The 72,089-nt window shown below is 38.9% G+C and overlaps 1 protein-coding gene across 1 annotated transcript; it reads right to left on the bottom strand.

Annotated features, from left to right (window-relative positions):
• Positions 1 to 25,063: 25,063 nt before the first annotated feature.
• Positions 25,064 to 68,871, bottom strand: THBS2 (thrombospondin 2). Its single transcript, XM_070951193.1, has 20 exons — positions 68,479 to 68,871; positions 64,370 to 64,454; positions 57,852 to 58,048; positions 55,981 to 56,124; positions 53,786 to 53,882; positions 52,161 to 52,331; positions 51,236 to 51,412; positions 50,067 to 50,240; positions 48,732 to 48,859; positions 48,452 to 48,604; positions 46,728 to 46,946; positions 44,429 to 44,536; positions 43,432 to 43,591; positions 40,188 to 40,306; positions 36,847 to 37,081; positions 33,156 to 33,383; positions 31,326 to 31,597; positions 29,198 to 29,295; positions 27,461 to 27,600; positions 25,064 to 25,134 (listed from the first exon to the last, which is right to left on the bottom strand). The coding sequence occupies exons 1-20, from the start codon at positions 68,854 to 68,856 to the stop codon at positions 25,127 to 25,129; spliced, it is 3,291 nt and encodes a 1,096-aa protein (XP_070807294.1). The 5' UTR covers positions 68,857 to 68,871; the 3' UTR covers positions 25,064 to 25,126.
• Between the last annotated feature and the right edge of the window lie 3,218 nt (positions 68,872 to 72,089).

Raw genomic sequence — 72,089 nt, 5'->3', positions numbered from 1 at the left:
CTCTTGAAAAAGCACCTTTGCAACTACTTAGGGCAGTGATGGCTAACCTTTTTTTCCTCGGGTGCCAAGAGCGCATGTGTGTATGCGACAGTGCGCGCGTGCATGCCCACACCCAGAATGCAATGTCTCCCGCGTGCCCCACCCCCTGCGCATGCACGTGCGCCCCCGTATTTCCCCTCCCCCCTGTGCATGCATGTGTGACTCCCCCGCCCCCAACCCTGTGCTCCCCCACCCCTGCCACACATTTGCGCACCCCCCCGGGGCCATTTTTGGTCCCAGAAGGCTTTAGGGAGGTCTGCTAGGCCCAAAATGGGGCATGGGGGTGCGCCACATCCTCCCAGCCCCCTGTGCATGCATGCATGACCCCCCCTTGCCCCCTGCACATGTGTGCATGACCTCCCCTGCCCAGTCCCCCCCCATGCACGCGCATATCCTCAGACCAGTCAGCTGGCCAGTGGGAGGCATGCACACATGTGCGGTGGAGCTGACCTAGGGCGATGGCTCACGTGCCCACAGAGATGGCTCCGTGTGCCACTTGTGGCACCCGTGCCATAGGTTCATGGACCTAGGCGCAAGTTAATTTTATATAGCTCACCACAAAATCCATAATATGGAAAATTATATACCTTCTCCACTTCCCTTTCTCCCACAATGAAAACTTCCTTTGTTTTTTTTGAAAATGTAATAGGTTTGACCTCTCAGAAGGAACTACTATGACCAAATATAAAAATTACAGCTTTTATTTTTTCTATTTAAAGATATAAGCTACCGTATATGTTTTCCAAGGCAAAGCTTTAGTAAGCAACTGGATCAGTGGTGGGTTGCCACCGGTTCAGACCGGTTCGCAAGAACCGGTAGTAAAACCGGCGGGAGGCTCCGCCCACTGACCCGGAAGTCATCAAAGTTGATTCGCGCATACACAGAAGCTTCTGCGCATGTGCAGAAGAATGTGCGGGCATGGGTGCAGGCGCAATGCGAACCAGTAGTAAAGGTAAGTAGAATCCACCCCTGAACTGGATGTATCCAGTAAGCTCACAGAGCACAAATGACCATCTTCTAATGTTGTTCTCCTAAGATGCTAATACTTAATTATTCCCTGTGATTCAGAATATATATAGCCATGGACTAGAAGACCTCCAAGGTCACTTCCAACTCAGTTATTCTGTTAAAATTAGGAACCACTGATAGCTGAATCCTCCATAAATGTGTCTGGCTTAAATCTTAAGTCTGATGTTTAGACCTGATAGGACTGTTCTAGGAAAAGCTCTGCTATTTTTGCGGTAAGTGACTAATATGTTTATCCTTCTGGATATTGAATTAATTATTCCAAATGTTCTTCAATTTCTTTTTTCAACCATTGTGAATATTTCCTGTTTCTGACGGTTTTGATCCCTTAACCATGTTCCATAGCATTCAGTGACTGAAATTAATTTGTGCAAGTGACGAAGAGGAAATAGGGTAAGTTCAAACTCAGAAAAGATATGATTGATTTAGACATTTCTTGGCATTTTTAATGGATGTTGTATTTCCTTTTGCTCCATGAAAATGCTAAGATCTGACACGGTTTTTGACTTCATATTCTCAATTTTACTAGTTAGGGTTGAGTTATACATTATTGTGGCATCTTTTCTTCCCTTCCTGTAATTCTCGAAACCAACTTTCCCCTTTTTTCTTCATCCCCTTATGGATGCTGAGCATCAAAATATAAAAGGTATTTCAGGATAACTTTGAAAGTTACTTTCATTTTTGAAGAATTACTTGCAAATAAAACCAGACTGAGAAAGTTAATTTCAAACCTTATTTCAAACTGTAGCAGTGGTGGAATTCAGCGGGTTTGGGACAGTTCAGGAGAATTGTTGTCAAATTGTTGGCTGCCCCTGCCCTCCCCACCCCTTCCAGGAGTCCCCATGTGCCATGTTTTCGCTCCCAGGAGACTGCAGGGAGGCCTACTAGGCCCAAAACAGGGTCCAGGGAGGTGCGGTGCAGCCCCCCGCACCCCATTTTTGCTCCCAGGAGGCTGCAGGGAGGCCTACTAAGCCCAAAATAGGGTGCAGGGGGCTCCCAGGGGGGTGCAGGAAGCAGAGTGCTGCCTGTCACGCCCCCTGGCCACGCCCACCATGGCCACGCCCACCATGGCCATTAGGGCAGAGAACCGGTTGTTAAATTATTTGAATCCCACGCTACAACTGAACTGTAGTGTAGTAGAAGCACACGACAATTACCAGTCATGCTGGAAAGCAATTATTTTAATTAGAATGGGATTCATTTTTTAAACGCTCTAAGGAATTTCACAGTAAGCAGAATATCAGGATATGATAATATTAAAACATGATAATATGTCCTGCACTGCATAGCTTCTTGAATCATTCCAAAAAACCTTCCCAAAATTAGGAACATCTCACATATTTTTTTCAAAATGGGGTATCTTTGGTGTGTAATCAAATGGACAATCCATGAAATGTTGCCGAAAATGCAATCAGCTGATATGATTACACAAAGTATTTTCAAGGCAAAAGAAAAGAGAAACAGAACATCTCCACAAGCTGTTTGATGCACCAAATGTAGCTCAATTGCCTAAATAGTTGAATAAAATGCTTTTGAAAATCTATAAGAAAAAAAAATGAAGCAGCTTTTTATTGATCTGCATAGTCCTACCATTATTAGTAATGAGCCATTTACAATGAAATATCTTCCTGCTGGCACAACCTTTCTTGGAAATACAGTTATCCAAGAAACTATATCATATGTGTACTACAGCAAAATGAGATGATAAGAGCTGCCAATAATATTTTTATTCCATGAGGCAAAAAGAGAAAAATGTCACATTGGACACAAGTTGACCATGGGGGGTTGGCTAATTTTTAAAATCTTCCCCCATATGATTGCAATTAGGTTTTTCCATATGCAACTTATATCCTTGCTAGGAATCCCTTTCTAGGGACCACTATCAGAATAAGGAGGTTTCTGTCAGGGATGAATATATGACTTCAAGTTAGGAATTCCAAAATACACTATGGCTGCTTTCCATTCACCAGGAAAACCAACCGACTTGTGAAATGTATGCTATGTCTCATTTTATTTGCATTGAGTTGATCTGATCTGATGAGCCAAAAACCCACGAGGACTGCGCCCTCTGGCAGCAGATGTTAAGGAAGAAGAGCGCCTCGTTGCCAAGGAGACAGGATTTACATATGCTGGAAGAAGCCTTAACAAATAGCAGAAAATATATTGTAAGAATGGGGAACTCTTCAGGTGGGAATGGAAGGGTATAATCCCATCAATTTGACTTTAATGGCATTTTAGTATCAAGGCCCCGGAGGAACCAAAAATCTAAACTAGTGTCAAAAAAAAACAAACGCTTTTGTCATGGCCAAGTAAATAAGTTGATGAGGAAAGCAAAGCACAGGTAATGCCAGAATACCCCCAACCCGGACAATAAATAACAATGAAACATACGTCCTCAGTACTCCAGGGGTTCAGCCAAACTGGCAATGTACCTTCCCATACTATGACCGTAAAAATGTTTTCTCAGAGTTCTCTTTGAAACTTTCAGAGTCGGGTCTGTTTTCCTGACTCTGCAGCTCAGCCAAACTCATGGATTTAATTGAAAGAAACAGCTGGGAGAAGAAGGGGGGGGAACCATCTTTCAGAAAGAAAGAGGGATTTGCAAGTGAGCCACAAAATATTTCAGAGGGGTGCCATTTGCTTGCTTCCAGCTTTTACTGTTGTGTGCCGTTATGGAAAAATAGCTGATGCTCCAGTTCAGAACCAGGGGTCTTATTTTGACAACAGACATCAAATAGACCAAGATTTTGAGGTATAAAAAGAGCCAAGAAGTTCAGGAGTCAGCCCAGATGTGTATTTCTTTTCAAACCTCAACAAGGTCTTCAAGGCAGTGTATAACTGAAACAATGAGAAATAATTAATCCCAGAACTCTTGACAACAATAGATAAAGTCCTCCAACTTGGACACCCATATGTTAGTCCTTACCCCTTTTGCTTTCTTTTTAACTACTTATTTTACCTATGTGTCTATAATCCCATTCTCCCGAAAAGTTTTCTTCTTTTTCAAATGTTACATTGCATGCACAAATGATGCTTCTAGAAACAACATGATTCATACGCAGCAGTTGAATTAGGTTCATTCTTTCCTGCATGCATTCAGGGAATGTATGGGGTATTCAATGGATGAATGGAGGGATATTCCCACTGTCATAGTTCCTCTTCAAATCAAAATGGAGTTGCATTTCATAGGTAAAAGTGGCTCCCTTTGTCGCTTCTTATAGCTCCCAAACTTGAATAATGCTTTTTTGAAACCATTGTCGAATTCCCCAAATCATTAATTATGTATCTTTGGAATGTGATGCCAAAGACTCTTCTAAAAATGCCAGAATGGCAAAATGGCATCTTTGTAATCTCAGTTGGGCCCATAGATATACAATATTTCTTCTATATATATGTCTTAAAAATTAGGGGCCATATTTCAATGAATTCTTCACTCATTCACAGAAGAAACGGTTGATTTCAAGAATTTCAGGATAAGATTAGATTGCGCAATGCTGTGAGAATAATTTTTTTGTTCTGTTTAGCATTGGTCAGATTGCAACACACATTGAATATGCAGATTAATTTTGGGCACCATATTTTAGAAAAAGAACAAAAGAGAAGAGGAGATTATTTAGGAGCTGTTGTGTAGAAGATGAATTGTTCAGAATTGTTCCAGGTGACAGGACAAGAAACAACGATTTAAATATATTTATTTTATTATTTTTATTTATTTATTTATTTTATTTGTTTGATTTATATGCCGCCCTTCTCCGGAGACTCAGGGCGGCTTACAATGCTTTTAAGCAATAGCCTTCATACTTTTGTATATACCTGCTTAGTAGGGTTTTTTGGCCCCCTCAAGCGGTGTTCTATTTTATACAAAGTCAGCTTATTGCCCCCACAAACTGGGTCCTCATTTTACCTACCTCGGAAGGATGGAAGGCTGAGTCAACCTTGAGCCTGATGAGAATTGAACTCGTAGTAATTGCAGGTATCTGGCAGCTAAATACTACTTTAACAGTAGTTTAGTCCACTGCGCCACCAGGCTCTATATATTCAATAATGGAACAGACTGCCTTTGGGGGTGATGGACTGTCCTTTGTTGGACATATTTAAAGAAAGAAGGGAAAACCATATGTCAGATTTGCTGCAGTAGCAGATAGAATAGAATAGAATAACAGAGTTGGAAGGGACCTTGGAGGTCTTCTAGTCCAACCCCCTGCTTAGGCAGGAAACCCTACACCACTTCAGACAAATGGTTATCCAACATCTTCTTAAAAACTTCCAGTGTTGGAGCATTTACAACTTCTGGAGGCAAATTGTTCCACTGGTTAATTGTTCTAACAGTCAGGAAATTTCTCCTTAATTCTAGGTTGTTTCTCTCCTTGATTAATTTCCACTCATTGCTTCTTGTCCTGCCCTCAGGTGCTTTGGAGAATAGCTTGACTCCCTCTCCTTTGTGGCAGCCCCTAAAAAATTGGAACACTGCTATCATGTCTCCCCTAGTCCTTCTTTTCATTAAACTAGACATACCCAGTTCCTGCAACCCTTCTTCCTATGTTTTAGCCTCCAGTCCCCTAATCATCTTTGTTGCTCTTCTCTGCACTCTTTCTAGATGCCTGCACTGAGCAGCGAGTTTGGCTAAATGATCTCCAAGGTGATTTCCAATCATTCTATTCTATTATTGATTCTATACTTAGTAATTTTTTTAAAAAAAATAATGTTTATTTTTCCATTCTCAGAATTGAGAAACATCCCTGCAGTGAATTCCTCAATAATCCTCTGTGAACATACATTAGAATCTTATTCTTTCCAAATATTGAAAGTATGGTTTGTTTGTTTATTTATTTATTTGGTAGTTTAGTTTATCGTTTGCATTCTATTTGGGCTTGGCTGAGAAGAAAATTGTCTTTTTCAGAGCTGTTTCAAATCACTCAGAACATTTGTTCTATAATGACTGGAAGAGTTTGAAACCTGTAATGTCTTTTTAACCTCCAGTTTACAAGTTAACATTCTGTAGGAGGCAAGATTTAAAGATCATGGAAAGTTTCTTAAGTTTTAAAGAAAAGTTACTCTCATTGAAAAGTCTCATTAAAAAGTAAAACCAGATGAGTCTAAAATATGATTTTTTTAAAGATCTCTCCCTCTCCCTCTCCCTCCCTCCTCCCCCCCCCTCTCTCTCTCCTTCTCTTGTCCAGAGACAGCTAAATAAGAAGGAAGGAAAGGAGAAAGAGAGATGCTTAGGTAAGTTTTCAACTGGAGACCTAAGAGAAGAGAATTCTTAGGCATTAGGCCATACTCTACAACTATAACCCCAGTTACAGCATTGAGGCTGGTACTGAGTTCAAGAGCTGTTTCCCCGCCAATATTTTCCAACTAGAATTTCTTCCAGCTTCTATACTATTTATTTTAAGTAAACTAGCTTTTGACTGGAAGGGACATCTCTAAGAATCATCTTTCCTCCCTTCTGGGTCAATCGATTAAAAAAAAATATCTCCCTCCTCTGTGAACTTTTTTTACATATATTAGAAATACAGGTAAAATAAACACTTTAAAGTGTTTAAAAACATGCTAAGCTTTGAAGAGACAGTCCAGCAACCAGAACCATTTCTTGTCCCCATCTTTCCGAAATGTCCTCACTTTGGTTCTGCCAAAATCTCCTGTAGCTGACAGCTTCAGCCTTTATGGATCAGGTTTTTAGCCCCCTCTTTTCTCCAGCCTATTTTAGCATCTTTCTCTTTCTCATCAAGTTTGCTTTAATGCATTCATAAGTTTATTTCTTCCTTGAAATCTCTGTTCTGTCCATCTTATACAAATTTCATTTAAGCCCGCATAGAATAACATCATTTTGTCAACATCTCAGCCCATCCAATAAATTCTGTCCAGATGAAAGAAATAATACCACTCCCAATGCCCAACTCCATGAAGCCAACAGCTTACCCAAATAAATATATTTTGTTCACAATAGAAGGATAACTGAATTCCCCAGACTTCCATTTGCAGAGACTTTCAGAACCCTAGACTGCAGCCCCAAAATAATTCTCCCTCTTACTGACACTCTTGCACAGCCCCCCCCCACACACACAACAAAGAAAAAAAATTGGGGGAGGGGGTATCTAAAATCGAATGGGTCCATAGGAGACCCATAGGAGGTATTTCAAATAGTCTAGACTATTCAAATAGTCAAATGCACACATCAGGATAAATCCAAGTTGTTGAACAGTCCATCCTGCAGGACAAATTTCCATTTTGCCAGACTTGAAATAAACACCTGAGCATAATTGTGCTGATCCATTTAGAGATGGAGGAAGATAATAATGTTTAAAAGGGGATGTCACTGCCAGGGAACTCTCCTATAAATGGTTTTGAGCCCACTCTTCCAATGTTTCATTATCCGAAACTCCTTGAAAACCACAAGGGTCTGTCTGATTCTTCTCACCAGGAAAGTAATCATCATAATTGACTTGAAACATTCAAGATCTGCTAAAGCTGACAACCTCACCTACTAAAGTGACAGGAAAATCTTCCAGAGGCATCAAGAATTCATTTAAGATCCATCAATCTCATAGGGTAGATTTTCTGAATTGCACTGCCTATTCTACCTCCAGATCCACAAAAGTCTGCCAAGCAGTGATTCATTCATGAATGAAATGATACAAATGTGCTTCATATCCAGACCATCACCATTTTACTCAAGAAGAAAAGCTGGTTCCACATGAATCAGGATTACATGGAGCCATGATATTCAAAGCCAATCCCAATAAGGCAGATTCAAGACAGGAAACTGGAATATACCAATATTTTTTTTTTTAATTTGATTTATATGCCGCCCTTCTCCGGAGACTCAGGGCGGCTTACAATGCGTTAAGCAATAGCCTTCATTCTTTTGTATATTTTATACAAAGTCAGCTTATTGCCCCCACAAACTGGGTCCTCATTTCACCTACCTTAGAAAGGATGGAAGGCTGAGTCAACCTTGAGCCTTGGAGAGATTCGAACCAGCAGAAATTGCAGGCAGCTGTGTTAATAACAGGGTGCACTAAACCCCTGTACTATCAAGGCTCTTGATATTAGGCTAAATTTCTTTCAAAAAAAAATACGGTGGCTCATATGACCAATGGTTTGTGCTATGTCAGTATAATTTCTATCTGTTAAAAAAAAAAAAAAGCTTTTTCAGAGGAACACTTAAAGTCTCTTTGTTTTATCATCACCTTGATTGAACCAAATCAATTTTCTGTCGAAATAAGAGTACTCATTGAGTAATGAGTACTAAAAACAACAGTTTTCTGTCAAAAAATAAAAGTTATGTGCTATATACTATAGAAAATCTAAGATGTTTACATTTATGTATCATTTTCTCTTCTGGTTCTGAAAATAACATTGTGTCCTCTTACATAACATTTTTTTCCTTTTCCCCTTACAGATTATTACTACTAAGGATTTCTCTACATATGTGTCCATATCCATCTGCCCAACCACATCCTAAGGGACCTGCAGAGAGAAAATGAGAGGAAAAACACTTTTGTAAATGTCTGTGCAAGTTGTTCCACATCTACTTTTCTTTGTCCACAATGAAACTAAAAACCTATTAATTTAAATTTTGCAGTAAGTATTCAAATCTGTGTTCGGTAAGCATGTCCCTTTCCCAACTCCTGACCACATGCCTGCTGGAGTGCAGAAGCTAAAGCACCAGCCATCAGCATTTGGGGCTGATTTCCTCTCTTCTTTTAGGTTCTCTGCGTATTTGGGTTCATGCGGTAAGCTCTGCAGTTTTGACAGGGATGTTTGTGGTAGACCTTCATAGCTTAGAGGTGACAACATGACTAAACATTACATTCGTTCACAAGGATTTTTAAGAAAACTGTGAAATAATCTTTTTTCATTATTTTATTTATTTTTTTCTTGGAAGATTTTTTTTTCTGGAGAAAGCTAAATTTATCTTGAGAAACCGCTTCCCCCTTTTCCCATTTTTTTTGTCAAGTGGTTAACCATGCAGGCCGTTGAAGATTTTCAAATGATTGAATTGCTTGGGTAAGTAAACATGGCTGCCTTCAATAAATTAGATTACATTAGACAGTTTTGGGGGTGAAAGCAGAGACTAAGGCTCTAAGGCTGAAGGAACACGTTCCCCCTCTCAGACCGCCAGCAGCCAAGATAACTGGAACAGTTTAACTGGTGCCTTTCAGATGTGTAAAAATTGCAGCTTCCAGAATATGCTACTTTTTCAAATAATTCTTAGGAATTCCTGAGAACCAATTGGAGAGGAAGATTCAAACCATGTCAGAAAGCACCCTTCCTGCATTTGGGGCAGGGCAGGGGGAGCTAGCCAATAATACCATATCAGGGGATGTGAAAACTCATTCCTAGAACCTTGAGAGCCAAGGCATTGTTGGCCATACATTTCCTATATTCTTTCTTTTCTTTTTTTGAAAAGTATTTTTTTATTTTTTTCCAACATAAAACATAAAATATATCTTTCAAGAGCGAAGTCTCGATCCGGTCATAGATAGGTACAATCGCTTAAATATTAAAAAGCTCCATTCACAATTTTCCATTACATCTTTTAAAATTAAAGATCAGAACATAATAAAAAAAATTTTTTTAACATAGATTCTAGTATCTTGATCAGAACCATTCTATTATATCACCACCAATTTAGTTTCCAAATAGAAGCTTAATTCATTTTATATACCCATTTATAAATTCAATAATATCTGGTTCTTTCCCAAGCACCCTTCATTACACCTTTTAACATCAACATCAAAACATAAGATTTTAAAAAATATTCTAACCTCTTGGTTGATTATTTACCTTACAATTTTATCACCACACATCTTAGTTTCAAATTGACTACAGCTCTATTTTTTATTTCAATTTATAAATCAAAGTTCTATCCATATTTCTTAATCTCTAGACCCTTTCATCAAATCTTTAAATCTTAAACTTTATCAATTTACCTTTAATTTTACATATTTCATATTACACAGATTTATCTCAAAATCCATATCCTCCTCCATATCTCCTCCTATTGTTTGGCTGATTTCCAGCATATTTTATTTTGGCTGATTTACAGCATATTCTCCTCCATACCTCCAACTTTTGTTTGGCTGATTTGCAGCATGTTTTATTTTGGCTGATTTACAGCATAGTCACCTCCATACCTCCATCCATTTCCTATATTATTTCCATATCTGTTTCATAAGGAACATAGTAGAAGAGCTTGGTTGATACAAATCTCAATTGTCTAAATCTACTCACTTCTTAATTTTGGTTTATAGTACCTAATTTCACAAGTCTAACTTCAATGCAAGCAGCATTAATACCTGTTATTCTAAGTAGCTGAATCTTATTCCAGGCCATTCCAACAAATGAGATTGTTGTACCACATATACTATACATAATACATATACATAATATAGGATCAGTTGTGACACCAGTGAGATGAACGGTTGGTTTTTTTTTGTCATTTTGTTAACTAGAGCACCCTAGTAATTCTAAAGAGTCAATGCATCCAAAACTCATCAAAGCAATTGTTTTAAGGACCCCTGGTGGTCTTCTACATATATGTCTAAATGCACAAGAAAACAATTTCTAGTGAAGCAGTTAGATGAAGCTGCCTGTTCCAGTACTTTGACTAGGCCTCACTCTTTTAAGCTGAGGCAAATAATATTGCTCAGATTGAGTTGTTTCTTCAGTTTGACCTGAAGCAGCTCTGTGAGGTTAAGTGATGTTATTTTGCACAGGCCTTTTAGAGATAGATGAGAAAAATGAACTATCTGCCTAAATCCAAAGCTTCCCTCTTTTTTATTATTATTATATTATAATTATAATTATATTTTTTATTATTATCTCTCCTTTCCATTACCAGACCATTCCCTGCAAAGCTGTCATTTTGTGAAACCAGTCAAATGGTAGAAATCCACTTTTTTCAAAGCAGTTTTATTCCAGATGCCATAAAGAGTCTAATATGATTTACATAAGGCAGGAAGTATACATTAAACTAGGCAAGACATATATTTCTAATAAACTAACTGAATTTAGCGTCCTCAGAACTAAAGATCTAAGACAGAATAATTTGTGGATAATGATAACAACAGCACTATTTAGTGCCAATAGCAGATAAAATAAACTACACAGAGGAAGCTAAGACACAAAAAGGCAATGCAAGCTGAAATCTAAAATGTAAAAAAGGATTTGTAGGCCCAAGCAACAGATTTCTTTCCTTTTCAGAATAGCACATGGCTTTGGACTAATGATACCTCAAATCTTTCCAGAACTAGAGCAGGGAGAGCAGATGAGGGGAAGGTTGAAAAAGAACAGGAGCTGTTCTGTATAAAGATATTGAATGTTGTCCAAACAACTTTGTATAATTTAGTGAATTAAATTCTTATGGCTTTTCCATTTTGCTTGCTAGTGCCTTCGTTCCATTTTTAGACCAGCCATTTCTTGTTGTGTATTAGGCATAATGCTTCCGCCATGTTTTCTGCATTTTGGAAAATGGACATTTTCTTTTTTTTAGAATCTGGTTCAGATTTTCAGACAAACGTATTTTCTTTCAAAAAGTAGTTTTTAACTTTTCAACATTCATAACCAAGTAAACATAATACAGAAGAGCTCTGTTCAGACATTCAACTTCTGTGTTTCATCATCTCACAAGGAGGGAAGTACAAGAGCAAAACACATGCACAACACACTCACAAATGCACACCAATACCGTACTAATTACCCTCTATGCAAGAGGAAAAGAACTAGAGTACTTGTTCTCACCTTCCTATTGTGTATGTTGAAGAAACTCAGACCTAGAAAAACTGAATGGCAGTAGAGATTCATACTCATATTTCTACCAATTCATGAATGGATTCATCTCTAATTTATTATTTGATATCTACAGAGTCTCTTTAGTTCATGGCAACTTATGATGATTGAAATTAATCATTCTTTTCTGTCAATCAGCTCATGTCGCAAACCCTTACTGATCTTAGGGTATCACCAGGAAAGTCTTCAGGATCCGGCTGTTTTTATCAGGAAGATTCAATCACTATCACAGTGCTACAATGTTGCATGGCAATCTCTGCTGTATGGAGCATGTGTGTGGTGTTGCAACAGACATAGAAAAGGATGTGGTTTGTATCGTGATGAAGCAACATTGCTTACATCATTCTGACTTGTCTATGACCTCCTTCCCTCCACATAGTGGGAGTAACACATATTGAATTAGCATTGCAAAATCCATTTATTTATTTGTCTATATTTACCACTCTATAATTCATCTGGTTGGTTATACGAAATAATCATTACTGTTTCTGATTATCTAGAAGACTCCCGTCTCCTATTTCATATGAACATATATAGGACATGGTATAGACTACACACACACACACACAAACACACACACATGCACACACTGATGGATGCATGCATGCATGCATGTAAATTTCCTTAGCCTTTCATAGAAATCTTTTTAAAAAAAAAAAAAAAACAAGGTTTATTTTCTTCCCTTCCTAATTTTCTCTCCATTACAGCCTGTCTACTGTAAGCATGAAAGAATTCTGTTTGAAGCTAGCTAAGTAATCTAACAGACTGTATACAGCACCCAGAGAGAGGAAAAAATTCCATCGAAGACCTGGATTGTAAACAGAAGCTTTGGATATCCGACAAGGGTTTTGTAATTGATCTCTGGAACATTTATATATATATACTTATAGATGGATTGTGCTGGAAAGCTATGATCCAGGGGTGAAATGCTCATGGTTCGGACCGGATCGCCCAATCCAGTAGCGATGGCGGCAGGTGGTTCGGAGAATCGGTAGCAAAAATCCCTGCCGAAAAAATGCTTTTAAAAGTAAAAAAAAAAAGCCTCTGATGATAGTGCGGCTCAGCTGGGATCGTCAGAGGCTTTTCAAAGCATTTTTTTCTGCAACCTCTTTGGCTGAAGAGGTGGTAAAAAAAATGCTTTGAAAAGCCTCTGACAATCCCAGCTGAGTTGCCTGATCATCAGAGAGGCTTTTAAAAGCATTTTTTTAAAAGCCTTTCTGACGATCCCAGCTCTCTGTCGATCCCAACTGATGCTTTTAAAAGCCTCTCTGACTTTTAATCAGCAGAGGTTTTTCAAAGCATTTTTTTGCAACCTCTTTGGCCAAAGAGGTTGTAGAAAAAATGCTTTGAAAAGTTTTTTTTAAAAAAGTTGGCCACGCCCACCATCACATTACCCCACCACCACCAAGCCATGCCCACAGAACCGGTAGTAACAAATTTTACATTTCACCCCTGCTATGATCCTTCAAGCATTTGAATGAATGAACTTAGTGGAGGATGGAGATGAAATGGATTGGACTTTACTGGTGCAGAGAAACTTGAAGATAGAAAATGTAGGGATGAGGGGATTCTAGATACTTATAGAAAGATTTCATACCAAGACTGCTTTCTAAGATGGGAAAAGCATTGCAAATGCATGAACACTAAAACATACTGAAATGTGGTGGGCTTCTAAGGAAAAGTTGGATTTTTTATGGCCAAAAGGAAACACATAGAGATACTGGGATACTTCCTGGAATATTGACATTACCTCCTTCCGGGCGGGTAAAACCTTTCTGATTGGAGCACATCTGAAATTTTGTGAATATACATTGGCCACTCAGAAAAATGGACAGTATTGTTACTTGTCAGAAGGTAACAGTAAAGAGTTGGAAGGGACCTTGGAGGTCATGTAGTCCAATCCCCTGCTCCCACAAGAGACCTGTACTAGGGATTTGAACCGCTGAACTGCCGACTTTCTGATCGACAAAGCTCAGTGTCTTAGCCACTGAGCCAACAGATAGTAAACTTAAAAAGTGACCTTATTTCCCTGAATGCTTTCCAATGTTGTAACTTTAGAGAGAAAAAGCAAAATATAAATGAAACTATAACTGCTGTCAAGAAGATCAGAAACCACTTCTTTATAACTTTTTTTCCTACTCTTTCTTTTCCTTTTCCATTTTTATATTTTTTCCCACTATGTACTATTTTTTTTAATTATCTTACGATTTTTTACTTTGTTAAAAATTTATTCCCATAAACATTATTTTAAAAGAAAAGAACTCCTCACCAAAAAAAAAAAAAAAAAGCTTTCCTGTGCATTGGTGAAACATTTGTGAGGCCTAAAGTCATTTCAAAAAATAAGTACAATACCCAAGGTTGGTGCTGGCTATTCAGCTTGGTAGCTTTCTTTTTATTAGTGTTTTTGTTGTTGCCTTCTTTAATTTACTTAAATACAACTAGACATACCTAGCTAGGCCTCCACATTGCAGGCATCTGTGCAATAAATACCGAGAGTCCCTTTCATTGGTATCATAGGACAGAGGTCCACAACCTTTTCAGCTTGGTGGCACAGGGGGTGGGGAGAGCAAATGGTTCTGTGTAAGTGGCAGGTGTGTACATGTGCGTGCACATTCCACTCACACAACTAGAGCTCTTCCGAATGGGCCATGGCCCGATAGTGGGTCCCTGGGGGTTGGGACCCCTGTCATAGAATGCAGGCAGGTTGTGTGGAGAGGTGTACTAGTTTTAATAGTGCCAGCACAAGGTTACTATCTGCTCTTCATGATTTTCTCTCAGTGCTCTAATTAATTATTATATGGAATGGATCAGGGGTGGGTTCTACTTACCTCCACTACCAGTTTGCTATGGGAGTGCGCACACAGCTACGGACCCCAAAGAACACAGCACACACAAAATCTATACAAAGCTTATTTTACTCAAATAACTCAGTCTTCTTCAACCAAAAGCTGTTAATAAACTTCCTTAACAGCCTACAAGCATTCTAAGATAAGGTAATCACAGTCTTACTAGGGTTGGCAGAAAGCCCAGAAGCAATTTTTCAGAGAATCCAGACGCGAAGGAGAATGAACTAAAGTTGTTCCCTACAGCTTGCTGCAATCAGCATTCCTCCTTAAATAGGCTAAGGGAGTGGCCAATTAGCCCCAAGACTTACTCTCGAGGAGACCTCCTCCTGAGGAGCCACTCCTTCCTTTTGGAAGCTCTGCGTGCCCGTGCATTGAGAAGCAGCTCCTTCTCTTCGTCCTCTTCACTTAAAGGAGCTTTTGGAGGTTTTGAAGGCCCTGGCTGAATCCCTGCCTCTAGCACCACATCTTCTCCAGTCTCCTCACTGTCTGACTCAAGCACCAGCTGCACAGGCTGCTGGCACAGCAACACACCAGCCTCCTCGTTGTCAGAATCAGCTACAATCTGCACAGGCTGCTGACGGGCCACAACACACGCATACGCAGAAGCTTCTGTGTATGCGCAGATCATTCATGATAATGTCTAGGTAGATGGGCGGAGCCTCCCGCTGCCATTACTACCGGTTTGCAAGAACCGGACCGAACTGGGAGCAACCCACCACTGGAATGGATGCACCATTTAGTGAAATTTCCTTTCCTTTCCTTTCCTTTCCTTTCCTTTCCTTTCCTTTCCTTTCCTTTCCTTTCCTTTCCTTTCCTTTCCTTTCCTTTCCTTTCCTTTCCTTTCCTTTCCTTCAACACCACTCTAAATAATATAAACATTTTCTTGTTTTATTACATAGCAGAAAACCATGCAGCCTCATTTTCTCAGGACATCTACTTTTCAGACAACATTCTGGCAAGCTGCTTCTTGTATCTCATTGTTCACTGTAGCTGTTGCAACTCAAGGATACCTGTTAATGCTTCACTCTGGAAGGGAAGTTTTCCTTCTTATGCCATCTCCAGATGCTATCCATGGACAATGCAATGCGATCTATATGGGGCTGCCCTTGAAGAGCATCCGGAAGCTCCAGTTGGTGCAAAATGCAGCAGTCTGCATGATTTTGTGCAGACCCTGGTGTGCACATATATCATCTCTTCTGTGGGAGCTGCATTGGCTGCCGATTTGCTTCCGGGTGCAATTCAAGTTGCAGGTTGTCACCTTTAAAACCCTTCATGGCTTGGCACCAGGTTATCTGAGGGACCGTCTCTTGCCGGTCACATCTACCTGACCCACCAGAGCGGGGTTGCAGGTCCCATCCCCAAGAGTGATATACCTGGTGGGACTCAGAAGAAGAGCCTTCTCTGTGGCGGCTCCCTCTCTCTGGAACATCATTCCCTCAGAGATTAGAATGGCCCCCTCTCTAATACTCTTCTGGAAGGTGCTGAAGACCTGGTTCTGCCAGTGGGCCTGGGGAACCGAGAGCGGGATGGAGCCCATTAAATGGCTCGTGTGATCTGCTGTTGCCAGGGCAGGGGGTGATTTTGTACTATATTGTACTATATTAATTTATTTGATTCTTTTTGTTAGTTTTTATTGTTTTAAATGTGGTTTTACATTCTGTAAGCCACCTTGAGTCGCTATGGGTGAATAGGCGGCAATATAAATTCAATAAATAAATAAATAAAATGCAGGGCAAGTTAATTAACATAGAGGAGGATACTAAGAATGACAAATTCCATGTTCCATGTACTCCTGACTCCAACTGATTCCTGGATGATCACCTCCTCCCAATTGTTCTTGGATGTGTTCCTTCAAACTTGAATCCCCTTTTGGCAATTGGGGAAACTAAAATTCACCATTCTGCTCGTCTGGAATGGAAGGGGATCATGACACAGCAGCTGTGGACACAACCACAGATAAAGATATCTGATGCTTCTCAATGGCTATCCAATTTCTTATACACTTTAATATATGACATATAATGCTTTATTCCTCACTTAAAATAGTTTCCTTAGTTATAAGGGGGATAAACTAATGAATGGGCTATATAGCCTTAACCAGCAGGGATGGCGGTAAGATTACTGAGCGCTCCTCTGCACCCCTTAAAAGCTGTTCCTCAAAGATTTCCCAGGTTTAAGAGGAACTGATGGTGGGTTTCTTGTGAATCCAAAATAATATAATCCACACCTTCTGCCAGTGCCTGGAATTCTAGAATTCTGGAATTCTATTCCAGGCACTGGACTGGAGCTTGTTTTCAGGCTGATGCAATACATTATTTTAATACTATAGCCTGAATCCATTCCATAATGGATTCCCTATTGGCCTTCCGGAAAGCGGTGAAGACCTGGCTTTTCCAGCAGGCCTGGGGCCGTTGATCTCGCTGTTGCAATCTTGTGAGATCCGGCCATGAATGGTGTGCATGGGCTTTTAATGTTTTTAAAATGTTTTCATAATGTTTTTAACAATTTTCTATGTTCATTGTCGCATTACTTTTGTTGTAAGCCGCCCAGAGTCCCTTGGGAATTGGGTGGCATAGAAATGTGATAAATTAAATTAAATTAAATAAGATATAACTTAATATTAGAAGCCTTCATCTGCCCCTCTAACAGTATCTTCAGAGCCTTTTTTTCTTCAGGGTATAGCCCTACGCTCTTGATACTGTTGGTTTGAACTCTCCTATTGGCCGGATACCCTTAAGATAAAGTTAAGCAACCATTTTTGTGCTCAGGGTTATCTTCCGACCAAGTCAGTAAATTCAGGATCAGTTGCCAAAGGTGGTAAAAATGAAGAAAGTTACAGTTCTTTCTGATGCCCTCTTATCCTTTTTGTTGACAGTTATTTTGTTTGTTTCGAACGCCCTCTTTCCTCATTTTCCACAAGTTACCAAAAATGAAACAGATGTCTCTTAGCAGAGCCCTGAATTAAATACTTGGGAAAGGGAGTTGACTGCCACATGAAATTATGTCTAGGACATAAGGCAACATGTGGCCTTATAGCTTAATACATAAGGGTAACGTTGTGATCAGTTGGGATTCAGAGAGTAATTCTTATGATTCTAGGCATATATAATTCATATGTGGAATGTATGCATATGCTCATTCTCCCAATAGATTCCTTTATAAAAATATTGGCTTTTCTATTGAAACCGAGTTCTCTTTCCGAGAATTTTTCAGGAATGTTCCCCGGTGGTTGTATTTACTATTAAGATGGAATGTGTCCTACATTTCAGTTATATCCTGCAGTCACTTCAGATCCTGTGGGTTTGCTTTTGAATTATGGTGTGCCTTTGAAGTTAAGCTCTGGTTTGCCACCACTTCTAAAATAAGGTTGCCATGTGTGAAGCCCATATGGTAATATGCAGGACTCCAGTATAGAGAAGAAGTTGAAAATAATACAAGCAGAATTGTGCTGGACTGCAGGAGAGTTTTCACTGCTTGCAGAATGTGTGTGACTTAAGTACAAAGCTTCTGTAATTTTTCACTTATTGAAAGGGAAATATGTATACAAGGAAATATACAAGGGATGATCATGTTTATTGGATCTAAACACCCTTCCACCTGAAATTGTGCCATTAACTAGGGCTGTCCAGTTGCTATATCTCTTATTTCCACCAACCTCTCAGTAATTCTATCATACCTTTATCTGTATTTATTTATTTATTTATTAGTCACATTTATTAGGACTCTGGGTGGCTTACACCAAAGACAGTACACTAAATAGCATATTGCCCCTAACAATCTGGGTCCTCATTTTACCCACCTCAGAAGGATGGAAGGCTGAGTCAACCTTGAACCGGTAAGATTTGATCCGCTGATCTGCTGAACTAGCAGTCAGCTGAAGTAGCTGCAGTACTGCACTCTAACCACTGTGCCACCTTGGCTCTTACAATAAGGCCAGTACATATAACCAGATATAGCAGTGCTTTGAAACAAAGCTGCTCAAATCTCAAAGATCTCAGCATCTATGATATTGCTTTCATTTTAGGTGTCTATGGAGATTCTCAGTCATCCAGGTCATGGTTGTCCCAAAGGTGCTTTTTTCAAGAGGCCACTGGACTTTCTGCCAGTTGCCTCTTCAAAAAAAACACCTTTGAGACAACCATGACCTGGATGACTGAGAATCTCAATAGATATTTAGAAATACACTTTGGGATGAACACTCTTCAAATGGTGCGGGAATACGAATGGCTTTCCAGAAAAATTGCAGACCACAGGAACCATTTGCACTTTAGTTTGAGATGCAGACAGGACAGACTCATCCCCAACAACCTGTACCTGTGCTCAACAGTGAAAGGACACAAGAGCAGAAAACATCCTGCAGAAGACCCAGCTCCAACTCCTCAATGAAAGAATTATTTTCCAGAAAGTCCAATTGCCTCTTAAAAAAAAGCACCTTTCATTTTAGGTGCTTCTTCTTGTACCACATGTCCAGCTCCAAGTTTAACTCTGAACAACCAAAACCCAGAGTCTACATTTATTAAGAGAGTGAATAAGAAACATGATCAAGCCTAGAATACTAGTCCTTTTCATACGGCAGACAGCAGGCAAGACTGGGCAAAAAGCAAGGAAGAGAACCCATTCTTCTTTATCTTTATCTTTATCTGATTTGTATACCGCCCTACCCCCGAAGGACTCAGGGCAGTGAACAGCCAAACAGTAAAATACATAAATACAAAATTTAAAAACAGGATAAAATTGAATTAAACAATTTGGCCCAGACAAATTAAAACACCCCAATCATTTAAAAAACAGATTAAAATTTGCATATTAAAAAGAAAAGAGGGAAAAGATTAGGCCAGGCCCGCCTGGTGGAATAAAAAGGTCTTCAAAGTGCAGCGGAAGGTGCGCAGATCCGGGATCCTCCGTATCTCCGGGGGGAGCTCATTCCAGATAGTAGGTGCCCCCACAGAGAAGGCTCTCCCCCTTCTCTCATGTTTTCTGTGTATGTTTCAAAGATTTAAGACTGCCAGAGAGGAGATTAAATTGATTGGATTGGAAAATGGTAATTCACACAGGATTCTATTAGGCAAAAAATATATTTGCCTGCTTACAATAGCTCCATTCCAGAAAGTGAAATTAAGATGGTTGAACATTTATTAACAGAATAACAGACTTGGAAGGGACCTTGGAAAACTTCTGGCCCAACCCTCAGCTCAGGTAGGAAACCCTGTACCATTTCAGACAAATGGTTATCCAATCTCTTCTTAAAAACTTCCAGTGTTGGAGCATTCACAACTTCTGGAGGCAAGTCGTTCCACTGATTAATTGTTCTTAGATGTATATTCTTACATGGTCACATTGATGTACCCACTAGATCTGCATATTCATAAACAGGCCTTGACTTTGAGCAAATCTTAATCTTGCAATCCTAATTCCCTGAATATGAAATAGTGATAATACCAACCAATTTAGAAATTTGTTATTGCTGTGACAATAAAACTGGTGAGAAGAATTACTTCATTTGCTTGCTGAAGAAATTTTGTAGGATTACTTTCCTTTCATATCTTGGAGTTAAATTATGTGGTAGTCTGCATTTTTTTCCCACATTCCATTTGGCCTGCTGTATTACATTTCTTTTATAAAGTTTCATACAATGAAATGAAAGCAGATGCTGTTAAAGATTTGTCCACCCTTCAAATCTCTTTATCAATTTCCAAGTTTATAATAATAAAGAATATATTGGCCAAAGTAAAACAGGGACTGGGAATGGATATTCTTTTCTATCATCAGATTTGATTTTCCTAAAAGATCTAGAATACATGTTTTCACAGTACATAATCTATGAAGCCAGGTTTGCTATGTCAAATAATGTTAATACTGTGGAAAGTAAAATAATTCATGTTCTACAATCTCTGAATACGTAATATTGCTGAATATGTAATCATGCTAAATCATGCCTAACACTGGTTTAATATTGAGAATAGTGTGACAGGACAGAACCTGTGAGATGAAAGGTTAAAAGGTGATTCTGAGCCATGGTGGCACAGTGGTTAGAATGCTGTATTGCAGGCTAACTCTACCCACAGTCAAGAGTTCGATACTGGCCAGCTCAAGGTTGACTCAGTCTTCCATCCTTCTGAGGTTAGTAAAATGAGGACGCAGATTGTTGGGGGCAATATGCTGACATTTGGAAACTGCTTAGATAGTGCTGTAAAGCACTATGGAACAGTATATAAGTCTAAGTGCTATTGCTATAGCTATTCCTTCTCTTCTGGAGTCTATATATCCTAGTGCTGACTCATATTTTGGCATACAGTTTCATTGTTCTCTTCCTTCCAAAGAACTATTTACCTGTTATCCTCTCCCCTAATCCAAATATATAAGTACCACACCATGTGCTACTTTCTGGCAATTTAAAAGGAAAAAAAGTCAACTAAACCCTACTTTTGAATCCATCCTTTCCTGGTAAAATACATGGGAAAATCATATGGGAGAAGGACCCACTTAGGGTAAGAGTTAGTCCCCATACATTCAAAGTGGAAAACAGACATTGCCAAGAGATTTATAATGATCTGAATGCTTAGGAGAGCATTGACATTTGGAGTCCACCATTATTACACTTCCTGGTAAAATACATGGGAAAATCCTAGGGGGGAGGGGGGGGTCAAACCCACTTAGATTAGTATTAGGTCTGTATGGAGTTGGAGAGCAAAGCAGAGGTTGCCAATGGATTTGTACTGCATCAGTACGCTTAAGAAAGCACTTTCTTTTGTACACTGCCCTATCTTTATCTTTGTTTCCTGTTAAAATACATGGGAAAATCCCAATCGGGGGCAAAGTCACATAGGGTTAGCATTAGATAATCAAGATGTCGTAGAGGAAAATGGAGGTCGACCAAAGATTCATAGTGCATTGGTATGCTTAAAAGGGTGCTGAATTTTGGATCCTGCTCTATCTACATTTCCTGATAAAATGCATTGGAAAATCCCATTGGGGGGGGCAAACCCACTTAGGGTTATGTCTCCATGAATTCAGAAAGCAAAATGGAGATCTCCAACAGACTCATAGTGCATTAACATGCTTAGGAGGATCCTGACTTTCAGAGCCTGCCCAATCTTTGTTTCCTGTGAAATTACATGGAAAAAATCCCACTGGATGGCCAAGCCACTTAGGATTAGGGTTAAATGTCAATGAATTCAGACAGCAAAATGGACATTGCCAATGGATTTGTAGCACAACAGTATGTAAAGTAGGGTTCTGACTTTTGAAGCCTGCCCTATCTTTGTTTCCTGGTAAAATACATGGAAATGTCGCTTTGGATACCTATTTCTGATTGGCCTATCTAGTTTGGTTGGCTGTATTATTTTCTCTTAGATTGTTCCTGACTATTTTGGTTCTCCTTTATCTGCATGTTGATTACTGGTTGTGTGATAAGGGAGATGTGGTCTATGCAACTATGCATGAATGCTGCCCTAACATCTGTAAAGAAACCCATGTACTTGCATTGGTCTTGACAAGAAACAAGTCTACTCTAACCCTTCTTTAAAGGAACATAAAAAGTAGAGGCAGCCCACTATGATAATCTCTACCCCAAGTGCCCATCAAAATCATTAGAAATTATAAGAGATGACCTTGCTATATCAGCTACTCATCTAGTTTACATAAAATATGCAAGGTTGCATTCTATTCCTAGCAATACAAATGGTACCAAACATTCAGTTTCAACAAAATATGAATTCCAGAAGAGGGGCACTTGGGACCATTGTCATTTTTATGACTTCAGATTAAACTATGCAAAAGTAAAGAGAACACTTTCAATGAAGCCTTTGTATACTTTATTGTCTACTGTTAAATGTATAAAAAATGAATAAATGAGGGACATTAAATGGTGAGATTATGTCCGAGCAAACAATAAATAGTTATTTACAGTGTTCAGCAAAATAAAATGTAAGTCTTATAGATCCCCTCATGCACATAGACACATACACACACACACACAAACTCCCTTTCTCAGATACAAGCACACCACACACAAAGGAAAAGACAGACCATCATAAATAATTTACATAGCATAGGCAGTTATGATACAATCGAAATATTAACATCTTAGTCCCAACACTGATGCCTTTTTTTATTTAAAAGATACAAAAACATTATTACATTAATGAAGTTTCCCTCAAAAATTCTTCTCTGGGACTTAACAGCAATACTTTCAATGCATTAAAAATATGATTTGCAAAAGACACCCTCAACAAACCTCATTAAAAAAAAACATTTAAATGTCTATTAATATGACAAAACCAAGAATGTGCAATAAAACCAGAAACCCCAGATTCTTGATAAGGCATATAACATTAAAATCTATTGAAAAATGTATTCAAAGCAGAGGAATGGAATGTGGCTTACTCTGTCACATCCTTCAAGCAATTCAAGAGATGATCCTTGAACAGCCATTGGGCTGGGACAGCAACAGAGACACACACCCTTCCATCCCCCAGTGGCCACTTTACACATTTTGATAGGAAAATGTCAGATTTGCATCTACAAAGTTGCTGTGACTATTCATGGCTGCAGGCAAACTTATGGATGATCTGAATCTTACTGTTCTTTGTTTGAAGTGCTTCTCTTTGTATGCCTTTGTCTGGATATCAAACTCTGAGTAATTCCCAAGCCTGGTCTAGCAGGGTTGGTTAAGCCTGATCTTATAGGGTTTGGTGTGCAGAAATCAAAAAGAATGTTAAACATTTGAATTCTCAGTTAGCAGAAGTTTGTTCCTGGAGGTGGCATCTGCCAGCTATACATGCGATCCTCTAAACTCCACACATTCACATGTCTACCAGCACTCTTTTGGTATAACATGATGGCATTCTGAACTGAGACAGAGTCCTTATGTTTTTCTATATGTAAACCTAATCCGTGGGTCAAACCATACCAATTAAGCTTTCCAGAGAAAGCTTGTTCAGTTTAAAACAACAAAAAATGATAAATATGAGAATACTAAGTCTATAGCTGAATAACTTGTATCTGGATAGACTAAAGGGGCCGATGGACCTTTAGTACAGTTTTCTTGAAACAATCTATATACAGTACACATACAATAAAAATTACAAGCAATGGTAAATATCAAGGTTCCATTTTCAAGGTCTCAATGGTTATTTAATTCTTTGACAGTTCAGAGCAATTAAAAATTGTATATATGAGCAAGTACATCCATATTTTCCCATTATATCATTAAAGGCATTCATTAGCCATCTTCTTTGAGATCTTTAATTGCTAATGGACTTTCCGGTTAGTTTTGAAATAAGTTATTGGAGAATGTAGCTGTACATCACAATAATAAGTAACATCAGTGTCCTTATATATATAAGTGGAACTATGCTACTAGATCTTGATAATGGCTGCATTCCTATCTTATCAGCATTTTGAAATCAAAGTGCAAGCATGTAGAAGAGGTGGGAAAGTGGTTTGTGAGATGTGGCCACAAACTATTTTCACAGGAGCTTCATGCACACAAGCAGTTGGCCTTCAAAAATTGCTTTCCTTCACATAAATATAGGTATTATGGCAATGCAATTCTTGCAAAGGCATACTTATCATTTAAAATGTAGTTGGAATATTAATGTGATCCTGTTCTCCTAAAATATTGGGCTGTCTCAACTCATGAGAACTGTGTTAAAAATTCTGAAATAACCAACATTCTTATGAATTTGCTTTGGTATAACAGAAACCAAGACATTATATGAACTGTAATTTCTTGCATGGAACCCAGCTGAAATATTAAATATTGATTGTAAAAGAGGACTTGCTTTAACGCAAAACTCCAAGCAGATTGCTGATCTAAAAAGATGCTAGGAAATTATTAACATTTGAATAACACTGTACCATCTTCTTTTCTCAACTTAAATTCCCACAACTTCTCTCAGAGCAAATTTTGTAAAGATTGTCCTTCTGCTACAGTATATATTTTGGACTTTGGGAAAGCAAAACCTATCTCTCATCTGACAAGTTACAAGGGTTTAAGAGGTGATCTTATCTCTAACCATTTTCTTCTGCTTGTTAAATTGTCTGCTCCCCCAAACCTTATTTCTGCCACATTTATCTCTATATAATACATAATATAATTACACTTTTACATTTTATATGTAAACGTCATTTAAAAAAAAAACTAAAAGAAATTAACAAATATTTATGCCATGTTTTCAATCCACATGTCAATCTTTTTCTGCATCAGCAATGAGTTCAATGGTCACATTTAATCCAAACTCCTTGGAGGCACTTAGGTGTAGGGTTGGAGATATCCCTCCTGGCAACAGGGTTGTATACGGTCAAGGAAACGTAAAAAGTAAAATAAAATAAGGGATTTGAAGTACTAGGATGTATAGAGGTGTCTAGGTTGAACGGCATCTACAGTACATTGCCTTTTACAGAGCTGCAATAATTCAGGCATCTGCATCAGAAAGAAGCAATTGGTTAGTACAGTGGCCACATTTGGACTATAGTACAGGTAAACTATGGGTTAAAGCTAAATTTACAGGTAGGAATCTCATTTATTTCAATGGACCTAAAATTCTACATAGATAATTGAAGTCTTCACTTCATTGAGACTACCCTAAAGAGGACAAAATTGGGACACAAATTTTAAACATTGTAGTTGAGAAATATGAAATGTTTTGCAAGCTTTTTTTGTCTCAACATCTTCCAAACGAGACTTGAGGAGCAAATGTAAAGTGTAAAAACAATTATATCTCAAGTACATAAACAAATTAATATTTATCACATCTGCATCCTGACTTTGTCCAGGGCATCTTACATAAGTTTTTCCTTTCAACAATATAGATTAAGTTAATCTTGCCCAGGGCCAGTTAAATTTAATGGCTTTGGGCAAATTTAAATAAGGTTTCCCAAATCTATCACTCTATATCAGACTATCCAACCTAATATCTTCCAGATTTGTTGGATTGTAATTTTCATAAGTTTTAGGCAGCATGGTGCTCAAAACTCTCGCTCTTGCTGTTTATACTTTGTGAAACCCATTGCTGCAAGTGATTTAGAAACACATTTAACTTTAATCAACATCTGCACAATAATGAATCACACATCCTGATGTCCTCTGAAAAACAGCCAAAAGCTATTTGCACGAGGGATAATTTCCCCCCTCTATCCCTAGCCTGATGCATATATCTGACCTAATCGCATTTAGTATATGGGAATGCATGTTACAATACGTAACTACGTCTGCCAGTTATTACATGAAATCTGAGTCTAACTGTATATATTTATGTCATTCAACCATTAAGAGTATGTCTTTTCCAGGCCTCATAGTGTACACAGTATATACTTTCTTTTCTTCCCTCTCTAAATTGTCCCTTCCAAGGTGAGGTATCATTCAATTATATATTTTCACTCTAAGATGGAGCTGAGGTTCTGACTCTGCTCCTGGATATTGTAAGAGTTTGGATGGGGAAAGACAAGCTTAAATTCAATTCAAGCAAGGCAGAGTGACTGATTGGAAGCTGACAGGTTCCAATAGAATTTCATCTTTTGACCTGGATGGGGTTGTGTTACTCAAGAAGTCCACAATTGGGAGGTTCTTTTGGACACTTGGTCCTCTTGCTAGAAGGAAGCATGAACAGGACAGCCTTTGCACATCATTATCTTGTATGTCAGTTACAGCCATATCCTGAATACATAGATGTGATGGCCTTGTCACATCTTATTTGGATTGCTTCAGTTTGTTCTACCTTGGGCTGATCTTTGAAGTCCATTTCAAAACTGCAGGTGATTAAGAATGCAGCAGCCCAAATAGTAACAGGCTCAGTGAAGTTTGCCCATGATATTCCTCTCCTATGGGAGAATCACTAGTTGCCTAGTGGTTTCCAGATGTAACTGAAAGTGCTGGCCATCTTTTTTGTTTAGGTAACTAGGTAATTCCAAGACCACCGTCTCTTAGTGAATTCTGTCTATACAATGAGAATTAGAAAAGGAGCTTGTTGTGGCTCCCAAGTCCTATGGGATTGTGGGAACAAAACTTCTTTGTGGTGGCCTCTGAAACAGACTGCTCTTAGATATAAGGCTGGCTTTCTATCTCTACTAGTTTTCCAGAACGCTATTAACCTGAATCTCCTGGTAGCACTTTGAAAATGCAGTTGACGATGGAAAGTTTGAAAGAACTGATCCCATGAAGGGGGGCAATGATGCCAATTATAGCCATTTAAAAAAAATAATTATTTAGTATGATGTCAAACTGATTATTGTACTGAAGAATTGTAAGCCATTAAATAAGTTTGATTGGAATAGTATATAACACCAATTAATCAATTAATTAATGCCTACATACAGTAAATACACCAATCCTACGTATTTAGCCCATGGAGCCTTAGAAGGCTTTGAATAGCAAAAATCATCCTCTCCTGCATTATTAGCAGTCAGGAGGAGTTAGAAGCAAAATCAGAATGTATGTACAGTTGGAAAGTTGATTCAGAAATGCATAATCATTGTTGACCACAAATTAGGCAAACATTTCACTGCAAAAGGGTCATGACAAATCTAGCACTAAGGAATTCACATCAACTGCTTTATTAAACATGGTGGGGGCTCTCAAAATGTATATTTAGAAACCAAATAATGAGCATGTATATCAGAAGCAGACAATTCAGCATTCTTCCTTCATATCCTCTCTCCATGTTATATTTTTCCGGAAATTGTCTAAGGAAACCAAAATGTTTGGAAACACATAATTACAATTGCAGTAATAATCTTAAATTTCAATTTACCTTTACATTCATATTTGAGGTCAGAGAAGTATACCATCTCTTGTGAAAAGACAAAAAGACCTAGTCGTCCACCAGCATAAGTTGTATCATAGATTTGTCCAGAATCTGCCATGATCTGTTTTCCTTCATAGACTACAACCCTGTAAGGGAGAGAAAATATGGTCTAAATGAGATGCAATCTTAAGGTGATAATTCATTCTTTTAGAAATGCAAAATCTTTTGAATTGAAAACATCCCATTCAAAACAGGCCCATTTCAAAGTTAGAAGTTTAGTATGGTGAGAACCCTTTCTAATAAAGTTGGGACAATCCAACTTTTTTGGAAAAAAAGGTGTTTAAGAAGAATAGAAGACAATAATTTGAGCATGAAATATTTTGAAATTAAAATGCTTTGCATACCATTGTTATCTAGCAATTGTATTTCTTTGTTTATTTAAACATACTGATTTCTTCTTAGCTTTAATTACAATATCAGTTAAATTATACAAAGATATTGTCAGTATTCTTTTATAGGAAAGAAACTTATGGCAAGCATTAGACACACTGTATTAATAGTTAACTCTCAATTAATTAATTGATTTTAATACAATGTAAGGATGACAAATGTCTTTTTTGTTTCCTTCTGGCAGATGTAATGAATCTACACTACATAATTACATCTCAGATTCTATACAGTGTGTGTGCAGCGTCTGCAAAATGACTATTTTTTTAAAAAAAAAATATGAATTAGACATTCATAAAAATATGAATGCTTAAACAACATTCAAGGATAGTGTCTGGACTGAAACTTTTTAAAACTGTGCCATGAATAATCGGAAGATAATTCATCTATGCAGAAAGGTGGGTCAAGACAGAATAAACCAGAATAGTAGTTCAATAGATAATACACCTTTTTATAGATTACTTTTTGCTTTTCAGTGGGAAAAAAGATTTTCAAAATTTGGGGGTTAAAAAACACAAAGCCCGGAAGGCATATACACTTATTTACACAGGAGGTAAATTCATGTCATGATTTGCAAAGATTGAATTCTTTACATATCTGAAGACCAAAGGAATTCCCACATATCTTAAACAAATACATGGGATAATAATTCCCATGACATAAATGTGTGAGAAATTGAACAGGTAGTGGGGGACATGGGCAAACAGAAGAGGAAATGCAGTAACAATTCCCAAGGGAATTATTAGTAATAACAATAATAAGTAATATTGCATTCATGGGGATATATGTGACATAAATATAACTTTTTTACATTTGTATTTTATTAAAATATTTTTTCTGAATAAATGTTCTCCAGAGGACCTAATTATTTAGAAAAGCTATTTAAGGTTGCCTTAGTTATATTCATTTTAATTTTAAGAAAAGAGGAGCAATCTTTTTTTTCAATCCTTTTTTTTATTTTTATCATTTTTTTCCTTCTCACCTTCTACTCAGAACCAGATTATTTTATAGTAAAACCATAACTTTCTAAGAGTTGGAGGAAAGTTATTTCTTTTAAATAATGTGGTAATGTTTTGCCTTTGTTTATATATGCCATTCAGAATAAATTGCACATATCTGATGAGATGGAAAAGTGAGAAAACAAGAATTCAAAATCCCCCCCAAGGCCTCAACTATAAAAAGAAACAGGCTGCCCTAAATGAAGTGATAACTTTGGTATTTGCTTACAAAGGATTATAAAATGCATTTATGTTCAGATGGAAAAGCAATAGAATACATCAGAAGAAAATGTCATACTTTATTAATCCTGTCTTAGGTCTGTGAATCAAATGCCACCTATAGGCAGTGTAATCTTTCCAGCCAATATTTTTGGGATCATGCCACAAGGTACGCACCTGTAAAAGAAGATAAAACACATAGGCATACATTAGGGGAAAAAAAGCCTTACATATATCATGTACATGGCTTAGGTCCAGGATATTTGTCGGACCATCTGCAACCAGCAACAGCTCCCCATCGCCCAGTGCGTTCTCACAGGGAGGGCCTACTCAGGGTGCCGTCCGCTAGACAGTGTCGACTGGCGACCCCTAGAGGCAGAGCTTTCTCTGTGGGTGCTCCCACCCTCTGGAACCAACTTCCTCTGGGGCTCCAGTTGGCCCCTGACCTCCGCACCTTCCGCCACGACTTGAAGACATTGTTGTTCAGCCTGGACTGGGGGTGGGGAGGTTAACATGTATTTTAACTTGCTTTTATTCGGTTATTTTATTGTTGTGAGCCGCCCTGAGTCCTGTGGAGATAGGGCGGCATATAAATCAAGTCAAATAAATAAATAAATAAATGTTACTGCTAATTGACCAAGTCTTATGGTATCTAAACTTTAATTAAGGTGGGTTACAGGAATAAAGGACTGCCCATGCATACATGAAATTGGCTTTTATCCACTCATTATACTCTACTCATGAGTAACACATTACAACTCATACCTCCACACCTAAATACATGAAAGGGTTTCATGTAGAAAATCAAGTCCCCCTCCTCTTTTATTCCAGAGTACAGGATATAAAATGATTCATATAAATGATGGGAAACAGATTTCAATTGAATGTTAGAAAATAAAAACTTTCACAATAAGATAATTCGGTAGTAGAACCAGTCCTGCAGAAAGATGATGGATTTCCTTACACTATATGTATTTAAGAGGAAGGTAGACAATAATTAGGGGTTCTTTAATTTGAATTCCTAACCTCAGTTGGAAATTGCACTTGATGGCCTCAATGATCCTTTCCGATTTTGTAATTCTATAGACCTATTCTATGTCTCTTGGAGTTTTTCACCCTTCTGATACTATTATGACTTAGGCAGATGTTGCTATGGTAGAGAAAGGATAAGTGAAGGAGGTGATAGGATGACCTATAGGAGGAGACTAGCATAGCAGGTATATTCCAAAGTACTTAGTTCTATGTAAAGCAGGTGTCTCAAACTCGCGGTGTCACGGCAGCATCACATGACGTATCACAACTTTTTCCCCCTTTGCTAAACCAGGCATAGGCATGGGCATGGGCATGGGCATGGCCAGCACGTGATGCATCCAGCCTGCAAGTCAGGAGTTTGAAACCCCTGATGTAGAACAATTGGCTGTGATTCACTGATACGAGGGGAGTAACCAGCTGTATGCAGGGACTGAGTACTGTGTAACTGTAATTGGAATAAAAACTAAAACTGGGCCTACTTTGGGTCTAGCAAACCAAATATAACTTGGTTGGACTATGCCTATCTTCAATACTGATTTGTCAGAGCTTTAAGTTAAGCATCCCTCAGAAAGTGAAATGGAGAAGTAACACTCCATTTCTGTTCAGCAAAGAAGCCACACTATTCGGACTTACTGTATAGCAAGGATTTCTTTACATGCTTTAGCAAAATAAAGCTCACCTCAATGCTTTCTTAAAGAGTACAACTCAGCTCCCTAAGATGACACCAATCTGCCCAGATCTAACCTGTGGAGCCCTTAATAATGAAAAATGAGCAATAAATTATCATCAGCCTGAACCCTATTCACAGTATTTTCAGCATTTTCCTGCTTAAACTTTACATGAAGAGTTAGTCTTGACGTGTGCTACCCTGACTTTTCAGTGTGAGTTTTAAACCCTGAGGGCCACTTATAATTAAAATAGACATGAGGCAGGTTGGAATGATCATAAATAAGGTTAAAATAATATGGTCAACAACAGCTGCTGTAGAAGGGAAAGAAAAGTTCAATACATACCAGAACCTGTGATTCATTCTTAATGTTTGTGCACTAATCACATGATTTGAACATGGGAGGGTTGTCTTGTGATTAAATGGGGATGGGGAAGTACATGATACCGTATTCCATAGTAGCTTTGGGCTGACAACATATTGGTGAGGGGACTTTTCAACTAGTTACCTGTCCAAGTGTATTTCCTGTGTGCCAAAGAGCATTTCTCAAATGTTCACCAGTACCAGTTGTGGAATTCACCACCTTAAGGGACACCCCTGAGTATCCATAAGCTCTGGTTGGCTTATCTTCCCAGTACGTCTGAGTGACTTGCTTCCACATCAGGACATAGAAGCGACTACTGGACTGGTAACCAAAGACAAATCCAGCATAATCATCATCTCGGTCTGTGTTGACATAGAATGTGCCACTGAAGTCAACAGAACTGAATTCATCATAGCCTGAAGCAGGGTGGAAAAGAAATGTTGAATCCTCACAGGTATTGTTTTAATTTCACACATCTATTGTCAATATTATTTAGTTTGATACATTCATTTGTTTTAGAATCAAGTCAATATTATTTATCAAATTAATATAGCCACCCATTTATCTATTGAAGATGAGTCTGAGCGGTGCACAATAGATTAAAAAATATAAAAACACTGAACACAAATATAAAAAGCCATAGTAATGAATATTTTAAAAAACTGAAAAACAATCAAAGGGAGAATTTAAAAATGGCTCCCTCAATAATGAAGTCACCTAGCCATGTTTTTGGCTCCTTGGGAAGCCCAGGCCTGGTCATACAATAGGCCTAGTTGTGGGGGCCTTCCAGAATATCAAAAGAAAGGAGCAATCTAATTTGAGGGGGAAGAATGTTCCATAAAGTGAGCACCATGACAGAGGCAGGTACATCTTCTGGGACCCATCAAATGTAAATCCCTGGCTGATGGTACTCACTGCACACCTGTTCTGCAAGATCTAATAAGGCAAGCTGAAATGCAGCCCCTCAGATTATTAGTCTTTCATCTTAGTATTTGGTTCTTGATTTATCCTTTCCCTTGATTTAACTATCATATTTGCTTTAGTATGAAACATCTGTAGATGTTTGGAGAAGGCAACAACCTTCATATTTTGACCTACTGATGTAGGCTATAGCAACTGCACTCAAAAATGGTCTAAAAGCTGAAGCTGCTGCTGAAGAAACAGAATGGGTCACAGTGGCACTGGTGGGGCATTGATCCTTAAATTCATGCTGTCTGCAAGATGCCATGTCCTGTTGACATTGATATTAATCAATAAAGGCCCATGGATTAAGATCACTTGGGCAAATGCTATTTGTTGTTCTATCAATTCACAACATGGCTACTAGGAATTGCAGAATTCACTCTACAAATTTATATATGTCTATAGGGAATTACTGCAGTAATTATGAATCTCAGGCAAATGCCTACATGATATTAGCCTTAAATTCTTTACCATTCTAGTCCTGATTGAATAAATGAGATATAATCTGGGGTGGAGTAATTTTTATCTTTTTTATGGAGAATTTAAAATATCAATGCATGCATGGTCTAATGACTTTTAGAAGAAAAGTAATCTATACTAGGTAACTTTTGATTATCTTTGATGACTAACAAATTATTTTTTGAAGAGATGGGGAAAGTGTTCCACAACCAGAAATACTAAGTTTCAAACACACTATTCTTTCCTAGTTCACAGAGTTTGCAATGTTTGCTCTATGTAATAATAAATGGCATTATTTCAGAGAAATACGTCATGAATTATGTTGACCTATTGGGATTCTGAATTTCGATTGTGTAATCAATAGTTTCCAATTCTGATGAAATAATCCAGGTAAATCTCAAAAACAGTTCTTGATATAGCAATGGGAGCTGATATTCAAAAGAAACAAAATCTAAAGATACCACAGGATACTTGGAGACCCTTACAAATAAATAACAGTTGTGGTCAATATATTCTGAATCTAGTTCACTCAGAAAGGATTCTAATACTCACCAACAGCTAAACCAGGATCTGAATTAGCAGTCTGAACCAGTTCCTTGCCCTGATGGCGAATTACCCAATTTGGATCAATCTGAGCTGTTCCTTTAGGATCCAGGGGTACCATTTGAAACTTTCTGAAATCTGTTTCACTAATGGCATCGTTTTCAGGACATGCATCAAAAATATCTGGGATACTATCGTTGTCAAAATCATCTTTGCAGATGTCACCTCGGCCATCACCTGAATCATACAAATTTTTAAAAGCACACGTAATAACAACTTCTTTTTCTGTATGTGAAGTTGTGGATATTTTACATTATACATTAAATGCTGATTGGTACTGAATAATACAGTGCAACAAATTCAACAGCTGTACTACTTTTAAAAAATAATAAAAATTTTACTAGTGAATGTTTATTGGCGAACAATTACTAATGTTAAAATAATAGCAGAATCATCTTTACACAGTAATAAATGAAAGATTGGACTGCAGTGGCTCACATGATTAGGATACTGGTTTAGAGCTTAGGAAGCCCCTGTTTGAGGTCTGAGAATAATTGCAATACCACAAACACATATGAACTAGAATATGAGCTGTTTAGTGGGGGGAGGGAAAATGAATCCTTTGTACCCTAAGAAATCCTGAGTGCAACAGAACTTGATATTTCAAAAGTGCTTTGGGATTTTATTTTTATCTCTGTGTCATCAAATGCATTCAGCAATGTTTTGCTATGAGTACTGTGGCTGTGCATTTTTTTTGTCCCATCTGTATTAAATGAGTGAAGAAGGCAATAAAGTAAATCATATAAAAATAGCTTTGGCCACTCTTTCTTTCTTTATGTGAGAAACTTGTTTATTTCATAAAAATAGTGGTGATAAGCTAAAAGTGAAATAGACATTCCTTAAAGCTTTGGAATGTGACTATATTGAAATTGTGGTTGATTAATGGGGCATTCAAGGCTAAATCACTCCAGAGAATAGAGTCCACCACCCCCAAGTCACTTCTACACAAAGACTGACTAATGGCATTATGGTAAATAGTTGAAAAGCTCAGTCTCCTAATGGAATACTTATAATGGTTTGAGTTAGTTTTTGAGGTTAAAAAACAATAGGCACTAAAATAAATGCCAAAATCCAAAACAAAAATGTCAACAAGTCCTCTGAGTTCCTAGACTAAATAACTGCTTATCAAATGTTCATCCATTCCACAAATCTATTATGAATGTGCACCTATAGGTAATCTTAACTTTACTTTCCATAACTCTGCTAACCATGTTAGATTTATATAAAGATTCCTTAACTTTCTGACTTCTGATGTTTCACCAAATACCTCCAATACATTAAAAACATTTTTGCAATCATGGGATTCTCTCTCCCTCTCCTTCTCCTTCTCCCTCTCCCTCTCCCTCTCCCTCTCTCTCCCTCCCTCCCTCCTTCCCTAGCTATTTCTGAGCTAATTATCACACATTTTTAGGAATATATATAAATATTTATCAACAGGAACTTGGCCATGGAATATCAAAAAAAAGTTTAAAAATACAGATAGCAAGAATCAAGTTTTACATAGTTCTCTTTATGAGAAAATGGCCCCACATTCCACTGACTGGCTGCTGTCCAAGTTGAATTCCAAATACTGACCAGCTGTAAACTTATTTATCTTAACACTTAAGGGGGTAAGTGTATGTCTCCAATTTTTATTCTCTCTGGTAACTTCAAAGAAATGACTTCTTTGTCCAAGTGAGGTTTTAATTATTTGGTTCATATGTTGCCTAAATTATTTGCAGCACTCATTGCTGCTGACAAGACTACTCATCCTTCAGAAATTTAGAAATGCATCTCACCCTGTTTTTCAACTAGGCCTGCTAGGTGAAAAACAGTTCCTTAGGTGACAGCATAAACATAGTATTCGGTTTAATTTCTTGGTAGAATCCTAACAGTAGGAGCCTTGACAATCAAATATGAATGATTCAGCTTACTCTGCAGGAGATCCTTGGTCATAGAACAGTTAACCACCTACCAGTTTGAATGATAGATTAACAACTGGATTTCTGGGTACTATAGCAACTGCTATGTAGTGATTAGGATAGGGATCTCCAAACTTGGCAACTTGAAAATCTATGTGCAAATCAATGGAGCTGAAGTCCACAAATCTTAAAGAGGCCAGATTTGGAGATCTCTGGATTACGATATCAGACTAGTATTAAGGAGTACAAATTTTACACTCAGCTGGTAAATTTGAGCTGCCAGGGTAAAAATAAACATAAAAATGTATTGTTTTATTCTGGTTTAGCCCAATTTGGGAACTGACTTCATATGGATTAAAGCCTTTTTACAAAGATGGACACAATCAGAGTTATCCTTCCAAAGTGAAGTATGACTCTTAGTCTCTTTCCTTTAGTGCAGAGATTTTGTCTCAAGATTCTGTTCTTTTCAGGTGGCAAATTCTGGTTTCCTTTTTCTTTTCTTTTCTCAGGATAAGCAACATAACCCATAACCCCAACAGAATACAATTATAAGCAATAAAGCAATAACTGCAACATTATTTTTATTGGCATTCAGTAGATGTGGCATTGTTAGTGTTTGAAGCTTCAAGACATCTTTTGAAGGAGACATCACATGAATTCTCCAAATAGGTCAGTGGCAAAAATACTAAACAGATTCATTTCAACTCAACATTTGGTTGGCATTCTGAAACATAGTGTTTCCCTTCCTGGCTAGGGGAATCTGGGAATTATAGCACAACCCATTTGGAGACCACTAGATTAAAGAAAGCCAGTGTCTATTCAGGTAACCAAAATAGAGACTCAATGTGTCAAACTCATTGTGGGCCGCATCAGGGTTTATTTATTTATTTATTTATTTATTTAATCAAATTTCTATACCGCCCTACTCCCAAAGGACTCAGGGCGGTGAACAGCCAAGATAAAATACAGATAATACAAATATTAAAAATCCCTTAAAATTATTAAATATTTTGGCCGAAACACAGATTAAAACACCCAATTTATAAAATCACGAATTAAAAAATTAAAAAATTTAAAAGAGGGGAGTTAGGCCAGGCCAGCTTGCTGAAATAGAAAAGTTTTGAGAGCATGGCGAAACGTGCGCAGGTCCGGGATCCTCCGTATCTCTGGGGGGAGCTCGTTCCAGATGGTAGGTGCCCCCACAGAGAAGGCTCTCCCCCTGGGGGCCGCCAGTCGACACTGTTTGGCCGACGGCACCCTGAGGAGCCCCTCTCTATGGGAGTGTACTGGTCGTACGCTCCCATAGATAGGGTTGTGTTTGATCTTGGGGGGGTAAGGTGGGCATGGCCAGGGTGGGCGTGGCCAGCTTGATGTCACTTGTGTTGGGGGTGCCTGTGGTAGCTTGAGTGCTCTGCCAGCAAAAATGGGCTCCTGAGCTCCATTTTCAGCTGGGACGGCCTCCTGCAACCCTCTGCCAGTGAAAATGGAGCTCAGAAGGGCCGCATGCAGTCCTCCCGAACTCCATTTTCACTGGCAGAGGCACCGCAGGTCAGTCTTTCACTGTTTACAGGGCGGCCCCGCGGGCCAGATCTAAGCATCCTGCGGGCTGGAAGCAGCCGACGGGCCTTGAATTTGACACTCGATTGCTCTATGTGAAAGATACTAGAAGTGACTACAAGTGCACATTGATTTGTGGTTGGTTTTTAAACAAGTTCTGTTGCAGGAAAATTTAATCTTACCATCAGAATCCTTCTGGTCAGGGTTGAATGTAAGCCGACAATTGTCTCTGTCATCTGGGATACCATCATTATCATCGTCAGGATCGCAGGCATCCCCTTTGCCATCCTTGTCATGATCAGCCTGGTTAGCATTGGAAATGTAAGGGCAGTTGTCTTTGTTATTCTGATGGCCATCATCATCTATGTCTTCATTGTTGTCACACTGGTCACCAACCAGATCATTGTCCACATCAGTCTAAGGAGGAAAATAGATAAGAAGTGTTTGCAATAAAAATAAAAATAAAACAAAATCCATGACATCACAGGGCTAATAGCCTCCTTAAAAACATCTTTTATGGCAAGGAATACAGACAGACAGACATACCACGAATCCATTCTAATTTGGAATGCATAAGATACCATCAGGTCACAAGTGCAACAATTTGAAGTAGCTTTTCATTTACCTAGTGCGGGATGGATTGATATGAACCTTCCTCATTCAAATTCTTGACCTCTGCAGAATTTGCAGAACCATAAAGTTCTTTGCTGAGGAAATAACATGGATCTATATGTACTCATTAGCAATAGCACTTAAACTTATATGTCTAGGGTATGTCTAGTTTGATGAAACGAAGGACTAGGGGTGACATGATAGCACTGTTCCAATATCTCAGGGGCTGCCACAAAGAAGAGGGAGTCAATCTATTCTCCAAAGTACCTGAGGGCAGGACAAGAGCAATGGGTGGAAATTAATCAAGGAGAGAAGCAACCTAGAACTAAGGAGAAATTTCCTGACTGAACAATTGATCAGTGGAACAACTTGCCTCCAGAAGTTGTAAATGCTCCAACACTGGAGGTTTTTAAGAAGATGTTGGATAACCATTTGTCTGAAATGGTATAGGGTTTCCTGCCTAAGCAGGGGGTTGGACTAGAACAGTGGTTCTCAACCTGTGGGTCGGGACCCCTTTGGGGATTGAACTACCCTTCCACAGGGGTTGCCTAAGACCATCGGAAAACACATATTTTCAATGGTCTTAGGAATAATTTTATGGTTGGGGGTCACTACAACATGAGGAACTGTATTAAAGGGTCACGGCATTAGGAAGGTTGAGACCCACTGGACTAGAAGATCTCCAAGATCCCTTCCAACTCTGTTTATTCTGTTCTGTTCTGTTCTATACCGCTTCATAGTGCTTTACAGTCCTCTCTAAGGGGTTTACAGAATCAGCACATTGCTCCAACTATCTGGGTCCTTGTTTTACTGACCTTGGAAGGATGGAAGGCTGAGTCAACCTTGAGCCAGTCAGGATCGAACTCCTGGCAGTGGAAATGCAGAGTTAGCCTGCAACACTGCATTCTAACCACTGCATCACCCCGGCTTCTTGACACCATTAGGAGTCAAGCTCAAATAAGTCATTCCCTGTAATTGCCATTCTGTCCTAATTTTGCTAGCAATAAACCTTTCTAACATCTGTCAGTGAAACTGGGGAAGACTTTGCCTTCAACCATTCTGGATCTGGGCTTTGTTCCCTTTGCAAGATCTTACAAATGAGAGAAACTGTGCTGCATGCATGCTCCTGTGAAAAATCTCTCTTGTCTGGGCAATGTTCTTAAGATATGAAATGATGTTGCTCTGAATAATGTTCCCTTGAAAGAAAAAATACAGGAAGCCTCAGGCAATAACTTTTATACAATTAGAAATTCCAGATCATACGCTGAAATCAAAGGTAAATATTTTGAGTCGGATCTTTGAAAACTTGAAAGCTGCTCTTTAATAATGCAGACCTTTAGCTCATCTCCAACATACAGATTGTTGATGGTTATATTTGCTTTTAATATAAACCTGTGGCCTGTGATTGAAAAGAATAATTTTAATTCTATATAAAGTGAGCAATTTTCCTTTCCAAAGAAAATCATGAATAAGTAGAACAAAGCACCAATGAGATCAGGGTAGAAATATCATTATGATCTGGCACCCGTGTTACCAATTTTCAAATTCCTGGTGAGAATATTTTTTTTTAAAGCACAAACTCACACATGGAGAAACTCTCCAGCTCTCTCCAACACACAATTCATTTCACTACTACTCATAGAAATGTCATAGGCTCCCCAGTCTTCCTTGTGTCAACCCAGGTTTGTTAAGAAGTTGCTCAAAGGAATATTGCACAACAAAATGCTTGAGCAATTTGCCTGTGAACATCATTTTATTTGCCACCTTTTTATTTGCCACAGACATTTCATGCTCCTTGTAAGCAAGCTTCTCTTCTGCCCCTAAAATGAGCAGCTGCCATCATACAAATTAGACGGTATCATGAGCTTTGCCTCACAGTTTCTGTAGTGAGTTAAAAAGAGCAGATGGAAGGAGAAACTTTGGGGGTACATAAACAGAACAGGATCTGTTTAATGCTTAGGGTTATCTGGATGCCTCATATCTTACTTTGGGCTTCCCAATGGCAGAAAGAAGGCATGTATATATGTGTGTGTGTATATATAAGTATGTATGTGTGTGTACGATATATATATGTGTGTGTATGTATTTATGTACTGTATGTACATATGTCTGTGTGTTCCTGTGTATACATACACATTCTATCTATCTATCTAGATCTGTCTATCTAGATCTATAGATCTTTAGCTCTAGATATATAGAGATCTATATTTAGATATAGAGATAGAGATATACCCTGTTTCCCCCAAAATAAGACATCACTTGATAATAAGCCCAATCAGGCTTTTGAGCGCATGGCAATAAGGCCAAGCACTTATTTCAGGGTTCAAAAAAAATATAAGACAGGGTCTTATTTTCAGGGAAACACGGTAGAGAGATACGTACATAGGGATATAGAAATACAGATAGAAATAAATATAGAGATTGAGGGATAGAGATAAATAGATATACTGTATAGATATATTAGTGCAAGATCAGAAGATGTGGAGAGACCTGGCCCATAGAATCACCAAGAGTTCAACATGACTAAATGGATAACATCATCATCATATAGATATATAAACCATCTTGAATTTATGATCCTACATTTATTGCCATAGAAATTAATTTATAGTATAAAGATGGTTGCGTGGTTTTTTTTATTGTCAACAAAAGTTACCAATTCTCTTCAGTTGCTTATTTTTCCTATTTCTTGAAAGAATTTTCTCCAGTATGTTGAAAAAGGGCAATGGGGTAATACAAGCATCTCTAAAACAACCAGCAATATTACCATGCTTTTGTCAGCAACTTGCAAATTTGGATTTAAAAAAAGAACTACATTCAATGCCGAAACAATGAAAAAGAAAGTATAATTCAAATTCCTAAAATCACACCCACATCTTCCCTTTCTACATTGAAGAAGTATATCATTTACCTGATCCGGATTGTGTACCAGGGGACAATTATCACAATGATCACCAACTCCATCTCTATCTGTATCTATCTGGTCTATGTTATAGACATATGGGCAGTTGTCACGATCATTGAAAACATCTGCCAGGATGAAAACACAATACAAATGAAGCCAGATGTTCAGATTCCAGTCAAAACAACACTTTTTTCAAGAGTTAGTACAGGAATGGAGATTTTTTTTTCCTACCCCCATTTTACCCTTCCCCAAAGTCTGAATGAAGGACGGTCAAAGGAGAATGATTAGCCTGGGATTCTCCCATATGTTTCATAGCCCATGGGTCAGTCTGGACTCAAGGCATGTAGAATATATTGAATAGATCTTGGTGCTGCATAAATAAATACAACTAGATTAAATGGTTCAGGACAGGTCCTATCTTAGACGGTAATTTGTTCTTCATAGTAGCCTGCAAGCTGAAGATGGAGGTCTACCTCTCTTGAACTGGTTTTCTGTTACAACTGGTATTTGAAGGCATGTTGTGACCAGCCCAGATGTAACAGCAAATCTTCCAGACTGAGAGACATCTACCCCATCCAGATGTCTATGGACAAGTGATGAAATATGCACTGGAACATTGAGTTGCAAGAATGAAAAATCAGGAGTTTTTATCATTTTAGTTAATAGCATCTTCGTATACCTCCAGTTTTAAACTCATCTGGCTAGTAGCCATCAACTGTCTTGTAATAATGACATCCGCATGTTAATTCAGATTCTGAATGAAACAGTTAAATATCTACTGTAGTCTCCTTTGTCTGGTAAAGAAGATGTGTTTGCTTTGTCATGCTTTCCCTAAATTACAGCCCCCATTCAAAACAAAACATTACAACATTATACATATCACCTATAACCTTGATGGTGAACCTATGGCACGCGTGCCACAGGTGGCATGCAGAGCCATATCTGTGGGCATGCGAACGTTGCCCTAGCTCAGCTCCAGTACGCATGCATGCGCCAGTCAGATGATTTTCTGGCCTTCCGGGCTCACCAGAAGTCAGGAAATGGACTGTTTCTGACCTTCGGAGGGCCTCCATGGGGGGTGAGGAAAACCGTATTCGCCCTCCCGAGGCTCCAAGAAAGCCTCTGGAACCAGGGAAGGGCAAAAAACAGGCCTACTGGGCCCACCATCCCATTACGTGCCAAAAGCGGGGGGGTTGCATGTACATACGCAGGGGAGTGCGCATTGAATTATGGGTGTGGGCACGCACACGCATGATCACCCCACACTCCCCCTGCTTTTGGCATGCAATGGCAAAAAGGTTAGCCATCACTGACCTATAGGATTGTACTTTCTGGTTCCAAGCTGATCAAATATCTTCAAGTTATCACATCACTGGGTCATTTTTTAGGTTAGTTCTAAAACGGTCTGTTTCTCCTACACATAATCTTTGCATGTTATACTACTTAAGGACACAGCCAAATAATTTTGTGCCAAAGGCATTGATCAGTTCAAGGTACCAATTTTGAAAAGACTTTCTGTGTTTTAGTGGGGGTTCAGAACTCAATGATAGCAAATCATCGGGTATCTTCCCAAATTCCTACCAGGCCAATTTTTGATGAAAACAAGATGTAAAACAGATTTGCATGATCTACATTAGGGTTTTTTGGTTTTTTGTTGTGACGACCATCATTTGTAAACTCAGGAATTTGTACCAGAATATGAATCTGATGATAAATCCTTTTACATACACTGTTCTATTTTTACCAAGCACATATTTTATTTCAGCAGATAATTTATAAAAGACTCATTGTAAAACTATTGAGTCTGAAATCCTTCCTGATTTACTACGAGTCAGATGTGCCCACTCTTGAATGTTAAAGTATTCCTTGAAAAGGATATTATGAGATATACTTCCAGAAAATAATGAAAGTTGATAGGGTTTTCCCATATACTTCAGTTATACTTCAATTTCTCTTCATTTGTTTTTTCTTGCAACTTTGCCAGAACATCAACCAAGAAATAAGCCCAATCATTATTGTAAACATTAAGCTATGGGAAGCTTTCAAATTTCTGCTGATATACATATCCAATATGCATATAAGCCACATTCACTGAATTAAATCCAAGGCTTAACAGGTTATCTCCTCTGCTCCCTAATCTTGCCCAAAGTGAAAAGTGAGATTCAGCTGCCAAGAAATGCTACAACAACATCCTTAGGACATTAATGTTTCAGGCTGCAAGTTTTGCCAAAATGCATAAACTCAAAGGCATTGAAAAAATATCAAAGCTATTTGGGTTGGTAGATTTTTCAAGGCTGGGCTACTGTTCAGGTTACATTTGCCAGTTTAATAATGTTAAATATCACCATTGATTTTTCTCTCCCTTTCAGCCAAACATGTAATTTACGATCCTTATTATTCTAAGATCTAAAATAATTTCCTTTCTTTTCTCCAGGCATCTTGGCAAGCACTTCAGCTGAAGACATTTATTTGACTGGCACATCAAATATGGTTTCTCATACAAATGTATTCTACATAAATATTTTAATTTCTTTAATTTCTTGTGATCTGCCACAGAATATTATTGGATGGCCTACAAAAACATATGAAATAATTTAAAAAATTGCTAGACCATAATTATACTTTCCTTCCTTATTAAGTTTAGATATCAAGTGAGTGTGATAGTATTAGAAAATATCTCTTTGAATATAGCTTTTGTCCATAAGGAGTTGGTTAACTGACCTATTTAGCCTATATTATTTCAGAGTACCTTGGAAAACATGATGACGTGTCATCAAGTATTATATAATTATTTGTCCAATAAATATCACCATTACCCATTGTTTCTGGGGATATTGCCAAAACCTCATCAATTCATGGAAACTGATAAAAAATATAGCCTTCCATAGATGTACCTTCCTCCATCCCCATTGATAAAACCAATATAATAAATCATGAATTTATCATGCTTTTGGTTAGTTCCAGCCAAACATTTATTGTTGCTGGCAATATTTGTCCTTTCAGTTAGAAAAAGGATGGGCAAAAACCAAAGATACAAGGATGTTAGCACATGAACAATGAATAAAATAAATGTGAATATAATTCATTTCTGGATTGCAGCCATACATTGCACCGTGTCTCTACAATCAAAAATGGATGGGTATAAGTACTTGAATTACAGATGTTTCCAGAAATATATCTTGATATGGAATGTGAGTTAATCTAGACTACTTTCTAGAAAGAAAATGGAAGAGAGTAAGTAGGAGCGTACCATCTCCATCAATATCTACTGCACACGCATCACCCTCTCCATTATGATTGGTGTCAATCTGAGCAGGATTGTGCACATATGGACAGTTATCACAACGATCACCAACTTCATCCTTATCATAATCAAATTGCCGGGGATTAAACAGAAGTGGACAATTGTCCTAAAAGAAGAAGCAAGATTATAGAATAAGCATGGGAGTACAGAACAAGTTTGGAAGAAATATTTCCTTTTTCTCTGAACCAAATAATATGCCCCCACATATTACACTCCAATGGTTAAAAAAAAATGTGAAAACTCTTTTCTAGATGCACCATCCTCCATGAAATTACAAATGGCTACTTCATTTACTTTTGTAATAAAAAGGGAGACAGGACTTCTCTTAATGCCCCTGCTCCCTTCCCATCCATGAAATAGTCTTTCTTGAAAGATCTGACAATTTTGTTGCATATACCTGTTGGTTGACATGTAATAGAACTTTTACTCCTAACTTTTAAGGATTTTCCATTTATAATAATTAGAAAACATTCCTAGGCTCATGTCAGTTTGGTGTATATGAAATTAATGAATGATTAATTTGCAAGTGGTTTTATTCTATGCTATATTTATGACAAGAACTGCATCTATTATACTTCTTATAGAAATAAACCTATTCAATTATCCTAGGTGTCATTATCTAATTGCCATTGTTCACCCGGAGTCACTTGGATAGTGAGATAGGTGCCATATAAATTTAACAAATAAATAAATAAACAAATTATTTTAATAGTCCCAGATGGATGCTATAATATGCATGAAATAATCAAAAAAAATGGCACCAACTCATTGAGAATTAGGACAATTGTATTACATATGGAGTATGTAATTCATTAATATCAATAAAGAAAAAAATATCATAGAAAACTGAGACACCTCAGAGAAACTGAACATGTATTGATAGTTTCCACATTTATTTCTTCTGAAAGGAAAATACAGTTTAATGTAGGAAATATGAGCTTACTTTATCATCCACTACACCATCATTGTCATCATCTTCATCACAAGCATCACCTTTTCCATCCTTGTCAAAATCTTCTTGTCCAGAATTTGGCAGGAAAGGACAATTATCCTGTATAAACAAAGATTTTGGATCAGTATATATTTTAATTTCAGAGACAGATAATAATCCCAAATTTTGGACAATAAAAGACTTGGATGTTCAACCTGGAAGTTCTGAATGTATTTCTAAAGTTATAACAGTTAAAGAGTTTTAAGTATTTATGTCTTTTTGTTAACAGACTCAGACTCAACCCATCCAAGACCGAGTGGCTGTGGTTTCCGACGTCCCAATATAGTCAGTTGGTGCCATCACTGAATATTGGGGGCAAGTCATTGGCCCCCACGGATAGGGCTCACAACTTGGGTGTCCTCCTGGACTCACGGCTGTCTTTTGAAGGGCATTTGACAGCTATGGCCGGGAGGACTTTTTATCAGGTCCGCCTGATTAGCCAGTTGCGTCCCTTTCTGGATCGGGACTCATTACGTACGATCACTCATGTCCTTGTCACCTCACGCCTGGACTATTGTAATGCTCTCTACATGGGGCTCCCCTTGAGGAGCACCCAGAGGCTCCAGCTGGTCCAGAATGCAGCCGTGTGGGTAGTTATGGGAGCGACGTGGCACTTCCATGTGACTCCCCTTCTGCGCGAGCTGCACTGGCTCCCGGTGGTCTTCCGGGTGCGTTTCAAGGTTTTGGTCACCACCTTTAGAGCGCTCCATGGCTTAGGACCAGGATACTTATAAGACCGCCTTCTGCCACCAGTAGCCTCTCACTGACCAGTACGCTCCCATAGAGAGGGGCTCCTCAGGGTGCCGTCGGCCAAACAGTGTCAACTGGTGGCCCCCAGGAGGAGAGCCTTCTCTGTGGGGGCACCTGCCATCTGGAATGAGCTCCCCCCGGAGATACAGAGGATCCCAGATTTACGCACTTTCTGCCGCGCCCTCAAAACATTTTTATTCCAGCAGGCTGGTCTGGCTTGACTCTCCCTTTTAATTTGCTTTTAAGTTTTTATACAAATTGGGTGTTTTTAAATTTGTTTTTGGGCCAAAATTATTTAATGTACTTTTAATTGGTTTTTAACTTTTGTATGATGTATTTTTATCTTGTGGCTGTTCACCGCCCTGAGTCCTTCGGGAGTAGGGCGGTATATAAATTAAATAAAATTAAAAAAAACTTTCAAGCGCTAAGAAAAAGCATCCTTTGGTTGTGTTAAATAATATTGCTAAATTGTCATAATATCAAATGACTTCTACCACCTGATGTTTTTGGTAGATTTTCAAAGGAAGCCATTTAAATTTTGGTTAAATCTAATTATGGGCTGAGCTGTTGGGAAGAATATCTTCTAAATAATTTAGACATTACATTTATGTCTTCCAAATAGATTAGCCTATTTAGCTAGATTATGCTAATGAAAAGAACTGCTCCCCCAACCTGCAGCCAAGAAGGCTCCACACCCATTTGCACTACTCAGGTGACCCCGAGGACACAGATAAACCTCCAAGTGCCTTAACACCTCTCTAAGAGGATGCAAATGACCAGCTGTTTACAAGGAATATAAATCCTTCCATTCCCCACCATCCAGTCATAGCTGAAGATGCTTCTTGGATGAGAAGTAAAACATCTTCAAAGAAAAAACAAGGCAGTCCAGTTGCCTCCTGAAAAAGCACCTTTGGGACAACCATGACCTGGATGACTGAGAGTATAACACCCTATTTTCAGTTTAGACCAGGGGTGAAATGTAAAATGTGTTACTACCGGTTCTGTGGGCGTGGCTTGGTGTGGGGGGGTAATGTGACTGGGTGGGCATGGCCAACTTTTTTTTTTTTAACTTTTCAAAGCATTTTTTCTAATGCTTTGAAAAGCCTCTGGCGATCAGGCAACTCAGCTGGGATCGTCAGAGACTTTTCAAAGCATGTTTTTAACCACCTCTTCGGCCAAGAGGTTGCAGAAAAAAATGTTTTGAAAAGCCTCTGACAATCCCAGCTGAGCCGCACGATCATCAGAGGCTTTTTTTTTTACTTTTAAAAGCATTTTTTCGTCGGAAGAGGTTGTAGAAAAAATGCTTTTAAAAGTTAAAAAAAATAAAAAGCTTCTGATGATCGTGTGACTCAGCTGAGCATGGTGGGGGGCGCAGGGATTTTTGCTACCGGTTCTCCAAACCACCCGTCGCCATCGCTACCGGATCAGGCGATCTGGTCTGAACCGGGAGCATTTCACCCCGGTTTAGACCTTTAGGACCTCTCTACTTCGTATACTTTACCTTCATGCAGTGATAAGTAGCATTGGCAGCACAGACCAGGTTACTATTGGGCCATCCATCCAAATCCGAGTCTTCCCCACAGATGAATCCATCACCAGCATAGCCTGTCCTACATTCACACTTGTACACAGGATCGGTGAAATGCCCCAGGTAGATGCACTCAGCTGAACTGTGGCAACTGTGTGTTTTATCTTTGCAAGGATTGGAAGGCTCACATACCTGAAAAGCAGATCATTATGCAAATAGGTCATCCAAAGTTCCTGATTAACAGAACAGCAAAGAAACAGAAGTTTTAATTTCCCATCAATTGTTGAGCCTTGAGCACATGTTTTGTAGCTGGATTCAGATATAATCATCTTTCATTAAAAATTTGGGAAAGACCCAGGCAACATTTGCTTGTGGAGTTAGTAAGTTAAGCGCTGCTGTCAATGTAGCAATTACGAATAAGCCTCTCTTTAAGTAAAGCATAGCCTTAAGTCGAATGACATATTCTTTCACAAGTTTATCTCTCACATCTGCAGACTTCTGGATGTAATTAAACAATATAAAATTTACTGTGAGGCAAGAACAATCAGCCCTATCCATTTCCTTTGTAATTTCAGGAAGATAAAGAAAAAAGAAAGAAAGAAATTCTGGAAGGGGGAATGGCAAGCTGTTGCCAAAAGCTTTGCTTAGGCATGTCTATGAAGTCACCAGAACTGATGGTGACATTCACTTTTTTTTTTTTTAAGCAGGCAACCAACAAATAAATTCCTTTTTAAAGATCCCATAGACACAGCTTAATAGGCAGCAATTTCCTTTGAATGAGTCACAGCTGCTGTTTCTACTTTGTTATTGGCTTACATTATAACTTTGATATCATACTTTTAATTTTAGTTTTACATTTAGAATCCATAAACTATATAAGTCAGAAAATGGATAATGACTGAATAAAATCCAAGGTAACAAAAATCTGGGGGGAAAAATATGGCTTTTTAGAAAATGGAGAGTTCTTTCAGAAAAGTATCTGGCTATGTCAAACAGCTTCACAAAATGGACCTTGGAAGATGGGATAGTTCTTGACCAAAATGTATAATGTATACTCTAATGGTGAGAAACCAGAGCCTCTACATTTTTCTTTAGTCAATTTAGCATATTGCTACTTTTGGATCTGTTTGTGCAGGCTCCAGAAACCAAGTCTGACCCAATGGAAACTGTTTCCCTTAATCCAGTATTTCTCAACTTTAGCAAATTTAAATTGTGATGGCTTCAACTCTCAGAATTCTTTAAAAAGTGGCTGAGGTAGAAAAACATTGCTTTAATCTACTTCTATGACCTAATATTTTAATCCATCCTTTCTGTATGAATGCTTGTGGGAACTAGGTAAATTTAATTGAACAAAGAAAGGGACTGGTGTGTGTGTCTGTGTGACATGATAGGAACCTTCCAATATTTGAAGGGCTGTCACAAAGAAGAGAGGGTTGACTTATTCTCTAGAGGACAGGAGAGGAAGTAACGAATGGAAGCTTATCAAAGAGAAAGCCAACCTAAAATTAAGAAGAAATTTCCTGTCAGTAAGAACAATTAACCTGTGGGACAGCTAGCTTGCCTCCAGAAGTTGTGGGTGCCCCATGCTCCATCACTGGAGGATTTTAAGAAGAGATTGGTCAGCCATTCTTTTAATTCTTTTCTATAACAACAAGACTTCTAGAATGAATATATCTTCCTTATCTTCTGACACTTACTTGTTTTTCTGTTCTGGCAACCTCTAGGCCCACCCCGTACGGCTGAGTTCCTTTGTAGCGGGGAGGGCATGGTAAGCAGTGGAATCCTGGATTGGTGTTTACACATCGATGGTTCTGATTGAACTTAAAGCAAACATCTGGCACTACAGCACACTGCCCCAGGGGGGAAAAAGTGCAAAAAGAAGTGGTGAGTTTTTTGATCAGACACTTCAAATAATAATGAAAATCTGTGTTCCCTAGGTGGAATCCAAGTAATCCACACACACTGAAACTCATCTACCTCATCAAGGTCCTCACAGAATGTTCCATTTCCCAGATAACCAGCAGGACATGCACCACAGGACCATGAGCCATCAGGATAACTGTTGCATTCTGCTCCAGGAAAGCAAGGATTGGATAAACAGCCATCTGCCAAAAAGCAATAAAAAAGCATTGCTATGACAGAAGTAAAAGGGAATTCAAAACGAACGCTTCTGAAGAAGTAGCTTCCCCTCCTCTCTGCAATACCTAATGTAACCTCAAAGCCTCAGAGTAGCCTCTAAATCTCTTTTGCTTTCTATATTAACCACAGCATTGATTTCTATTAGTGTGTGAAAAATGTTTTAAATGTTAAATGTTTTGAGTTCAACGAAAAAGGTTGATCTGACCTTGTGGGAAGTGTGTAGACATTACTAAGTATATATCCAAATATTATAGAAGTCAGAACAGATGTTTTAAAGCTGGAAAACAGGCTGATTCAAGCTTAGAACATTTCTGGGGTAGTCAAGATAGTCATGGAACATTTCACTAAAGTCAGAACAGCTGTTCCAAGTTGAAATATTTTGAATCTGGAAATTGAATTAGATTAGATTCTTTTCTAAATTTGCCTGGATGAGACAAAAGAAAAATTGGGAAAAAAATAACAGTTTGGCCATTTCTTTTATTTCCCTTTAGGATTCATAAATAATTACAAAATAGTAGGTTGCATTAAAAGAGAATCAAAATACCTACTAAATTCAAATGAATCAATGTCATTATAACTCTCAAGATTTTATTGCTTATTTAAAAACACATGTTGATCAGTCATTTAAAAATTGATATTATGTATTTGCTTTGGTCTACAAATATGCCAAACATCAGCCAATATGATAAAATTTAAATATGCTAAACATGTTAATATTTTACTCTCATTTTTTAAATAATTTTCCACTGATGTGGAAAATTACTTGTCAGAGAAAATGTTTCTTTGTTAATTCAATAAAGCTGTATGAACAGTTCATCTATTACTCGGTTTTTCTTTTTCTACTAAGACCCAGGGCAGCAATGCTAAAGACAGCATATACAATGTAAAAGGAATCATTTAGATTCAGGTGCCTTCTACATTTAAATCAGCTAAGGTATCAATGAGCTGCAGCTCCTCCTACATATCTCACATGGATACAGTTAGTGGTGGGATTCAGCCAGTTCGCACCACTTCAGGAGAACCAGTTGTTAACTTTCTGAGCAGTTTGGCAAACTGGTTGTTGGAAGAAATCATTAGGGCAGAGAACCGGTTGTTAAATTACTTGAATTCCACCACTGGATACAATATATTGATTTAGAACTCATATGACATTCCAGTGTACTCCATATTCACCTATTGGACAATCCTGTTTATTGCACATATCACGTTGAATGACATCGCCTGCGCATGGCTTTCCACCATACTGAGGTTCTGGACTATTGCAGAGACGAGATCGCTCACGAATGCCTCCACCACAGGAAACTGTGCATGCAGACCATGGAGACCAAGGACCCCATCGACCATTGACTGGAAAAAGTTAGACAACAATATTTTAGCATAAGGTACAAAAAAGTCAATCGATGAGTGATTGCAGTAACCACGTTTATTTTAACTGGTCGTTTCATTAGTGTGATTAATATAAAGCTACTTTTTTGGGAGCAGGGGATCTTGTCAATATTCCAAAACACAATTTGCATACTCAAAGGAACTCACTATCTTGCTTTCCCCAAAATAAGACATCCTCTGATATTAAGCCCAATCGGACTTTTGAGCTCATGGTAATAAGGCCAAGTGCTTATTTCAGGGTTCAAAAAAAATATAAAAGAGGGTCTTATTTTCAGGGAAACACGGTAATACTATACCATAATTCACCTATCCCAATGGATAAAGTGAGTCTGGGCTGCATTTGATACAGGTCTCTGCAAACGATGTAACTGTAGTTAAAACACCTACAGTTTAAGTGTATTTCAGAAGATAAATGTAATCAAGAAAAAAATGCACAATTTCTATTAAATTAAATGAGTCATACTAGATGGCACTGAGTTGTATTCAAAATTTATTCTTAGTTATTGTTGTTGATATTTTTATTACTGGGATAAGTTTCTATAACACTGCACACTAGGACTACTATGCACACTTCAATAGTGATGCAAAAATATGCTCAGCATCTCACATAAACCCAGTATCTCTCTGCTATTCACTATGCAACTCTTTCTCTTTCAGACTTCCATGTGAATCTAAAACAAGCAAGGCTGGTGCACAAGAATGAGTTTACTAGCTCTGATGCCATGGGCCACCTTTAAAAAAAAAAGACTGTTTTATCTGTGGAAGCCTTCTATGCATTTGGAGACTCTGGTAAATCCACACTCTAAATCACATGAACTTCTATCATAGAAGATGCTTTCTACTATACAACTTGAACTCTTTCATAATACCCATGGAAGGCTTTTCTGCAGTCCATGCTTTTCATGCATATGCATATGGTGCTATTACAAGACAGAGATTCCAGTCAACAAACTCACTTGGACATGGCTCCCTTTCGCATTCTTCAGTTTCACGTCCACCTCCTTTGCAGCTTTTCCCACCCATCTGTGGCATTGGGGAATTGCAGAGTCGTATGCGAGTAATATTGCCTACTCCACAAGTTACAGAACAGGAAGACCAAGGAGACCAGTGACTCCAACCGCCATCTTGACGTACTGATCAAGAGGAAGAAAAAATAATAACGAACTTGCATCTTCAGCCTCAAAGAATCTAAGGGAAATTCCAGTTTATCTTTAGGTGTATACAAAATCTCACTTGGATTATAATTCAAGATATAATTATAATTATATCTCTGATGGTTCCTGCTACCTCTTAGTCAGAGCTCCAGCCATATCAACAAATTGCACACATAACTCTATACTATCTGGGTCAGACAGAGCAATATCTTCACCAATCAATTGCTACTTGAGCAATTCCCTCTTGGGGAAAAATAAAAGTAAAGGTAAAGGTTTCCCCTGTCCAGTCATGTCCAGCCCTAGGGGACAGTACTCACTTCCATTTCTTAGCTCTTAGGGAGCCAGCATTGTCTGCAGACATTTCCATGGTCATGTAGCCAGCATATGCTGTTACCTTCCCACCGAAGTGGTACCTATTTATCTACTCGCATTTACATGCTTTTGAACTGCTAGGTAGGCAGGAGGTGGGGCAAGCAATGGGAGTTCACCCATTGAATGGAGGTCAAGTCTTGAACCCAAACTTTCCAGCTGACAAGCACTGACTGAGCTATTGTACCCCTAAAAATACTGCAAAAAATAAGATAACTATAAAGCTGTTTAGGAAAGATCATATCTTAAAAAGGGATTCATCTCATGGTACCTCATCTTTATCCTTCTTTTAAGATTAATCCCAGATTTATTGTCCTTTTATTGGATGCAAAGTAAAATAATGTGTTATAACACTCACTGCGATTGTCACATTTGCCAAGAGAGCAGGTCCTGGTCTGAATGGATGGGCCTCGGCAAGTATTGCTGGTGACATCACAAGATCTTCCTCGCTGCTGGGTTCCAGATCCACATGTGACTGAGCATTCTGTCCACTCTGACCAGGGAGACCAGCCTTCCTCCTGATCGTCAGCTGCAAATAAGGAGACACAAATACTCTGAGACGGTCCGGTTATTTACAAATATTAGCCTGCCATAATTTACAGATAGGTTAAGAATCAGAAGGATGGAAGATCCAAACAATCAGAAGGACAGGAGATGCAAACAAAGCTCTGTAAAGTGCTAACTTTCCAAAATGGTATGTGGCTCAAAACCCAATGACACATGGTTATTATTGTACAGCAAGTTGGATGGTTTAGTTTATCTCATCTCTAGTTAGTGTTAGGTTCATAGAGATTGATGTTATTTTTTTTAAGTGGCCTTTGTAAACATCAGAATTTCCAAAACATCCCTTTGTTTTGGTTTTGAATGAGATTATGAATCTCACGTGGAGGAATTTTCAAATAAATAACACCCCTACTAAAAAGCGAAGTAGAAAATCCCTATATGAAGTTCCTGTTTAAAAGGCTATGCTCATTTCAAACTGCAGGATTTAATTGAACCAAGAGCAAAAAAAAAATCCTTTAAAAATCCATGACAAAATACATGTTGTGGTGTCATGCCACAACGTCCACCTTTTGCATGTGGGCCATAGCACTGCACACAAGTATACAAGGGGCAAAGTTTGCACTGATATATCGTCTCCCTGGAAGTGAGCAGCCTAGTTGCACTTCCTTTTGATGCCACACAGTTATTCTGCTTCTTCAGAGCCTTTCCACAGTGAAAGTAAAATATGTTTGTAATATGAAGAGCTCAGAGAGGAGAAAGTAGTAATGGCTCATGTATTGCTGACAAGATATAGAGCAGTGATTCAGCATAGTTAACTATCCCTTTTAGGATGTAAAAGAGGCAGAAAAGTAACACTTCCCTCTTGCAACTTTGACAACTGGTTTTTGAATTTTGCTGTACTGACTGATTTGTTTATAACCAGGATCTGCTGCAGGTGAACCAGGATAAACAGTCAATACTTCTGAGGACAAGGGAAAATGGCAAACGAAGCACCAAATATAATAAAAGCCTTCCCACCCTTCAGCTTTCTTTGAATTTGCTATGGGATATCAAAGATAACTTTAGAACTTAAACAGAGCAATCGTGGACCAAATCAAAGGCCTGCAGATCTGATATCTTAAAAGCAAATTAAAGTATACCAAAGGTTTGTAGAACCTATCAAGCATTTGCAATACACTCAATGCTCAATTGGTCCCTGTTAGTGGTATCTTTGAAGAATCAGCAGAACTCTGATTGGCTAATTTCACTCAGATGACATCAAGGAAGACTGAACAAAGCGCATTACCTATTTAGCCAAATTACTTTATTATACTTTATTAGAAAAAAGTATTTGAATAAAGCACAGGGTTAATCATTTCTAATCTTTCCCTGTGTGACCACATTTTTTTTCTTTGGTTACTGAATTGGTGTTTTTGGCTTATCTTAAATACAGTGATGGGAGGCTGCACCATACAAATTGGGAAAATGTAGCATACTTACTGTGAGAGCAGATAGGACAGCACTCGCCATCAATAAAAGTTGGACGGGCACAATACACAGGCGGGCATGCGATTTTATTGCACACTGTTTTAGAGTTCTACATGCAAAAAAAAACAAAAACAAAACCCAGGACCAGATTATAATACAGAAATGAAGTCAACTAAAGACATCTCTTTAAAAAATTAGAAACGTGCAAATTACTGGAACTGAATTGGATAAACTGATTTTCTTTTTGATAAAAAAGAAATACCAAATGATATAAAGTAGAACTTGCTATTTTTATGCAATAGCATACATATTTCCAATGAGATATCATTCAGAACTCATGGGTGATCAAGAGGAGTTATGGATAATATCTCCATCCTGGTCCTTCTGTTATACTCATTTTCTCAGTCACAATCTTGGTTGCTTAGTCTATATCCAGAATATCCATGGGGTGTGAAGGTAAGAGTTAAAAAAAAAAAGCCAAGTTGGCAAGATACAGCCATCATGATGCAAACCTTCTGTTCATGTATGACTAATCAACATATAAGACGTATAAAAGAGGTAGGGCTACAATTGCATCTACCATCTTGCTTTTTTGACATCTCCTCACTCATGTTGGATGTTGGATGAGGAACAGAGAAAGAGATTCAGGATAGCCATACCCTAGAATCTCTCAGGATGCATATAGTAGGCTATAAGGTTACAGCTTTAATTTGGCAAGATTCTGTTCATTAGGTGCAAGCAAATAAAGGGTGAAACTTGATTGGATCTCATTGTCTCATCTCTGGGCGTGGGCCTGACATATACACACTCTTCTTCCTATCAGCTCCCAAAGTACCATTTTCCATAGTGGATGTTCTACAAGTGAAGACCCTATTGCACACTAGGTCACTGAAGATGGCAAACAAAATCTCACAGCCTGCCCACTAGAAGTCTAAGAAGACAAAATGTTTCATTTCATCCTCACTTTGGAGCTTCTGAGCAATGGAATCTCTTTCTACGTCTACTACTGTAGTATGGTGGCATGATCAAACTAAAATCTGAAGTGTTTCATCAATAATGATAATTGGCCCAAGTATAAAGAAGCATTTGTTGATACCAGATTTCATCATTTCTATAGCATGAGGGTGTTGCAGAAAGGAGGAAGAGCTGTGTTACTAAAAGATTATAAGGAGTTAGGAGACAGTCTTCACTGTGAAGGTTTTCATCCTACTATAAAGGATGATATAAAGGAAAACAGTCTAACAACTAAGAACTCTGTTTGGCTAATCTCACCATACATTAAGATGCTATTTAATTCCAGTGGCCTAAGACTGGGATCTATTGCAATTGTTCTTCAAAGAATTTCACATGGCCTGGATTATGAACTCATCACCATTTTATAATTAAACATTTTACTCCCTGTGATAAATTCCTACTTGTTTGTTTGCTGAATTCAATTTATATGACTGATCATCTCACCATAGTGACTCTGGGTGACTAACAAATTAAAAACACAACCAACAATGAAAATAAAATACACAACCAGCAGCCACAGTTTAAAAAAGACAATCAAACTATGATTTGCATAACCATCTCATGAGTAATGACAACCCAACCTCTAAACCCATGAACACATTGTTGGGGCCAACCTGAGTTACAGGTGGATGATGGTAAGTGCAGTAACAGGAAAGGCTCTCTATGGGTCCCATAACACGCCCCTTCTGCTTGATTTAATAAGATGGGTAGGAATAATTGGGAGAGGTAGTCCCAAAAATAAATTCCTGTTCATGGTACTTTAGCATTTGATTAAGGTTTGAAACAACAATCTATCACACCATCAGCGAAATATCAAATTTGGAATTGGCTACATTCTATGTAATGGGATTTAGAGTATAATTAGTATATTTAGGATTACAGACTATCTTCACCCTATTAACAATTGTTGCTCAAAATCCTACATAGCACACTGGAATGGTTTGTTTTGTTATTTTTTTAAAATACATCAATTGAATTCTTTATCATTCCTTCTACATTCCTTTGCCTGTGTATGGAAATAACAGTCTAGACCAAAATCCAATCTTATAAGCAAAAAAAATGGAAGTTTATTAAGACTGTCCATTGCTGTTTTTTCACTAATCCTGGACATCAATGCAGACTTTAAAAACATATCATGACTGAGATAAGGAAACAGTGTATCGTATGAAGAAAGAGAGTCTTAAAAGGCTCACCTGGCAGCTACATTTTGTACAGCTGTCCACCACCCAGTGTGAGTTATTTGCGAATTCACGGCCATCTTGCCAGCAAGCGGTTTGGTTCTTGAGTGTTTTGTTGGGACCAAGCAACTCTGATACAATTTTGTTATTCTCCTCTGTCTGTACAATAAAAGGATGAGCCATTACAAGCGAATACATCATGAACAAATAAATGTGAAACTTGACCTGCACTTAGTTTAGAAATGCAGAATACTTAGAAAGGACATTATTTGTACCCAGCTAATGTGTCAGTCAAAAAGGAAGCAAAATAATTCAATTGCCATATTTTTGGGGTACAAATATCAACTAATATTACAATTCATGTCTGTCAAGCTTATGCAGATAGCAATACTTCTGTGGAAAAACTATTCTCCAGTAGAATTTTATTAAATATTGGATTCCACTCATCTAACACACATTAGACCACTTCAGATCTATTTCAAGTGTGTGGTGAGAGTCAGTGTGGTGTTGTACTTCAGGTCCTGGAAGAAGACTAGGGAGGTTCAAATAGAAGTCCACTTTCAGCCACAGAAACCAACCAGATGAACTGAGTCATTTTCTCTCAACCCCATCTACTTCAAAGAGGTACTATTAGAGGAATATGATAAGGGAGAGCCAGTTTCTGATATGGGTGGAAAAGAAGAAATAAGTCAATGAGCAAGCAAATAAAAATGTGTGGGTTTGATTAATACTTCAGAGTTGGCTATAATCTTAACAAAAAAGATTGAAGCATTTTGGAACTGGCATACATTTGCCAGCTGAAATACCTTCCTATCAACTGTTTCCAAAGTATATGCCAAATGAATAGAGAAATAGGCCAGCAGAAGAGCCAAAAAAAAAAAAAAAAGAACAGATAAGAATCAAGGCAGAGAGGAACTAAACTGCCTTTCACCAAATTCCAACAGGACCAAGCAAAAACAAGAAAAAAATAATAATTCCAAGTCATTTCAATATTACAAGTCCAATGAGAATCCCTCTTCCACTCATCTTTCTTCCCTACCCCCTAACCCCATTACAGTCACATACAAACCCACATCCAATTCAGCCACCCTAATGTTAACTTGAGAGCCAATTTGGTGTAGTGGTTAAGGCATCAGGCTAGAAACGGAAAGTCTGTGAGTTCTAGTCCTGCCTCGGGTATAAAGCCAGCTAGGTGACCTTAGGTCAATCACTTTCTCTCAGCCCTAAGGATTAAGCAATGGCAAACCAAAACCAGAAGATTTTCCACTTCTGGAAAATCTTGCCAAGGGAACTGCAGAGATTAGGCAACACAGCTTCCTAGATTTGGACACGATTGAATGAAAGACAAGGGAAAAAAAGGGTACTTCAGTCTGGGTATTTTGGCTACTTAACCTACATGATGCTAAGCTCATAGAAAATTGTGGAATAAGCTATTCTGTTGATTTCAGTGAATTGAATTCAAGTATGACCAAGTCTGGAACCAGCCTACAATGAAAAGCACAATGCATTCATTATACAATATGTTACATAGTCTACAGCTTAGAATCAGCAAAGAGTGACTTTTTAGGCATTATGAATTCTGGCTTAAGGATAGGAAAGAAACTGTACTTTGGAATTCTAATCATGAATGCTACTTGAATATCAAGCACAAAGCTCAGGATATTCCCAGTGATCCTTATCAGTGTTTTAAATAAATAAGTGCATGTGTATGAGACAGAAAGAGAGACAGGCAGAACCATCATAATTACTGAAAGTTTTTAGTCAGAAGGTAGACTAGAATTTGCATCACCCATTGCTGGAAACAATGGCCAATGTAATCCAACTATATATCCTGGGAACCCAAGGCTGGAAACCACTTAGAACAGGAAATGACTGGAGTTACCTACCACACTTTTCAATTTGTCAGACAAGCTGTTGATAACAACTCGTAGTCCATGGAGTTCAGCAAACATAGACCCAAGCTCTTCACAAGAGCGATCACAGAATTCTGCTTTCTTCTCTGTGTTTTCTCCAACATACTCTGTCATGATTGAAGGACTGAGATGCAAGATCTCGGTGTTCTCATTAATAGTGTTCACTTCAGCTGCATAGACAAAAAACAAAATGAGAATGCACACACAGCAAACCATGTTCCACTTGGATTAAACCTTTGATTAAAATTATACATTGATGGATTAGAATGATTTCAAAAGGATCTCTTCCGGAACAGGTTCAATTCAAATTATATCAAGGGGAGAAAAGAGGTTGGATACCAGCTCTTTTCAATGATTGCTTTCCACAGCTTAAATCCCAAATCTAAAGAAGTATCCTCTCCTATCTCAGAAGGTAATGGAAAAATTCTTTAGAAATGCCATGGAAAGCTGTTAAACTCATGCAATTCAGTTACAATCATAGCATGCATCATATACAACATTGCCCTTCTGAAATAACTCCTGGAGTCTTTTCAACATTCTGGATCCTGGCAGAATTTTACTTTAAAAATGGAGCAAAAAAGTAATGTAGTTAAAATAAATGTTTGAGTCTTAATCATTTTCCTTCAGAAATGACTGCACAGGAGGAATGCTAAGGCACAGACATTAAAGATACTGTAACCATCCTTTTTAAGGACTTTTAAAAGTCCAAACAACTTGCTTGAACAAACTTAGAAATGTGTTAATTATTGGAGACACTTCTTAGCATCACTGAACAAAGGTGAGTAGCAGGCATGCAGCTTTAGAAAAATAATTCTGCATTAGTCAATTGTACCCTCTTTTGTAGTGAAAAGACAGGAGTCAGGTGTCCACAGGATGTGGTCAAAGGCATCATCTTGTCTTGGAAATGGGATAGAGAAATTATGATACCACCAATGAGATGAATGTAATATAGAAAGTTGGCCCCGATTTTGAACTTAACATAATTACCATGGAAGTGCAATCATTTCGGATTGGATTTCAAAATCTTTTGATGTTCCAGCCAGGAACATCAAATACAGCTTTGGGCTATGGAGAAGAGCAAACTCTCCATAGCCCAAAGCTGTATTCAATAATCAAATGCAAAGCACTGCACAGCCCTAATAATAATTCTGCTGTTTCAAAAGGAGGACAGGGTTATATGGAAATCAGGACCTTCATTCACTCTTGGCGTTGCTTTTCTTCTGGGATAGTGCTGTGATGGCATTACATGCACCACAATTAGTTGGTCCAGCTAAGAGAATGGAAGATAAATGGGATGGAGAATGGGACTGCCCATTCTCTTCCTGCAGTTTACTAGGCACTCTGAAAATCAAATGGATTGATTTGATCAATCCATTTGACAGGATGAAGAGCCTTCTGAAACATATTTCAAGGCCTTGAAAGAGTACCCTCCATCATGAGAAAAGAAATCTGTTCCCACATTTTGCCCTAAGTGATCTTTGCCTTCTTTGGCTCTTTCGAGGCACAAAAAATAAGATTAAGGGCAGGGAGTGTTAAGCGTACTGAAAACCCCACTAACAAAAGGAAGGGGTAATCTTGACAGAACAGGTCTAGGATTGCATTGTATGGATTTTCCGCTCTTCTTTTATCCTATAAACCCTATTTTCCACTCCACAAAATTGAAGAAATGAAGTTTCCCTAAGTGTTACTATTTCAATGTATGTTTCACTCCCTTTGGATAGACAACAGTCTTTCTAAACTGAGTTGGCAGAAAACTGCACATTTCTGTCAGAGCATGCCTAATGCTGGTACAATGCTTCTTGGCAGCATTTTTGCTGAAAGAACAAATGCAGTTTTTTTTTTTTTAAAAAAAAGATAAATTCAGAGACACAAGTCCTAAACTCCAGATTCTTGGCATAAGTTTGAGAACTACAAGGGAAGAGACTTGCTCTCAATATGACTAAGCTTCAAGAATTTGAGAATTTGAACAGCATTTTTGGTCACCTAGCCAATCTCCTGCTCCATGCAGATAGTTGCAACCACAGTATTCCTATCTTTAGTATGGCCCATACCAGGTTCTTAGCATAAAAACATAAGCAGTGACCTGGCCCATTTTGTCCAGCTACCTATTCTCACAGTGGTCAACCAATGGCATAAGAAAGCCCACTCAGCAGATCGCCTTCAGAGGTAGCCACCTTGCCATCAAGGCTAATAGACGTTGATCCCCATGTCTTCCTTGAATTGATCAAACCTAGTAAAGAACAATCCACTGTGCAATCCATCCTTCAGATGATCCTCTCTCCCCACAGAATTTTTCTTCAAACATTTAGCTGAAAACTGTTTCTTTGCCATTGTATCTCCTTCTAAAAAAAAATCTGTACTCTGCACAATCACTTCCTGTGAAGCAAATTTGGAAGCCCATTTGGGAATGGTCTGAAAAATTTAACACTCATGGAACATGGCGTCTAGATACTCCCGTGTAACACCTCTCCTGCGTGAGCTGCACTGGCTACCGGTGGCACTCCGGATACGTTTCAAGGTGCTGGTGCTCCCCTATAAAGCCCTTCATGGCTTAGGCCCAGGGTACTTGCAGGACCATCTCCAGCCATTCTCCCATCGTCCTGTGCGCTCTCACAGAGTCAGCCTCCTCAGGGTGCCGTCGGCCAAACAATGTCGGCTGACGACCCCCAGGGGGAGGGCGTTCTCTGTGGGAGCCCCAACCCTCTGGAATGGATTGCCCACTGAGCTCAGGACAGCCCCCGACCTTCTTTCTTTCCGTCGTGAGCTGAAGACGTGGCTCTTCCACCAATTAAACTGATCCGTGTGGGGGTACACTGGTATAATTTTAAATCGTTTTTTAATTGGGTTACTGATTTTAATTTGGTATTGTATTGTGATTTGTATTGAAGTTGTCATTTTGTAAGCCGCCTTGAGTCCCTAGGGAGAAAGGCGGCATATAAATCGCAATAAATAAATAAATAAATAAATAAATAAATAAATAAATAAATAAATATTCCATTCCATTTTAGCATTACCTACCAATAAAGAGAAATTAAAGCAGAATTCCTAGAATTCTTGTTTCAGAATTAATTATTTTTATTTCATAAACCTTTAAGCCATGTTCCATGTCCAGACGTCTAATGGTATCTTTCATAAGCAAAGTGCAAAAGAGCCAAGGCAATAACAAAAGTTATTGCTATTGCCTTCTAGAAATTGCTATTTAAAATGTTCAGAAACCCCCTAGTATTTCTTCAATTGCATTACTAGTGACTGTAGAGAAAGGGCAACAGACTGACATCACCATGTTATGCTTAGTTATACTAGTGAAAATCAGTAGGTGGAAATATAATAATAGCACAGTGTCAATGTGGCTAAATAGGAGGAAAGTGAATATTTGATGTGGGAATAATCCAAAATACAACTTTCATCAAAGAAAGACTGTTTGGCAGGAGGAAAGCTTACTGCTAATGATACTAATCAATTTAATTGTGGTGTCAACAGCTAACTAAATGCTTTTCCAAAGTCTATAATTAATTCTTTCCAGCACTGAGAAATTTGAATTACTTGGCTATTTTAAGGCTTCAGAGTAGAAACCCTAAAAATGCAACACTGCACAATGGAAAATTGATCATGAAGTGGAATATGCTTAAGTGTCAACTTGATGGAATAAAATGATGTCTTCCTACCACGTGGACACAAAAGTATAATAGGCTGCTCACATGCAAGATAATTAAAGTGAGATTATAACCTCAACTGGGTTTTGACCAAAATATTAAGATTGCAATCATTGACACCCAGCAAAAAAAATAAATAAATATTGGAGCCTCCTTCTGATCATTTGCATAAGATAATACTAAATGGTCCATTTAATAAGATTTCTATATGTACTTAGATAAGGCTATTTCATCCTTCTTTGTCTTTGGCTCTTAATGCAAAAATATATCCCGAATAAATGACATCTTTGTGAAATATCATATCTATTCAATTTTGTTTTAATGATACTTAACGCAAAATCTACACTTTTAAAGATATCAGATGCACCCTAGATCTCATGCCAATTCATTGCCTTGTGAGTGGATGTACACTGATTTTAAAGTACATTTTAATACTCAGGCAATTGTCTTGTCACTTTTATTAGGTTGTTGAGAGTGTGGTTGCGCGACAGCTACCCCAGTACCTGGATGAAGCGTCGTATCTAGATCCGTTCCAGTCGGGCTTCAGGCCTGGGTACAGCACGGAAACGGCATTGGTCGCGTTGGTTGATGATCTCTGGAGGGCTCGGGACAGGGGTTGTTCCTCTGTCCTGGTCCTGTTAGATCTCTCAGCGGCTTTTGATACCATCGACCATGGTATCATGCTGCACCGGCTGGAAGGGTTGGGGGTGGGAGGTACCGTTTTACGGTGGTTCTCCTCCTTTCTCTCTGACCGGTCGCAGTCTGTGTTGACAGGGGGGCAGAGATCGACCCCGAGGCCCCTTATATGTGGGGTGCCGCAGGGATCGGTTCTCTCGCCCCTTCTGTTCAACATTTATGTAAAGCCGCTGGGCGAGATCATCCGTGGTTTCGGGGTGAACTACCATCTGTACGCTGATGACACCCAGCTGTACATCTCCACCCCGGACCACCCCAACGATGCCCTTGAAGTGATGTCCCAGTGCCTGGAGGCCGTATGGATCTGGATGGGGAGAAACGGGCTCAGGCTCAACCCATCCAAGACCGAGTGGCTGTGGTTTCCGACGTCCCGATATAGTCAGCTGGTGCCATCGCTGGCTATTGGGGGCGAATCATTGGCCCCCACGGAAAGGGCTCGTAACTTGGGCGTCTTCCTGGACTCACGGCTGTCTTTAGAAGAGCACTTGACGGCCGTGACCGGGAGGATTTTTCATCAGGTTCGCCTGATTCGCCAGTTGCGTCCCTTTCTAGATCGGGACTCGTTACGCACAGTCACTCATGCCCTCGTCACCTCTCGTCTGGACTATTGTAATGCTCTCTACATGGGGCTCCCCTTGAGGTGCACCTGGAGGCTCCAACTGGCGCAGAGTGCGGCTGTGCGGGTGGTTATGGGAGCAACATGGAGCTCCTATGTAACACCTCTCCTGCGCGAGCTGCACTGGCTCCCGGTGGTCTTCCGGGTGCGCTTCAAGGTTCTGGTTACCACCTTTAAAGCGCTCCATGGCTTGGGACCTGGTTACTTACGGGACCGCCTACTACCATCATCAGCCTCCCACCGACCAGTACGCTCCCACAGAGAGGGACTCCTCCAGGTGCCGTCGGCCAAACAATGTCGGCTGTCGGCCCCTAGGGGGAGAGCCTTCTCTGTGGGGGCACCGACGATCTGGAATGAGCTCCCCCCAGAGATACGGAGGATTCCGGATCTGCGCACCTTCCGCCGCGAGTTGAAGACGCTTTTATTTCATCAAGCTGGCCTCGCCTAAATCTTCTCCCTTTTAAGTGTAAATTCTAAATTTTAATGGATTTTAAAATATGGGTATTTTTAAATTATGGGTATTAATTCAGCCAAATTTATTTAATCCATTTTATTCGATTTTAAATTTTGTATATTTATGTGTTTTATTTCATGGCTGTGCACCGCCCTGAGTCCTTCGGGAGTAGGGCGGTATAGAAATTCAATAAAATAAATAAATAAATAAATAAATTATAAATGGGATAATAGCTTATGACTTTTCAAGTATTTTCGTCCCCGATTTCTTGACATGCTAGCTTTGGTGGATAGGAATTGGAATCCAACAATATTTAGAAAAGCATAAATTATCCAATCCCACTTATTTCTTTGGAAAAATAAAATTTGGGAGATAGGATTGACTAAAATAAACCAATCAATGAAGTACTAAGTTGGAAACCAAGGTTCCTAAAACCTGCAGTTTATTCTTCATGAGGTATGTGGTATTATACTTAGGAGGTATAAATTTGAAATTTTTTGATGCTTCACTTTACAATTTACATAATTATAACACAAAAGAAAGGAAGCAATTCTCGTTTTACATAAAACCATTGAAAAGTTTTTAAAGTCCTTCCTTCCTTCCTTCCTTCCTTCCTTCCTCCCTCCCTCCCTCCCTCCCTCCCTCTTTATAGGTGTGAAATCTGACTGGGAGACTTTGGACCAGTCAGCCAGGTTTTTGTTGTGGGGAATATAGAAGGAGGAAGGTGCAACAGGTATGTTCATTGTCTTGAGTTAATTATAAAAAATAATAAAGTTAAGATAATAAATAAATGTAAAAGCCCATGTTTGTAGTGAGAAGTACAGCAAACAGAACAGCTCCTGAGTCTCCGGAGAAAGGTGGCATATAAATTGAATTAATAAATTAATTAATGAATAATAATAAATGCTTAATTTTATTATCAATTATACTAAACTTTTCATTCTATTCATTCACACTTCCATTCTTTTCTTTCCCCCCTTTACCCCCCATTACATTCCCTTTTGAATTCAGCCTAACAGAGAAGGAAAATGTGCATAAATTCTGAATTAACAATGCCACATCTTCTTCTTACCTGATTGACTTCTCTGGCATCCTCTATTGTGCAAAATATCTTCTACTGTAGTTCCAAAAACCAGATAAAGATTTTGTAGGAGACCCTGAAAACAGAGAGAAGTATTTGTCATTTTTCTCATATATTTTAGGGATATCTTCTTGTTGCTTGTTTTTTTAACTGAATTTAACAATGAATAGATTAACAAATGCAACCTTTATTATGACAAAAATGTTTCTTAAATACATTGCCTCATGTGTCAAGAGGCATTTCTTTGGCACAGAATTAATATTCCACCAGCTGTTTTTATAACACATTTTCAAATGTTCTGATATTCAATGTGATGATACATAAACACAATAATAAAGGAGAAACAAACAATTAGAAGACTATAATTTAAAGACTTTCTTAACATGGACTTCATCAGATGATCTTGGTCAAATGATTATTTCTCAGCGTAATCTATATCACTGGATCACAAACAAATCATGATAAGATGATGGAATGCCATGGAGAAAAGATGATAAAAAGTACAATAACTCTATACTAGAGAGTAATATGACAATGTTCATAATATAGTAGTTGGCTCATATATTGGCTTCTAACACCCAAATCCTGGGATAATGAAGAATATTTTATAATAACAATCTGTTAACAGCCTTTACCAACCTCATGAAATTATAGTTTCCAGAATTCCTTAGAAAGAGGTTAGTAAGAAGTAATCTTTGATGGTTTTAGTCATTCCTTTTTCTAGATGGATTTGCAATCTAAGTTGTAAATTAGTAATGTGTGTTTACCCAATTACATTCTATTCCTGGTGAATAGTTGAGATCTAAGTAGGTTAACTACTTTTCCATTAGTTTGTAGAACTAAGAAAAGAGCAGAAAAAAATAGAAATGGAAAATTCAGTCTGATCTACACCCTTCAGTAGTGCAATAAGGTATCTACAGACCAACCAGTGGTCTGAGTAATAAAAATTTAAATCTGAGGACACCTGGAAGGCTACAGATTCATCACTCATGTTCTAGAGAGTAGGAAAGCAATTTCTAATTTTCGTTTTTCTCCTTTCAGATGCAGACTGAAGAAAAAAAGAGATATACATGTCTCCTCTTCAGTGTGACTAACGTGGAATGAATGTGTAATTCAACATCTTTCAAAAGTTTGGATAGATCTACTGTTGTTGTGAGAAAAAAAATACAGCTGTTAGCATCTGTATCCATCCATTGTTGCTAATCCGTCAATTAGCACACCCCAGGGAGAGATACTCTACAGACCAATTCCCACAGTAAAGAAATGCTATGAATGACTAAGATTACAATCCTTTAGGTAAACTTTTTTGCATTCTATTCAACTCATTGGGACTTGCTTCTGAAAAATGTGACCCACTGGACTGTTATTAACAGCCCAGAGTCATGTGTATGAGAAGGATGACCTATAAATTTATTAAATAAATATTTCTACTCCCCCCCCCCAGCTTTTAGAGTCCAACTGACTGTTTTTTATTTAAAATTTATTTATTTATTTATTTATTTATTAGTTTGATTTATATGCCACCCTTCTCCGGAGACTCAGGGCGGCTTACAATGCTTTTAAGCAATAGCCTTCATACTTTTGTATATACCTGCTTAGTAGGGCTTTTGGCCCCCCCTAAGCGGTGTTCTATTTTATACAGTCAGCTTATTGCCCCCACAAACCAGGTCCTCATTTTACCTACCTCGGAAGGATGGAAGTCTGAGTCAACCTTGAGCCTGGTGAGAATTGAACTCGCAGTTAATTGCAGGCAGCTGGCAGCTAAATACTAATTTAACAGTAGTTTAGTCCACTACACCACCAGACTCCTGGAATCAAACTAGTATGCTCAATTAGTTACAAATAAATGCTGGGCCAAAGAAATATCATGGATTGAAAGACAGAATAAGATTTCAATTTTTCAGTAGATTGAAACCTCTCAATCTGGAGCAGCCTCTGCCTCCACAAAAATGCCTACTACATCCTTTAACTCAGTGGTGAAATCCAATTTTTTTTACTACTGGTTCTGTGGGTTTGGCTTGGTAGGTGTGGCTTGGTGGGCGTGGCAGGGGAAGGATACTGCAAAATCCCCATTCCCTCCCATTCCTGGAGAAAGGATATTGCAAAATCTCCTTTCCCACCCCACTCTGGGGCCAGCCAGAGGTGGTATTTGCTGGTTCTCCGAACTGCTCAAAATTTCTCCTACCAGTTCTCCAGAACCTGTCAGAACCTGCTGGATTTCACCCCTGCTTTAACTGCTCTTTTTGGCACAGGCAACAAAACCAATTTTGTCTTCTTTTTTTTGGGTGTTTGTTTGTTTGTTTTACAATAGTGTCTTGACTATGGATATGTGCTGTTACATCACTGTATGTATGACATAATTTCTTTGTTTATATTGCCCCAAGTTCTTGATAAGCAAAGGTATTAAGTCAGAAATAGGTAAGTTACAGATGGTATCCTGGACTCATGTTTTGCAAAAGAGAATCCCTAGTTGAACAGCCCTTATTTTATTTATTGATTGATTAAATTTATATGCCACCCAATAAGACGACTCTGTCTAAGTGCTTCCTTAAGATGATGCCACAATTCAAAGAAACAAAGCAATCCTTGCAAGGTATTGTTTCAATAGCTCCTACTTAAGCATCCAAATTCTAAAATTGCCTTTTTCCCCTTCCAGATGTCCATGCAACATGTGATCAGCAACCCTCAATGATTTTTAAATAGTTATTTTATGTTCCCTAAAGACATTCTACACACCTTAATGGATTTTCAGAAATTCATCTGGTTGACATTTTAGTTAATTACATGAGGAATATTTCAAAATATTGTGCAGTTAAAGTGTAAGCTTGTAGAAAATGGAGCTCATTATTAAGTTCTTAGTGCTGGAGAAACTGTCTAATTTAAGCTTAATTAAGGAATTTAAGACCCTTGAGATGAGAGTATATTAAGCCCTCTTAGCATGAATCCGCATAAGAGCATAAGAATGGAAGTCTAGTTATATTTGGACAGCCATTACTTCTCTGATCCTAGTACAGAGAAAGAAAGACAACTCTACAGCTTTCTGAACATGTAGGTCTTGCTGATCAACTGACTTGTTTAGCAACCATTTGAACTTGTGATGGTTGAAAAAAAATAGCTTTGCCAAAAAATCTGCACATAGTTCATTACAGCATCCCACAGCCAAATGATTGACATTTGCAAGCTTCACAACCAGTTCCAACAAGTAGAATTAGTAGAGAACACAACTAAAATGTGTACTCTACTAAATGGCAAGTCATGGTTATATAATGTCTTGTTTAATGACCACCCTGATTTATTTAAGTATGGAAATGTAAATGACATTCAGGCATAGTCACGTTTTTGTTTTTGTTTTACTTAGCAACAGAGTTGCTGATTCCAAATGTGGTAGGTGAGGACTGCCTGGAAATGGTGAACTTACACCTGATGGTGCTTCAAAAGATCAGACATGGAGGATTGGAAGAAGATATCATACAGACCAGGAAATTATTGGCCAAACTGGTCACTCTTACCTTATTTCCTTGCTCACCTGATAATGTATAGTTTAGAAATACTGGATATGTCATTTTCTATTTTATATGCTAATTCAGAAAATGTAACACAGTTGGAATGGTTTTCTCCAGTTATGCAAGCTTTGAATTCTGAAAGTTTAGTCCAGGAGACTAGTTTGGAGAATGCTGAACTGAAGCAGTGACCAGTAGAGATGATCCTTCCTCCTTCTCCTTTAGCCTTTCTTTCCCAAAGTGCTAGCTCACTAGTAATCTTGAGACAGTCACTGTGACTTTTAGCTTGCACATAGATCAAGTGCTTTGCCTCTGGAAGGAGGAGGAGGAGGAGGAAGAGGAAGAGGAGGAAGAGGAGGAAGGAAAAAGAGGAGGAGGAAGAAGAGGAGATGATTGCAGCTTTCAGTGGCCACCATACCATGAGCAGATCTAAATAATTGCAACCTCCAACATAATTACCACACTTTTCAGATTCCAAGAAAGCATTCTATGCCACCTTCCCTGGGAGAAAGACTTGATGAATTCAGTAGTAGTTGACATAAATAACCTTCACCTGCAAGCCCTTTACTTCGTAGACCATCTGTCTTGTAGGATACCTACCCGAAAGTGGCTCTCTCGTGTAGCTCCCCTGACCACATACATGTTACTTTTCTCTGCTTTCAGGTATTCATAGAAAGGTTCTTCCAGAGTCAAACTGTCAACGAGGTCGCAACCAACATAGATGCTGTAGTTTTCTCCTGTGACTTGGACCGTGATGTTCTTCCACTGTACATCAGCTAATTCCACGTCTTCCAAAGAATGCCGTTTCCAGGCTCCATCAATCCAATAGGAAAGCTCAAGTGTATTTTCTTGACCATTGGAAACAATCTCAAACTGTCGTTGAAAGATGCCAGGACCTTCCAATGCAAGGATGGTCCCTTTGGAACTCCTATCCTGCCTCATGGTGACTGTAAGTATGAAGCCCTCATTTTGCTGCATCAGTTTAATAATCTGTCTTAATTTCTCTGAATTAACCGGAGGGATTCGATCGAACCGGATGAAGCGATACGCTGGGACATTAGAAATGTTGCCCCGAAATAGTTTTGCTCCGATTGTCTTTCTGTTTATGTTGCTGATTTTCAGTAAGTCAAAAGAGGTCCCATCTTCTCTCTCATCATCTGCAAAGCCATCGCCAAACAGTGACATGGTTACAACAAAGGAATGACCAATGTAATTGACCATCATCTGTCCAATATGTCCTTCACTCTGATACAGTTTTAGCATGACCAGTTATCATTGCTCTTAAAAATTATACAGGTAGTCTTTGACTTATGACCACAACCTTTCCATTGCTGAGCAAGAGAGTTAAGTGAGTTTTGCCCCCATTTTGTGACCTTTTGCCACAGTTGTTCAGTGAATCACTGCAGTTGTTAAATCAGTAACACAGTTGTTAAGCGAATCTGGCTTCCCCATTGATTTTGCTTGTCAGAAGGTCGCAAAAAATGATCAAATGACCCCGAGACACTGCAACTGTCATAAATATGAACCAATTGTCAAGCATCCAAATTTTGATCATGCAACTGTGGGAATGCTACAGTGGTTATAAGTGCAAAAAATAGTCAGGAGTCACCTCAGTGCTGTTGTAACTTTGAATGGTCAAAGTTAAGGAATGGTTGCAAGTCAAGGATTACCTGTAGTGCAAATTGCAGCCATTTTCTCACTCATTCTCACAAAAAAAAAAAACCCTATAACTGTGATGGCGAACCTATGGCACGCGTGCCACAGGTGGCACGCGGAGCCATATTAGTGGGCATGCCAGCTCAGCTCTGGGGCGCATGCGCGCACCGGACAGCTGATTTTCGGGCCTTCTGGGCCCACCAGAAGTAGGGAAACAGGCTGTTTCCTGCCTCTGGAGGGCCTGGGGGAGGTGGGGAAGGCCCATTTTTCTTTCTTACCTGGCTCCAGATCCTCTCTGTGTATCTGGGAACGGCGAAAATAGCCTTTTCCACTCCCTTGGAGGCCCTACGGAGGCTGAAAGGGCCCATTTCCCCACTCCCGGTGGGACAGGAAGTGATGTTTTTTCCTGTCCCCAGACTCCAGAGACTCCTAGAGAGGCTCCTAGAGACTCCTAGAGAGATTCTGGAGGCTGGGGACAGCAAAAAATGTCACTTCCTGTCCCACCGGGAGTTGGGAAATGAGCCCTTTCAGCCACCGTAGGGCCTCCAAGGGAATGGGAAAGGCTGTTTTCGCCGTTCCCAGATACACAGAGAGGATCTGGAACCAGGTAAGAAAGAAAAACGGGCCTACCAGGCCATCCTGTGCCAGGAGCGGGGGGGAGGGGGGAGGGGGTTGCGCACACATACACATACCCTCACCCGCCCCCCCTCTCCTGGCACGCGATGGCAAAAAGGTTAGCCATCACTGCCCTATAAGGTAGGACATATGTATCTCAACATTACAGACTGGGAAATTTAGGCTGAGAGTTTTCTTTGTTTTAAACCTCAGCCACCTAAACCAAATATTCATTAAAACTTTCTGATACAATCCTACTTCTCTTATCAATGGCCCACATTGGATAAATAATTAGGGAATTAATCAGTGGGTATCATTTAAGTTAGTCTCATACTCAAATATACTGCACCTCCAGCTCCAGACTTAAAAACACATGCTAAATTAGGGGTCACCAACCTTTTGGATCTCAGGGACCACTAAATTCATAATTTTAAATCCTGCAGACCACTAATATGATCTGCCTAATGACCAGCTGGGTGGGTGTGGCTAGGTGGTCATGTCATTGGGAGGGTGTGGTCAACTCAACATCACTCACATGGAGGGGCGCCTCGCCAGTCTCTATTCGCCCCTCCCCTCCCAGCTCCTCCTCTCCTGCCTGCCCGGGCTCCTTAGGGCCCCAACAGGAAGCAGTTGTTGGAGCTAAGCAGCCACCATGAGAAAGAGTTGGCAAAACAGCTGGCTCAGTTCAAATTGGATCTGACTGAGAAGGAGGCTCAGCAGAAGCACCTCACTTGGGACTACAAGCATAGGCCTTCCAAGCAGAAGGAAGATCTACAGGAGTGCAAGGCCAGGTATCAGCACCTGGGGGCTCAGCAGGCTGAGATGGTCATGACTGCCATGAGGCAGTCCCACTGGAACAAGGCCTTCCAGCTCTTCGCCACCAGTGGCACTTCCCTCTAGCCTTCACCCAAAGCCCTGCACCAGGAGGCTGAAGCAGACCACAAGTCAGAATTTCTACCCCCTCTGCCCTGCAGAAAAGGACCCCGAAGGGGGAGACTCTCTGCAGGAACACAAATGTTCATTGCACATATCTGTCCCAGGGACCATAGTTTGAGGACCTCTGATTTAGTGCAATATTAAAAATGCAAATAACTTTTCTGCGGACCACCAAAATTTTCTCACGGACCACCGGTGGTCCACGGACCACCAGTTGGTGACCGCTGTGCTAAACTATAGTTGGTCTACTGAATAGTCCAGAGGTAGATAGGTCAACATATGGTTTAAGACATTGTCCCAGCATGTGAAAAAGTAACTTTGCATTGTTTCAGGTAGAATTTACCTCCAGGATATTTCCATGGAAATGACACTCATACTTCATGATGTTCTCATGTGAATGGAGTGACTTAAATATCACACTCATGTCATGATATCATCATGATATCCAGGGGTGAAATTCACTTACCTTCGCTACCAGATCACAAATGTGAGCCTGCGCGCACCTCCTCCATGCAATGGCAGAGCCTTCTGCGCATGTGCAGAGGGTCAAAAACGGAACGTGATGACGTCCAGGCGGGTGGGCGGAGCCTTCCAGATCATGTGATCTGGGTAGATCCGGCTGAATTTCACCGCTGATGGTATCATTTCTACCATCGGCGTGGTAACATCAAAACATGCATGACATTGTTGTTTTGAATGCTTACATACTTAGTATGAATAATTGCTGCTCTTTGGCCTGCAATGATTTTGTCTAGCTGCTACTGTCTCTTGCTAAAATGTATGAAAGAGTTGTGCTTGTTGAAACCAAACAAAAATGCAAGCCAAATCTACTGGCCTGCCAGGAAAGATGCAACACTGAAGCATCTGTTGAAGCCAAGGACACCCCTGGGGGCTTCTCAAAGAAGAGCAGCACATAAGCAAAGCCTAGTAACCTCGGTAGATTTAGAGCTGCTTTTTTAAAGCAATTGACTGAGTCTTAATTCTCAGAGAGAATCAAATTATAA

The sequence above is a fragment of the Pituophis catenifer genome, unplaced genomic scaffold, assembly GCF_029215685.1.
Source record: "Pituophis catenifer annectens isolate HBS135680 unplaced genomic scaffold, rPitCat1.0.hap2 SCAF_1, whole genome shotgun sequence".
Classification (NCBI taxonomy): Eukaryota; Metazoa; Chordata; class Lepidosauria; order Squamata; family Colubridae; genus Pituophis; species Pituophis catenifer.
The sequence above is the reverse complement of the archived record's forward strand: the minus strand, read 5'-3'. Positions and strand labels throughout refer to the sequence as shown.

Excerpts from the sequence above, each read along its gene's own strand:
- THBS2 (XM_070951193.1), bottom strand. The coding sequence starts at position 68,856 with ATGCAGCAAAATGAGGGCTTCATACTTACAGTCACCATGAGGCAGGAT. Across the intron at positions 48,860-50,066 it reads TAAACAGGATTGTCCAATAG|ATGGCTGTTTATCCAATCCT; the intron begins GTGAATATGGAG and ends GCTTTTTGGCAG. Across the intron at positions 27,601-29,197 it reads CCTAAGACAGGATTAATAAA|GGTTGTAGTCTATGAAGGAA; the intron begins GTATGACATTTT and ends TCTCCCTTACAG.